General features: G+C 33.6%; 2 protein-coding genes, 1 long non-coding RNA gene and 1 pseudogene across 17 annotated transcripts; 1 reads left to right on the forward strand and 3 right to left on the reverse strand.

Annotated features, from left to right (window-relative positions):
* Positions 1 to 2,659: 2,659 nt before the first annotated feature.
* LOC112794763 (vesicle-associated membrane protein 713-like) lies at positions 2,660 to 4,923 on the reverse strand (annotated as a pseudogene).
* On the forward strand, positions 4,045 to 32,088 carry LOC112796547 (uncharacterized). 13 transcript variants are annotated; one of them, XM_025839041.3, is made up of 10 exons: positions 4,045 to 4,315; positions 4,552 to 4,677; positions 4,803 to 4,897; positions 5,053 to 5,126; positions 5,635 to 5,744; positions 8,232 to 8,329; positions 9,320 to 9,793; positions 10,571 to 10,726; positions 30,428 to 30,840; positions 31,436 to 32,088. In XM_025839041.3, exons 5-10 carry the CDS (start codon positions 5,734 to 5,736, stop codon positions 32,018 to 32,020), a joined length of 1,737 nt encoding a protein of 578 aa, XP_025694826.1. In that variant the 5' UTR covers positions 4,045 to 4,315; positions 4,552 to 4,677; positions 4,803 to 4,897; positions 5,053 to 5,126; positions 5,635 to 5,733; the 3' UTR covers positions 32,021 to 32,088. The 13 variants fall into 13 exon arrangements, with proteins under 13 accessions (XP_025694826.1, XP_072091490.1, XP_072091495.1 ...); XM_072235389.1 differs by lacking the exon at positions 5,053 to 5,126 and having other exon boundaries at positions 4,779 to 4,897; XM_072235394.1 differs by lacking the exon at positions 5,053 to 5,126 and having other exon boundaries at positions 4,779 to 4,897; positions 5,640 to 5,744; positions 9,323 to 9,793.
* Positions 13,762 to 16,038, reverse strand: LOC140184419 (uncharacterized). 2 transcript variants are annotated; one of them, XR_011881027.1, is made up of 4 exons: positions 15,870 to 16,038; positions 15,724 to 15,778; positions 15,507 to 15,635; positions 13,762 to 14,036 (listed from the first exon to the last, which is right to left on the reverse strand). It is a non-coding gene; the product is annotated as an uncharacterized lncRNA (long non-coding RNA). The 2 variants fall into 2 exon arrangements; XR_011881028.1 differs by having other exon boundaries at positions 15,729 to 15,778; positions 15,870 to 16,037.
* Positions 32,089 to 32,510: 422 nt separating the features above from the next.
* On the reverse strand, positions 32,511 to 35,858 carry LOC112796549 (mediator of RNA polymerase II transcription subunit 18). 2 transcript variants are annotated; one of them, XM_025839048.3, is made up of 6 exons: positions 35,705 to 35,858; positions 35,533 to 35,584; positions 34,702 to 34,801; positions 33,901 to 33,958; positions 33,455 to 33,811; positions 32,511 to 32,719 (listed from the first exon to the last, which is right to left on the reverse strand). In XM_025839048.3, the coding sequence occupies exons 2-6, from the start codon at positions 35,566 to 35,568 to the stop codon at positions 32,617 to 32,619; spliced, it is 654 nt and encodes a 217-aa protein (XP_025694833.1). In that variant the 5' UTR covers positions 35,569 to 35,584; positions 35,705 to 35,858; the 3' UTR covers positions 32,511 to 32,616. The 2 variants fall into 2 exon arrangements, with proteins under 2 accessions (XP_025694833.1, XP_025694834.1); XM_025839049.3 differs by having other exon boundaries at positions 35,533 to 35,611; positions 35,705 to 35,840.
* Between the last annotated feature and the right edge of the window lie 36,231 nt (positions 35,859 to 72,089).

The raw sequence follows: 72,089 nt of genomic DNA on the forward strand, positions 1-72,089 counted from the left end.
TGAATTAACCTTGAGGAATATGCATGATTGTATTGAATATTCTGTTTCATCCTGGTTAACATGCTTGATATTTTGGGCAGTTCCTTTAAATTATGTAAAGTATAGAAACTGCCATGTTTTGATCATGTGTGCTTCAAATATTTTCCTTATCATAATAATTCTTTTTGCTCTGATATCCTGACCAGAAAATGTTTGAAAATCTGAACAGCCTTTTTGATGTGTGAAATAATTTTGAGCAGTAAATCAGTTTATGATATCAAATGAGTTTTGATTATCAATTAAAACTGCTCATAAATCAAGCATTTAGCATCATAAAATTTGCTAAATAACATTGTTACTTGAAGCTTGGTTTTAAATGTTACAGGTTTAGTGCTTCCCTTGGTAAAATAGCTTACATCAAGGGGGAGCCATGTGATAATTTGAAAGGGGGAGAAATTCAATCTTCAAAGGGAGTACTCGTACTCAATCTTTAAATTTCTTTTCATTTCAATTTTAATAATGTTTGTCATCAAGGGGGAGATTGATGAGTTTGGAAAACTCCAAATTAATATTTGTGATAAACAAACATTATTAAAATATTTAATTGCAAAATTATTAATTCAATCTTTATTACTCATATGTTAATTAATAATTTTGTTGTGCAGGTTTAATATTGGGCCGAAAACAATTTTCTGGTGCAAGCCCAAAATACATTCAGCCTTTGGTTTTGATAATATATGATGAATATGGCTGATTTGATGTTACTTGGGCCCAAATGATTTTGATTGCTCTAAACCCAAGTGTGTCACATGCGTACCATTTGCTTTGTGCATGTTCCAAATTTCATCAGGAAAGCAAATGTTACTATTGGGCCAGAAATTTAAATAATGTCACAAGCCCAATGTGTTTAGCATGCATGGTCCGAAAGAAAAATGGGATTGGGGCACATTGATGAAAAACCCAACTATGTGAATTTGGTTGCTTGCCTCCAACGGATTCCATTTCTCATTTTGGATGGAATTCAAATTTAATTAATGCATTGGAAACATAAGAAAGAGAGAGAAGATTGATTTGATGGCTATTATGACTATGCACGCCACTCTAAGGGAAGTAAAAGTAAGCTATTCTCAAATTAATGTGTTTAACCACTCTACATTGCTTTTCTTCAGATTCTTTAATTCTCTCTCATCTCTTTCTTCTTCTTTCTTCGGTCCTTGTCCAGGAAACAATGGAAGAAATGTTCTTCAACCAAGAAAAAGAAGAAGTTGCATGCATCAAGACCATCAAGCTAATGATGGCAAGAAAACATACTAAAATAAAAATGAGCTGTAGCTAAGATACTTACCAAATGTGGTTAGATTTGGTGAGGTTATCTTGAGCTTTTCATGCTCAAAAATGGACATTGAAGATTCGGCCAAGAGAAGAGATTCTTGAAGCATGGCTTGTCTTTGATTCTGCTCAACCACCACAGGAAGTAGCTAGAGTGGCGAAGTGATGGTTGAGGCAGAGGTTGAAGCAGATGAAGTCATCATCATCATGAGGCATCAAGGGCCAGAAATCCATCTTGGAGAGCAAGCCAAGGATGGAGAGCCCAGATTGATGAAGGGTGATGATCAAGAAAGGACTAGAGGTAATTGCATGTTGGTTAATACATGGTTATCTCTTCTCTCTCTGTGAGGCCGAACCGGTTTTTGTTGTGAAGGAAAAGAAGCTGAGCTCGGGTTTGTGTTTGAACCGTGAAGGCTTCACTTCTCTATAAAAGGGGTGAACAGTCATGGTTTGATAGAAGGAGAAAGATTTGAGAGTGCAAGGCACAGAGTTCTTAGAGCTACCTAAGCTAGGAGTTCTTCTTCTCCTTTAATGTTTTCTGTTTTGTATTTTTCTGTTTAATTTTGTCATGTCTTGAGTCTCATGGAAAAAGGCAAACAGTGAGATTTGTAAGAAAAAGCCATAGAGCGGAAAAATGCAGAGAGTGCAAAATTAAAAGAAAAAGCCAAAGGTGTCTTAGAGTTCCTTTGTACATCTGTGTTGTGTTTCATGATTCTGTGGGAATCCCCTTGTAAGTTGGGTTAGCACTTTACAATTTGTAATCTGGATGATTATAGTGAAATTCCATCATTGTTGTGATGGAGACTGGATGTAGGCTGCACTGCACTTAGCAGCTGAACCAGGATATATCTGGGTGTAATCTTCTATCTCTCTTCATACTTCAATTCTGTTTTTGCTGTTCAGATGAAAAATCAAAAATGTCTCGTGTCAAGTGACGAGACAAAATGAAAATATCTCGTGGCTAGGGACGAGCTAAAAACAGAAAAGTTTCTTCTAAGTCCAGCAAGTGTTAGCAAGCAAAAAATGGGCTAAGATTCAACCCCCCTTCTCTTAGCCACTGAAACCATCATAACTGATAATAACTCGGATCCAAATCTGACATGCTTAATCAAAACTAGTTAAAATATCAACCCTATAACGGCATGAGTTTGAGAAGTTTGAAAAAGTTGCTGACTAAACTAATATAACAGCCTCATTTATGATGATTAAGTATTATGTTAATTTTCTAATGATCCACTCTGTGTTATGACATGTCTTTTTTATTTTTGAAATTTTAAACAGCATCTACGCTTTGTAGAAACACAACATCTATAATCCACCAATTTGATCTCTTCGATTTCAGCAGTAACAACTATATCGCCATAAGCCAATTAACACACCAGCGTGGGCAGTGCCGATAAATCGCAACTTGCAAGGCATCTATATGTACCTTTTCAATATTCTCGATCATGACACCCTTAACTTCAGAGACCTGATTCTGAACCTTGGCAAGCTTGCTTATCTCCTCAGGGTGATCGATGCAGTACTGCATATGCTCCTTTAATTTCAGCCTGCACCATCCAAACAAAACAAAACAACACAATTTACACATTCAAACAAATCAACCTCCATAATCAATTAGTCTCAATTCTCACAACAGTACAAAACACAAAATTACCCAAACTCCTTGTTAAGGTTGTTGGCGGCAGCATTAGTACCGGCCTTATGGGAGGCACCATATTTGGAAACAAAATCATCCTTCACTCGCTCCAGAAACGCAGTAGGAACCTGCCTTCCAGCAGATTCATCCGCAACAACACAGTAAGCTGAAAAAGGACAATGCAGCATTTCAAATCACTCAAACACAATGAGAATTCCACTCTAACAATCATCTGAGCAAAAATGCATACATATATACGCAAAATTGAATCAGAGGAAAACAGATCTAGAGAGAAAAAGAGAGGAACCGACTGAAGCCATAATCGACGAGGAAGTTGAAGGTGTGGTTGTCGCAGTTGTAGTGAACTTGTTGTTGGAGGAAGGAAGATTCTGGAGGCACTGGAACGACGGCGAAGAGAACAAGCACGTTTGCGACGGCGAGGAGAACAGGGCTGAGTAGACGTTTGCGGCGTCGAGCAACAAAAACGTTCGGCGGCAACGATGGGACCCTCGGGCTCGACGATGACGAGGACAGGTCCGGGCTTGACGACCCTCTGCCGATGACGACGAGGATAGGTCCGGGATTGACGGCACCCTCCGGCTTGACGACGCGAGGAGGAGAGAATACCTTCGAGAAGCGAGGATGGCAATCGCTGGTTGTCACCGCCGATAGTGGTGGGGGCTGGTGGTGGCTGAAAAGTTTTGTTGATTTTGCTCTGTTAGGGTTAGGATGGTCAAATTCGAGGCTTTAGGCGTTTGTGAGAGATTGAAGGGGGAGGGGTGAGCTGACGGGTTTTTTTTTTTTTTTTTTTGGTTGGACCAAAACGGCGTCGTTTTAGCGTTGATCAGAGAACTAAACATTTAAAAACCTGGGTCAGTTCAACCAATTTTTAATCGGTTTTTTTAAAACGATTTTAGATATCAATCATATCGGTCAGATAATCGATTTCCGATTGATTCGATCGAACCGATCGATTCTGGTCCGGTTTACAAAATCTTGCTAATAATGCATGCATATTCTTGTACATATTATTACGTCCTTTACACCTCTGTAGAGTAACAAAATTAAAACTAACTACAAAATGGCAATTAAGTTTAATATTGCTACCGTAATTAATTTTTCAATTTTCGTGAGAGAGAGAGAGAGAAATAGATAGAGAGAGAGAGTGTGTGTGTAATGTGTATTATTTTAATAATTTTTGGGTAGACTTAGAAAAATCAAGATCCAGTCTCCGGTCTGACAGACCCTAAACTACGCCACTGGGGACTTTTGCTTCTGTTTCAGCAATCTGAGAGAAGCCAATCAATAAACCCTGCAGCGCTAACAAAGGAGCCAAGGAAGTTTCCTGAATCTCTTGAGACTTGAGAGGTAATAATGATCAAATCTTGTTCCTGAATTTTGCTTCTTTCTTCCCTCTTGTTTTTCCTTGTTTCTCTCCCTTGCTTGTTAATGGATTAAAAAAATGCTCTTTTTTATCGTTATGATTTAACCAGAAAAAGTATTTTGGGGAATTTATTTCTGGACACGTCCTAATTTAAATGCTTTTCTTGGATGGTCCCCAAGTAAGTGTGGAAATTTTAAATTCCGTCTTGTTGTGTATGCAGCTTCCACTTGGCCGATCTATCCTGCTAGTGTCTAACTATATTGCAAACAGGACAGGATGTATATCTCGCATCCACTTCGGGATTATTAGATCAGAATAGGTCATCGAGTAATGGCGGAAAATTAAGGTGTGACCTGGGTTTGTATTTTATTTTTTTTAAGTAAATTTTACTTGAGTAGACCACCCCCCCCCCCCCCTTCTTTTTTTTCTCATCCACTTGCATAACAGCGTACGCTTCACATTCGCATCTAGGGTGCTCGAACTTTCTCCTCCTACTACCTCCACTTGCATTGCTATTCGAACCCATGAACTTTGCAGTCTTCCTCCGTCCAAAACGCCGCTGAAAGGTAGAACATTGGTCTGCATCACACATAGTTTATTCTTGTCCTGAGGTTAGGTGGCTCTGTTAGGTTACGTATTGTCATTAGTTCGAATGCGACGCCGTTTTGATGATCATGCTGAGGCTTAGTTGTCCCAAACTAATCGTTACCATCCACTTCAGCCAACTGCAGTTCGGCTCAGAAGCCTAACACTAGATGTAATCCGTCAAGTCTTGCTCGAGACATTAACAAAAGGGTAAAGGAGCTGAATTTCAGAGGCCGATTTGTCATGTTTTAATTGATAGAGTGTAGGTTGTCCAAAGTAAAATCAATAGAGTCGAGGATAAAAAATAAAATTTTATTATTTTGCTATTTCTTTTTATTTATCTTATAAAATCTTAAAAATGGTAAATACTAAAAATAAAAAGGCCAAACCGGACTAACCCTCACATTTTTACCCTTTCTATTTTTACTTAGCATTCGCAATTGTATTGTATATTAATTGGATTAAAAAAAAAAGGCAGCTACTCCCATGAAGATGCCAAAAACATCTTCTCATGATGATCCTTGTTTAAAAAGTGTAACTTATTTATTTTGCAACACTTTAAATAAAGGTAACACTTTTACTTCAAATAAAATCAAGTCCTACAATCTATCATCCAATGGTCAAAATGATATATCTTCACATGATGACAATCATTAAATCTTCATTGGAGTAGCCACCAAAAAAAAATGCTTGCAAATAAAGTAGATTCTTCTTGCAGCGAAGGCGAAAGCTAGCTACAAGCCTAAAACACAGCGCAGGTGTATAGAAGTTCGGGTGGAATTCCGCTGTTAAAACCTGTACACAGTATTCGTATAAAATGATATCTCTGTAAGTATATCAATAACATGAAGCACTTGATCATTAATCACTTTTTCCAAAAGTTTATTAATTTGTAGGAGCTGAACTCATTGTCTTCAATTTGCTTTCTAGATTTTAAGTCGGGTCTTATTTTAATTCTTGAAATATTAAAATATTAATTTAGATTTTAAAATTATATTTTCTATTTATTTTACTTTTAAGTAAGTTAATTACTACTATTTTACTTTTAATACGACACTTTAGTAAAATAATAATAGTTGATTAATAATTGATCAACTAACTAATGACATAGAAAATGCATCTTTAGAAGCAAAATTTAACATTTTGAATTTTGAAAATTAAAATAAAACATAATTGTAACTTCAAAAGGCATGATAACATTTCCTTTTGGTGTAAAAATGGTAATCACAAGTTGCTTAATTATTAAAGGATCCATTGTGCATTTGTGCTTGTCACTAGATCATGCCTATATAACTATAAAAATCCAATTTTTTATGAGATAAATATGAATTGTATTTAATGTTACACACTTACACTTCTCTTGTTCCATTTCTATACCAAAAAAGAAACGTTACAATGTTTGAGTAAATTCCTATAATAGTTTTTGAGATTCGCGTGAATATTCAATGTAGTCTTCAAGATCCCAATTTTTTCATAATAGTTCTCCAAATAGAGCTCCGAGCACTCGTAGTGGTCCCTGGGCATATTTCTGGTGATGAGTAATCACCGGAGCGTTTACGTGGCGTCGTTTCGCCATGTTGGAGTCAGCTTAGCTGGCACGTTTCCAATTTATACCCACATTGGTCCCTCCCTCTTTATTTAACCCTAAATTCCAAAATTCAAATCCCTAATCTTCTTGTTCGACAGCTCCCAGTCTCTGACCCTGTCAGCAGCCCACTTCTTTCTTCCAAGCTCCTTCGGGACATCACCGACAAACGAAATCATATGCAAAGCAAGCAATTGTGCCCAATCTCAAGAGGAATCTCCCCGGATAGTGACTTTGCCATAGAATCAAGTTGGTAAGGTTCTAAAACTTTTGAAGCTCCCTTGGAATAGAACCTTCTAGCTTATTCTGCACCAAACACAATGTCTCCAAGATGTCACACTCACTAATCTCGGCTGGTATTGGCTCCGAGAGAGCATTCAGTCCCGCCCGAATAACCCGAAGCTTCTTCAACTTGCTAATTGATTTAGGAATTCTCCCTGTTAAGTTGTTGCTATATATAACTAACTCCTCAAGTGAGGCTAAGTTCCCAAGATCTTTAGATACCTCACCATGCATATAATTTTCACAAAGGTAAAGCTTCCTAAGTTTTGTTATATTCCAAATTGGGATTAGAATTTCTCCTTGAAGCATGTTTGCACAAAGATCTAGAATCTCCAAACTATGGCAATTAGCAAAATCATCCGGATTTGGACCAGAAAGGAAATTTTTTGAAAGATTCAACTCAATTAGCCTTGGAAGGTCACAGATTCTAGGAGATAAAGTGCCAGATAGATTAAGGTGGTAGAGTTTAACGGAAGTTATCAATGATGAATGGGTGCATTGCACACCTGTCCAATTGCATGGTACTCTCAATCTCGGTCACTTCCTCTATACTCTCTTTCGCCACCGGTCCGATCTCTTCGCTGATCTCTTCTCTTCTAGTTTTGAACTTTTCATTCTTGCTTGGTGATCAATGTTTGGTTGTTGAGGAAGCTTAGAAAAAAAGAAATATGGAATGTTTGCATTTGTTGTGATGTGTGAACTTTGAAAAAGATTTCTGTCTTCTTTGCATTTGAATAAAGAATTGGGCTGCCCGTTCGGTGTTTGACAAGGTCTGGGAGTTGTCGGAGAAGAAGATTAGGGATTTGGATTTTGGAATTTAGGGTTAAATATAGAGGGAGGGACCAATGTGGGTATAAATTGGAAACGTGTCAACTAAGCTGGCTCCAACATGGCGAAACGACGCCATGTAAGCGCTCCGATGATGACTCATCACCAGAAATATGCTCAGGACCACTATGAGTGCTGAGAGTTCTATCTGGAGGACTACTATGAAAAAATTGGGATCTTGAGAACTACATTGAGTATTCACGCAAATCTCAAGGACTATTACGAGGATTTACTCTACAATGTTTGCAAAAACATTGTATATTAATCCATTAGTTTAATAAAAAAAATTAATAAGTATATAATGTTTCTTCCTCACGTAGATTTTATTGTTGTATCTTTTGCCGTTTGCTTGTTCCCTTCACTGTAAAATTATTCTAGTTTTAATGTAAAATTATTACTGAGTCACTAAAACCTTTATTCATTAGTCATATAATTCACATTAAATAAGTTTTGAAAGTAAATTACTAAAGTGAAAGAGACCTTAATTATACGTTCGTAATAACTAATCATCACTAATAACAACATATAAATGAAACAGATATTATATAATACAGAAGAAATATATGACTAATTCGTTTTTAGTGCTGAACTAAGAGTTATAATGTGCGTTTTCTTTGCAGAGAGATGTCTGTACAAGGCACAACTGCTTCCCAACAGCCTCAAGGTGCTGAATCAGCTCATATTGTGAGGCCAGATCTTCCGTATCTTATGTCTTCACGTAGGCTCTCTCACTGCCCCATCTTCAAACGTTACCCTTAATTTTGAATAAATAACTATTTTGACTTTTTTTTACTAGTATTGAAAATGAATTGAATTGAGTTGAGGCGAGTGATGCCAAATTTAAATTTGGCCTACGAAAATTGAACTCGACTTATCGTTTAGCTCATTTTATTTGTAAAATTTAAGAATTTGTTTGGAATAATAGGAATTAAAATTTACTCAAGTTAAACTTATTTTTTGGTTTTGGAACCACTAAAAATGAATGATTTATTTTTTTTTAGAATTTCAATTGTCATTTTTTTCTCATTTGTAAATCAGATCTTTGTAAATCAAATTAAAAGAGATCTAATTTCCAAATCAATTCTCACATCTTTCAAATTTAAATTTAATATGTCAAATGTTAAAAATATTCTTATTTACAATTAATAAAATAACTTTGTCAAAGATAAAATTATAAAAGAAGAAAATTTAATGTATATAAAAGTTATTCCAAACTAAAGAATTGAATTGAATTCTATTAATATATTATAGTCATTCTAAATCATGAAATTGAATTTTAAATAAAAATGAATTTCTTTTTTCATATTAAATAATTTTCAAACAAGCTCTAAGTTTGGCTCTCAAACAAGTTATATAAAATTATAAATTAACTTTATACTCATGATATTAAAAACATCAAACATGTAATATAAAATTATGAATTAACTTTATATACTCATGATATTTTGAATGTACTTAGGAAGTAGATATTGGGCTAAATTTGAACTTATTTAAAAGAGTTTTTAATATTACTGATATGACAATATTAGAAAGAATAAGATGACTTAAAAGCAAGTTTTGAAATTCAAATCTTGATTTCTATATGTAGTAATTTATTAGCTAGCACCACACTTTTAAATAGATTAGTTCTTGGGAAAAATAAAAAGCAACCAAATAGGATGGTACAAACCATGGACCCTAAAATGACTTGGATTATATTCTGGTGCAGAAGAAAGACGTAGATACCGCATCCAGTGTATTCACCTTCAAAATGCAGCAGAAAACGGTCACTGGAAAAAAGCTAAGAAAATCTTAGAACAGGATCGGACGCTGCTGACCTATGGCATAACAAAAAGGTGGGAAACAATCCTTCATGTTGCAGTGAGTGCGAATCGTGTTCGCTTTGTGAAGGAGCTGGTGAATTGGTTGCAACCTGGTGACTTGGCATTGCAAGATCAAAAAGGGAGAACGGCGTTCTGCTTAGCTGCAATAGCTGGGAATGTGCGAATCGCCGAGATATTGAGGAGACAAAATGATTCGTTGCCTGGAATCAGGGATAGAGAAGGAGGAACTCCTCTTCACCTTGCTGCCTTGCGAGGAAGAAAGGAAATGGCACGGTATCTGTACCCTCAAACCAAAGGTATACTGCAAGAAGATGAATGGATTCCCCTCTTCCTCACTTGTGTAAACTCGCAGATCTCTGGTGAGCAATAAACTTCTTATATTTTCTAATAAATCTCAATATAAATATGATATTGCTAATAAGTAATAAGACTCTTAAAAGATAAATTTTTGATAGAAAATATAATATAGAGAAAATGACAAATAGGTCCTTGAACTTTTAGTTTGCGAATATCTATATCCTTGAGGATTTGAAAATACATGTAAGTCTCTAATTTTCTCAAAATTTGGACATATCGATCCTTATGTCTAATTTATCCCGTTTTAAAAACTTTTTCACGTGTACATCCGTATATCGGCCAGGCCAGTACAACAGAAGTTATGTTTGATTTTTTCGTTGGATCTGTCCGACCCAAGTGATAAGAAGAATCGATGTGTCTAGATTTTAAGAAGGTTATGGACTTAAATGTATTTTCAAATTGTTGAGAATTTAAATGTTTGCATGTCAAAATGTCAATGACCTATTTGTTCTTTTCGTATAATTTATTATTTTTTTTAATTTTATTTGGATGAGTATATTTAAGAATTTAACTATTTAACTATTTTGAAAAGTCAAAAAGATTAAGTAAGTATAATATTTTTTTTTTACATTATTCTTAAAATGTGCTCTTATAGTATATATTAGTAAGACTCTAAAAATTTTATTACTCTTTTAATGCATTATTAATACATTTAATGTATTAAAAACTATGTACAATACTTTTAAAAATTTGCTCTTTGGTTATTTGTTAATACTAAGACTTGTGAAATTTATATATGAACATACTATTCGTAATACTCTGTATTAAATGTCATGCAGACGTAGCCTTGGAAATGTTAAATGAAAAGGAAACACTACTAGCTACTGCTAGGAGCGGTGGTGGTAACAATGAGACGGCTTTACATGCCTTGGCCCGTAGGTCTTCACTTTGTTGCTGCCAAAATCTAGAGTCTCGGAAGCACCTCCTGCATTTATGTAAGTGTCTATAACCCTTCTTGACTTCTTGTTCTTGCATTAGGAAAAACGCTTCTACTTGGTTTATATTTACAATTGTTATTTGATATTTTCTGTTTGTTTGCCTTTGCTATGCATTTTTTCTGATATATTTTAAATAAGGATTTTATTAATATATGCATGCGGTGTTAATATAAGTAGATGAGATTTCCTGCTGCTAGTTTAGGTTTACAAGTTCAATTGGAATTTAACAGAGATAACTAAATTAAATTTAATTTTTGACATTAAAAATACCATATATTATATAACACATGTAATGTATAATATAATGAATTTTAAATATAGGTATAACATATGATAATAAAAAAATTAAATAGATGTTAAAAACAAAAGTTTTAAGAACGATGACAAAAGATTATTTGGTCCAAATTAAACACTAGTCTATATATATAATATAAATAATAAATCTAATTTTGATATATTAATATTATAAATAATTTTATATAATTATTTAATTAAATTTATGTGTTTAAATATCTTTTTAAATAATGAGTTTGAAAAGTAATTATTTTTAATTATTATGTATAAATTTTTTTAAAATTAAATTTACAAATAATATACTTAAATATTAATTTTAAATGGCATCATATCTCGAAAGTCAACCATAGAAGAAGATTCTTCTTTATCTATTCGACGAACCAATCCATCATGGAAGCCAATTATAGGAGAAGATTCCCGATGATATAGTTTTTTTTAGAAATCCGTAATCACAATTTGGTTATTGTCTGATTCTTTATCAATCTCCGATCAATCACCAAAGACTCAATCAGGTTGTTCTGATTGCTCTTCTGTTTTGCCGAGGCAACACTATAGAAACATCTAGTATTTTTACTCATATTTTTCGCATATCTAAATCGAAACATCTGTTAGGTTGCGAGAACCGGACCGATCAATAAACCAGTAAGATCATAGGTTTAATAGTTTACTGGTTTGACCAGAGTTCAATCGGGGTTCAACCGGGGTTCAACCGATTTAATTAAATATTAAATAAAATTATTAAACTTAATAAAATTCAATAATTTATAACTTAATAAAATTTAATATTTCACTGTAAAATACTGCCAAGCTGGATCAGATTTACTTCTTTGAGAATTTTAAACAGTATTATCTTGTGGCTATGAGTTACTTTATGATTGTTCCATCTATAACAATCAGAAAATCAAAGACAAGAAATCAACTTCATGCAGCTTGACAGTCACAGAAATCAACTGAAAATATTCATGAACCAGCAAAGAGAAGCAACAAAACTGAATTGAAAAACAGATTCATGAAGCAGCAAACAGAAGCAACAAAACTAGATTAAAAACAATGGCCACAATATGAAAAAGATTAAAAACAAAAGCCAGAGTGCAAAAAGTTCCATGAAGAAAATAAAAGTAAGCCACATAGCCACAAATTCTATTATACCACAAAGCCAGCCAGCTAGGGAAACTTGAAAGGCAAAAGCACATGAATGATGAATCAAAGAAAAATATCCCCCAACTATAAAAATTGTAAACTCTTGAACAAAACCAAATTATTTTGAAAATTAATGCAAAAAAAATAAAAAATAAAAAATCTGTTGCGGCAGAATCTGAAAAACCTTGAATGAGCTGCATAATTTCAAATCGAAAAGCATCAGATCGGCAGATCCAAATCAAACACCAAAGGCAAGAAGCAATAAGAACAAAGTGGTAAGAAAATAGAAGCAAACAATGGATGAATCATGAATTACCTCTATACTCGTCACTGAAGCAAACAGAAGCAACAAAACCCTATTTCTAAACAGATTCATTAAGCAGCAAAATTGAAGCAGCAAAAAGTAAAAATATTCTCAAAGCCACAGAAATTTTGAGATACCATTCAGTACATTATTACAAAAATTGTCAAGCTAATAGATAACAATCTAACAACTATTGGCTATTGATTACAAACACACACGGTAATAAGAAACAACTCTATAAATATTAATAAGCACATATAAACACACAGAGAAAAGAAGGATGACAAATTCCGCAGCTGCCTTCAACGCCCCAGCCTCAATTTGCTTGCAATGATCATCATTCAATCCCAAGTCACCAATAAAGGCATCATAATAGAAAGCCAAAAACAGATTGAAGATTCATGAAGCAGCAAACAGAAGCAGCAAAAACAGATTGAAGATTCATGAAGCAGCAAAAACAGAGGAACTAGGAAGCATGTTCAAACAGAACAGGCGAGCTCAGAATTCAGTAGGAACTAGGAAGCATGTTCAAAATCAAGAAGACAAAAAAAATCAGTCTTACCGGCGAATGAGAGGCGGGCTCGGCGAGGTTCGGCGACGAGGAGGCGGCCGCAACGCGGTGGTGGTCGCGGCTGCTGCGCAGTGGTTTCGGTGGCTAATGACGAGCGCTGCTAGGTGGTGAGTGGCGACTAAGGAGCGCTGTTGGGTGGCGACTGAGGAGCGCTCTGGAATCTGGTCTCTGGAGCTTGGTCGGCGGTGGCGCTGCTGGGCTTGGTGAATGGTGGGTAAGGGGAGAAGAAAGGAGAGGCTGGGTGCTGGGAGCTTGGCTGCTTGGGGTTGCTGAGTGAGTGAGTGTTGAGTGATTAGCAAATTAGGGTTAGGTTAGGTCTTCCGCCAGTTTTTATTTTTTTATTATTTTTAAAAATATCCAAAACGACGTCGTTTTGCTTTTGAATTTCCAAATCACTGAACCGCCAAAAAACCGGACGGTTCTTCCGATTTACCAGTTAACCGTCGATTCGACCGGTTTTTTAACCGGTTTTTTGCCATTCGATTTTTTTAGTTACCCGGACCGGCTAAGCTTTACGCTTAAGCCGTAAAACAGAGGTGGTGTGGTATTACGACCTCTAAAATAAAATATATATTTATAATAGCAGAAGAATTATAATATGCTAGGAGCCGTGAAGAAAAGAGGAAACAAAATCGCAAAATAAAAGCGCAACGCTCAAGGAACGGGTTAACCTGCGTGCTAAGGAAACCATAACTATTAAACATATGATAACAGAAGTAGGAATAGAGTGCCAAAGATACAAAATAACAAGCTCCTAACTCAGCCTGCGAAGTCAAGACTGGCCGGAGAATATTTACATATATATACATACATATCCATAACCCAAAAGTACATATACACAATCCTACCTTTCCATAAACCTCTAGGAGGATCAAAAGAACAAGTTATGCGGAGAGAAAACCAAGTATATATATACACATCATAGCATAACAAAATAACCCTGTAACCACTCCGCTTCAAGGGTCCAGATGCCTAACGAGATGCCTCTCGACCTGCATCTGAAAAACAACAACATAGTATGGAATGAGAACCGGAGGTTCTCAGTATGGTAAAGGTGCCACACACATAATATATAAGGTCCTGGGAATGCCAGAGGCAATCCTAGAACACCGACACTCAGATTATAGAGCTTAAAGTATTAAACAGAAGCCATAAAAGGTGGTTCTCTAAAAATATTTAATCCTAACTTAACTTAACCTTAAATCTAAATCCCATACTGCCATTCCTCCATACCTCCAACTCCATCATGCATTTTCACAGACAACTAAACAGACAAAGGCAAACACAAGAAGGTTTCAAGTACTGCAGATAACAAATATACATTTAGCATGGCAAATACAGATAGGCACACCCAATTAGAGCACAAGCAAGTAATTCAAGTAATATGCATATGATGCATGCCTGTCCTATGGCTGATGAGGCTCATCTGTCGGTTATCCAGCCAACCCGACAAGTCTGAATTGTACTTAGACTGTCCCCCGACGTGCATCCCCAAGAGTCTATGCATAGTTTTTCTCAAATAATCAATAATACTCAATGGGGGTAACATTCCCGGGAATTTATATAGTGCCCGGTCACACACTTACGTCGTAGGGTCAACAGAGTATCGAGTTTTCAACCTGGTACACGTGGTGGCAAGCCACGGCACTTAATCCAGGGAATCTCGTATCTCAGATTATTCAAATTCATAAGCCATATAAATAATTCAATTATAATTCATCAACTTTAACATCATTCTCAATCGCATTTCATTCATCATCATACATCAATCATATTCAATCCTTATCCTTCATTATCACACCTCTCATTCCGTCCATCAATAGTTCCAATTCAAAACATAACTCATTCTTTTCTAAATGAATCAAACTTAAAACATACTCATTTTCTTAATAACTCTAAATCAAACCATATAACCTTTGAATCTAAATCTTTTTAAATAATCATATAAACAAAATCTCTAATTTTTATAAAATTTCGGCAGCATTTCCTCTAAAACTTGGACTTTGCCACCCTTTTCGGGTCCAAACCTGCATTCTTTTCAATTCAACACACCCTTTCTCATCATCATAACAATTACCACAATAAATCTACCTCAGATCAACAATTATACTTATACAATATTCAAATTCAACAACCAAAATTCAACTAAAAATCATAGTTCACTAATCTTAGGCTTCTAACACAAAATACCTCAAATCAATAATTCACCAAATTATTAGTTAATCAACAAGTACCTAACCAACTATGTTCATCAACAATAACATCCAACCATGATTCTCTCCAAATTAACATAACGACATTCACTATCCAAAATTAATAACTAATTATCCAATAAACTTCAACCAAATATATTCATCGACAAATTACTAAACATTAAACATACACCTGCATTCCTACTTATCCTATGGTCGTCTAGCCTAAGTTTTCACAGAACATTATATATTAAATGCAAGAAACCTAAACCATACCTTAGCCGATTTTCACGTAACGACCAAAGCTATTTATTCAAAACCAAGACAGCCTCTCAAAACTCAACTAATCCGCTTCCTCCAAGTTCCAGTATTCACAATTTCAAGCTCCAATTATTTATTTTCAACCTAATACACGTTCATAATACATATATACCCCATTTAATACTCAAAGCTCAAATTTAATGAAAATAAAATAGAATTATCGTATCCTCACCTTACCCAAGCTTCACATAAGTAAGAGTGAACGTTTTTCTCAAGCTAATTGGATCCTAAAACATCAGAAATCAAAGAAATTCAATATTCCCACTTAAAATTCGAAAATTGGGGGAAATGAAGGCTGAGTGTAAAATAATGAGTTACCTATGAAATTGTTCCGGTAGAAATGTAGAGCTCGACGCGGTGAACGCGTGGCCGCAAACGGTGCGACGATTGGAGCTCGAACGGAGGAATTACGGGATTTGGAACTTTGCCGTAAATGTTCGGCGTTCCTTTCCTCTCCCTGGAGCTCAGCTGCGTCCTTGAGGAAATGAGGGAAAAAGAGCCCGTGGCTCTTTTTAATGGGCTGGTCCGGTTGGACCGATAAGCCGGTTCGGGTTCGGTTCAACCGGTTCGGTCCTTTCGGTCCAATTTTGGACCGTTTTCTTCGAAATTAGTGTCAAAATTCTCGTTTCGATGAGCTCTACCCTAATTTAATATAGCATTTACATTTCTAATCCTCCTTATTAAAAACTAATTTATTGACTAATTATCTACTAATTTAACCGGGGTTTACACACATGCACACACCTAAGTAATTCGAATTAGCCTGATTCGAATTACACCAATGCACGCGTTTTCAGTAATTCGAATTTGATTGATTCGAATTATTTATGGTATAATTTGAATTATGCTGTTAAAAAATTTATTAAAAAAATAATAATTTAAAAATTTAAAAATATATATTTTATTTCATACATTAAAAAAAGCTAACAAAATATTTAATTACGAGACTTCTTTAAAATATTAATAAGCTATCAATTCGAATTCCATACAATACTCTTTTGTCTATTTTTAATAGCTCATGAATATTTTTTTAATAAATTTTTTAATAAATTTATTTAAATTATACTACAAAAAATATTTTATTCAATGCAAAATAATTTTTAAAAAATGACTCAAAAATATTTTTTTAAATTATTTTGCATAGAATAAAATATTTTTTATGGTATAATTTTAAAAAATTTATTAAAAAATATTCATGAACTATCAAGAATGGGCAGAAGAGTATTGTATAGAATTCGAAGTGCTCACCGTATAATTTGAATAAGAGTGATTCGAACTTCCCCATAGTAATTCGAATCATGTAATATCTCACCATATAATTTAAATAATTTTATTAAAAAATTATCATGAATATTTTTTAATAAATTTATTTAAATTATACCACAAAAAATATTTTTTCTATGCAAAATAGTTTAAAAAATAACTTAAAAGATGTTAGGATTACTATAAAAATTTGTAATGTCTTAATGATTTAGGACATTAAAGATATACTCTACATAGTTAATAATAATTTAAAAATTAAAAAAATATATTTTTATCATGTATTTACCTAAATCACTAAAATATTACAAACTTTTATAGTACTCATAACATCTTTTAAGCTATTTTTTTAAATTATTTTGTATAGAATAAAATATATTTTTTAATTATTTTTTATGGAATAAAATATTTTTTTAATTTTTAAATTATTATTGACTATGTAGAGTACTTTATTTAAAATTTGAGTACATGCATGTATTTACCTAAGTCATTAGAACATTACAAATTTTTATAATACTCCTAACATTTTTTAAGCCATTTATTTTAAATTATTTTACATAGAATAAAATATTTTTTTAGTATAATTTAAATAAATTTATTAAAAAAATATTCATGACCAATTCAAAAATGGACAAAAGAGTATTATATGAAATTCGAATTGATAGCTCATTAATATTTTAAAGAAGTCTCGTAATTAAATATTTTGTTAGCTTTTTTTAATATATGAAATAAAATATATATTTTTAAATTTTTAAATATTAATTTTTTTAATAAAAATTTTTAATAATTATTAACTTTTTTAATAATTTTTTTCAATAAATTATTAATTTTTAACAGCATAACAGTCAAATTTGAATTACTTGAAAACGCCTCCATGGGTGTAATTTGAATCAGGCTTATTCGAATTACTTGGTGTGTGTATGTGTACATAGTTCGAATCAATATGATTCGAATTACGTGTAGTTTGAGTTCGAATTGATCTAGTTCGAATTATATAAAAACGTGCATTGCTAAATTCTTGAACTAAATTTTAGTTTGTCGGATTTATGTAAAATTTTACTCTCCCTGATTTATTATCGTGATTTGCCCTAAAATTTATCTTCTTATCTCCCTAAACTTTTTTTTCCTCTTCCTCTTTTAGATTCTACAACTAAATTTGTCCTTCTATTTTCTTTAAAAAAAAATATTATACATTTAATTTTTTTGTTTATTTAAATTTTGATTAATCTTTGATAAATTTTGAGCTTTAATTTTTTATTTTTTTTAAGAAAATTATATATTTAATATTTAAATGATAATTTAAGATGATATCGAAAAAATAAAAAATACTAGAAGAAATAAAATTTAATGGTGATGATATGTCGTTTGTGGCGGAGCTTGAAACAAAATTTTGAAGGGGCAAAAATTTAATATAAAAATTTAATAATAATATTTATATTAAAATAAAATTTATAAATATAATTATTTTTTAAGTTTAATAAGATAATAAATAAATAATTCTATAGATAAAAAATATAAAATAATTTATAATGGTATAATAATATCAATACTTATTGAATATTCTGATATATTTTATCATATAAAAAATTAAATTAAATAAATAGTAAAATATAAAATAATATTAAATTAAATAAATAAAAATAAAAAATCTTAATTTTTTGTATTTGAACTCAAAAATAGAGGAAGTGTTGCTTGTCCTAATTTTTTTTTTGGTGATTGAACATAACAAAGAAAAATGACCTAAGAGAAAGAGTAGCACTCCTCTCTAATAATAATGTCTAAATTATTAGGGGGCAGTAACCACTCTAGGTACACCTGCTTGTTTAAAGCAGCAGTCTTAGCCATTAAATCAGCCGCTCTGTTTGCTGTGCGCTGGATGAGCACTAAAGTAGCTATCTAATTGTGCTGGAGCATCTCTTTGATTTTGTCAAGCAGATCAGAGTCATTCCTAATCATGTTGGTTGCGCCTTGCGAAATAAGAAGAAACGCATCAAGATTATCAATTTCACATATGACCTCTTTGCACCCGCAATCCCAAACCATAACAAGCCCTCTCCAAATAGCATAAAACTCACAATAGAGAACACTAGAAAGAGGTATACCGGTAGAACAACTTTTTATCCAAATTCCCATGTTGTCTCTAATAATACATCCAAAGCCAGCTAATTACTTATTTTCAAAAACTCTTACATCGCAGTTCAATTTACAGACATTCATTGGAGGTGGTTCCTAGTTATATTGCAAAGAGGAAGGAATAATATATTTTTGGTTGGTAACAACATTGGAGAAATCTCAAGCAGCATATTTAACTAAGTGAACAATTTTCTCCTTACTCCATGGATCAAATTGATGGAAGATGTCATTGTTCCTATCTCTCCAAATCCACCAAAAGACCGCTGCAAAGAGAAACTCATTTTTGTTGAGATTAGAACGAATCCAAGACACAAAATCTAAATTAGAGTCCTCAGCGGTCATTCCCAAATTTAAGTTAATCCAAATCTGATGAGCTTTTTGGTAAGTCCTAAAGCAGTGGTTAATATCCTCTAGAGCAAGATAACATCTCTGACAAAAATCAGAAGTAACAAGACCTCTTTGAAATCGGTAACTAGCTGTGAGAACTCCGTTGTTGAGGCAAAGGTAGAGTAGATACTTTATCTTCTCTGATATTCTCAAGCGCCAAAGCCAAAGCCAATTTTCATTATCATTTCAGGCAAATTTCTTCTTTAATAGCTATTCATACCCGCTTTTAGTCGAGTAGGTGAGAATATTTGAGTTTGTCCAAAACCAACCTGTTTTATCTCCTGCTTGCATGATAGGATCAAAGAGCATCAAATCAAGTTTAACTTCTTCCGGAATCATTGTGCAAAGAATATCCTACCGTCAATGTCCATGGTGCCAGACATGTTCAAGCTTCAAGTGAGAATCAGAAATGTACACAAAGGGAACTAAAGGAGCTAGCGTTCTATATGGTCGCCAAGCATGATACCAAAAGGATTGAGACATCCTGCCTGTACACCAATCAAAACTATCACGAAACTTTTTTGTTGTCTTATAAATCGCTCGCCAAGTGTTTGAAACATTATTAGAAAATTTGGGTGAAAAACAAACACTCCCAAATAAATATTTTGCCAACAAAATTCTTATCCAAAGCTTATCTTTATTATGTAATAATTGCCAAACAAACTTTCCTAATAAAGCAAAATTTACACATTGGGTATCTCTAATTCCCAAGCCTCCATATTTTCTTGGAGTGACAACTTTGTTCCACTTGACCAAATTTAAGCAATGCTCCCCCACCTTTCCCTTCCACAAGAATTGTCTAAGCACAGAATCAATCTTTTGACAAATCGAAGTAGGAAAAAGAGTCACTTGCATCTGATAAATAGGAAGAGAAGAAGTAACAGATTTAATTAAGCAAAGTCTACATGCTCTGTTAAGGAGCCGACCTTTTCAACTAGCCAGCCTATTCTTGATCTTCTTTAAAGAGTACAAAAAATAGACCTAACAGCTCAAGGATGATTAAGGCTCACCCCCCAAGTATTTGCCTAGGTCACTAGCAAAAGGAATATGAGAAACACCAGACAACATTTCCTTCCTTCTATTAGAGATATTTCTAGAACAAATAGCTTTAGATTTTTCAATGTTAACCTTCATAACTGAAGCTTTGCAGAACAACTCTAAAGTGTGCACAACATTCTGAACTTGATTTTTCTTCGCTTTACAAAAAAGGAGAAGGTCATCTGCAAACATCAAGTGAGAAACTCTAGGTCTCCCTCTAGAAACAGCCACACCATCCCAAATATTCTCGTCAACTTGTTTGGAAATGAAGCACGCCAATCTCTCCATGCACAAAACAAATAAATAAGGAGAAATTGAATCTCCTTGCCTGAACCCTCTACAAGGTTGGAAGCTGTTCAATCTATTCCCATTCCAAAAGATGGAAAGATTTGAGACCTGAACACAATTCATTACAAGCCGAATAATTAGAGAAGGAAAGCCAAAAGATTCAAGAGTGTGCTCAAGAAAATTCCCATCAACTCTATCATAAGCCTTTTCTAAATCAATCTTAAAAGCCATAGCTCCTTTTTTAGACTTTGTCCGCTTAAGAAAGTGAAGAACTTCTTGGGCGACAATAATATTATCAGGCACTCCTCTACCATGAATAAACCCTCCCTGAGTTGAGCTAACAATCTCATCCAAAAATGCTCGTAATCTATTAACCAGCACTTTGGTCACTAGCTTATAAATTACATTACAAAGGCTTATTGGCCAAAAATCCTTCAATCTAGTTGGAGAGTCACACTTAGGGATAAGAACAATCAAAGTTTCCAACAAAGAAGGGCTTAACGTCTCCTCTAAGAATGCTTTCTGAACAGTACGCTACACCTTATGACCCACCACATCCCAATATTCCTTGAAGAAAAAAGTTTGAAAACCATCCGGTTCAGGAGCTTTGAACGAGCTCATATTATCCAGAGCTTCTTTAACCTCCAACATTGTTACTGGTTTAGACAAATTATCACAAGCATCCTGGCTAATAGATGGCATAGGAATTTCTCCCATGCAATTAACCTCAACTACTGCGATTCGAATAGAAATTACTCCCCTTTACCTCATGAACACTCAAAATATCATTAAAATCCCCAACCATCACCTAGGGTCTTGAATGCACAAACCAATATCAAGCAAATGACTCCATAATTCTACTTTATTAGTGGCTTGATGGCTTCCATAAATCGCACTACAGATCCATCTTTGCCCACCACCATCAATTTCCAAAGTTACATATTGATTCGTAACCCAAAGAATTTTACAAAAAAATTTTAAATTAGTAGAGAGGAATCAAATTCCTCCTTTGTATCCAACAGCATCTACAATCCCTACAGGATAATAACATAATCTCCCCCAAAATTCTTTCATAGTTTCAAACCTAATATGAGTTTCCACCAAAATAAAAAAAATTTGGTTGAAATTTTTGTACCAACTCCTTACAGTGCACCTGAGACATCTTATTTGACGCCCCCTTACATTTCAACTAATAATATTTAAATGGTCACAATCCATAAAAATAAATTAAATAATTGGAATGTTTAATTATTCTACCTCACGTTGATGAACCCCTGTCTCTAAGTGTCTTCTCGTGGACTTGCACTGCAGAACCATCATTCTTCTGTTGAGGTTGATTCTCCAAGATTGTTGTTGCACTAGCTTTATCAAGCTCTTTTTGTTCTCGAGAATCCAGTGACAATGCTTAAGTAGGTGAGTTTTGAAGAGAAATATGACGCTGTCTTTTGTGTCGTGCTTTAAAAAAGGGAGTACTCTGATCCTTGAAAGTCACTTGAGTTATTCCCAAAGAGTCAAGCATGGATGGAGGATCCTTCTTTTCCTTAGACCCCACCTTTGCATTTGATAAGGACTTCACCTTTGCATTTGATGAGGATCCAGCATGCATGTTATTAGACCCAAAAGAAAATTTCTTACTCATCAAATGGAGCATATTGCTACATTGGCTTTTTTTGGCACCACATTGGGCCTTTACCCACCTTTTTCTTGCATTTTTTATTAACTGTAACACATTCACCCTCTTTTGCATGAGTATCCCTATCCATGCGTGATTATTGCAAATTGTCATGCACAAGATCCGCTGCTCCATGCTTCTCCATAATTGGAATTGATTTGGCATTAATTCTAAATTCAAAAGTTGAATTTTGATTTTTTTTACTGGGATTTGACTACCTTTCACTGTTTTCTCGTTGTTATCCACCGTGCTTTCCTTTCCAATGCCATTGTTGTTCTCTTTCGCACATTCTCTTGTTATGTGCCCAAAGTAGCTACACTTTTCACAAATTAAATTCAAGTGCTCATATTCTATGTCATACATCTGACCATCAACTTGAATTTTTTTATGACTGGAAGTCCCAAGTTAATTTGCACACATGCTCTTGCATACTTTTCCCTCTCTGCAGACTTGGTGGCTAAGTCAATGCGGATTGATTTGCCAACAACTGATGCAATCATTTTCATGGCTCTCTCTTGATAATAGTTAATGTTAAAATCTGTGATTCTTATCCAAACCATGGTAGACCCAAAAGTGTTTTCACGAGGTCTGAATGAAGAACTCCAAGATTTAACCGCAACATAACTACCAGTAATTATCCACGGTCCTGAGAATTTTTTCTCTATCCTCCAAGAGATCAAATTTGACTAAGAAATAGCCAAAACCGATATCTAGTACCTCATATCCTCCTTTGGTTCTCCAGACACCTTTAAGCCTGTGCGTGATCGCCGTATAGCTAAATTTTTTTCCAGGAACTTTGATCATGATGGCATCTTTGTAGGGCTCTGCTAATATCTCTTTTGCTTCTTCAGTGAACGTCACAGTTGGTATCTCCGAATCGCCTTTCTTACCAACTACTGTAGCCATCTTATCCCCATCAAGAGAATCAGCAACCTCCAAAACTCTCCTTGTTGAGGCACCAACAACTTTATCTCTGAACGATATCCGCTGACTTTGAATCTTGTTACTGTCTCCTTTAATCCCCCTCTTTTTCACCTGATGCATGCCCCCTCCTTTTCACCCTCGAAGACTCTCTTCCGCTCTCTCCGCTCTCTATTTCACGTACTTTCATGTACTATCTCTCGTATTAGGGTTTCCACTTTGTATATGGTGAAAAAATGAGTTTAAAGGAACAAATGTTGAAAAGAATTTAAAAGATTGCTTGTCCTAATTTATTTAAATAGATAACTTTTTTATTTGATTTGATTGTTAGATGATTTTTTTTTATTTTTATCTTTTTTTTTTGTGAAAGCTAACAAAGACCCACCCATTTCAGTCCAAATTCAACATGTTTTTAATGTTTAAAACTATAAATTACTGTGCAATAAAAGCAAGGAATGAGGATTGAGTCTAAGTGCTTTAAATCATTGTAAAGTATTTGAGCCAACTAAATTATTTTTTATTTTTTGAAGAAGTACTACTAATTTTTTATAAAAAATTTGATGGCCCTCCTTGCCTCAACTAAGCTCCGCCCTGATGCAGTGTTTAGGGTAATGGGTGTACAGTGACAGTGGTAAATTTTGTGGTTGAATGAAGGATAATTCCGTGTTTTTTAAATATATGTGTCTTAGCTTGTTCCTTATTTTTGCCAAACACAATTCATAGACACAAATATTTTATGTCCATGTCTTTAATGTCTGTGTATTTATGTCTATGTCTCATCGTATACATCAACCAAACGGAGCCTTGATGAACACAGTGATAGTGTCCGTCGTTTAGTTTATTAGACACAAATTTTTTATGGACATGGTGGCACATAAGAGCACATAAAATACATGTCTTTCATGTCTCTCTTTTATCTTGAGACACTAAGACACAATTTATAATACACAAACTTTTTTAATTTTGTCCCTTCTTTTTTCTTTAATTTCTACTTTGTTCATTGGATTTGGATCCTATAAAATTTGAATTTCACTTTAGAGAGTAAAGTGTGATTTTTCACAATTTATTTCATACGTGGGACCAAAAAATAAATATGACAGAAAAATTATTCAAAGGTAGAAGATCCAAACTTTAGAGGATCCAAATCCTTATTCATTATTCTCTCTTGTCTATTATTCCTCCTCCTCTCTCTCTCTTCCTCTCTAGTTTGACCGCAGTGACAATAAAATCCTCCGATGGTGACGTCGTTGTCATTGTCTTCTACTTTTTTTTCTTTACTGCAAAGATTTTCTATTGCTTTGCTTCGCCATTATTAATATTGTTAGCGAGTTCCTTTTTTTAATTTACTTACCTTCTATTTATTTAATTATTTTTTTGTTATTACAAATTTTTTTTCTAACATATCATTTTTTATAACATCCAACTATTATCTATTTGAATCCTCTAAATTTTGAATTTTACTTTAGAGGATAAAGTGTGATCTTTCACTATTTATTTTATAGGTGAGACTAAGAAAAAATATGATAAAAAAACCATTCAGGGTGAAAGATCACACTTTATCCTCTAAAATGAAAATTCAAAATTTAGAGAATCCAAATTTTTTTTTCTCGCCTCTATTGTTGCATCATATACATCAATCTTCTTTATCTCGTCCTCAATTTTCTTTATCATGTTATCTATATCTTCAAAATTCTCCTTATACCACCTACTCGAACAAAACGTCAAAGCTTTTAATTTATTAGTAAATGATACTTCCATAATTTCCTCTATTCTTCTTTCACCATTTCTTTATCATGTTATCTATATCTTCAAAATTCTCCTTATACCACCTACTCGAAAAAAACGTCAAAGCTTTTAATTTATTAGTAAATGATACTTCCATAATTTCCTCTATTCTTCTTTCACCATTTGCAAGAAATCTTCATGAATAAACCATGCAATCCAAACTCTGACATAATTTTGGACTCCTATGCAACCTTATATCTTCTATTATCAAAGGATAATGATTTGACAAATTTCAGGGACCTTTTTTTAATCCCAAATCAGAAAACTTTTTTAACCATTCCAAATTTACCATGATGCAATGCAGCTACATAATTAGTCTCTAAACCAGGTAAATTTGCAATCATTTAATGCTAAGTCAATCAACTTCATCTCTTATATTCATTCCTTAAACTCTTTCGCATACGCCTGCAAATTAGTAGCTCCCTTCCTTTCTTTTACCTTTACAATTTCATTGAATCCTCATTATAACAAAATAAAACTTGACATAATCCAAAAATATAGCTTAATTCTTCTCACATAACAAGCTTTTCATCTCTCACATGAGCACCATAAACCAAACAAAAAGCTTATGAAAATTTCTTTAACATACAATCACCTATTTTCTTTATAACAAATTTTTATCTTAAACATCATTCCATCCTAGTTAATAATAATCCTCCAAAAGTAACTTTCTTGAGTCCCACAAACTCCCAATCCACCTCACTACTACGCAAAATATTTTTTACATCAAATTTAGTCACCACCTCTTTCTTAATCTCTACCAAATTTAACATATTTAATCTATATTTCTTTTTAAAATTTTTCACCGTACTCAACCTCCCAACACGCCCAACCCCTTAACATTTTCTTGCTTTATCTTTTTGCTTTGTTAATCTTTTCTTCTGACGAATGGCTTCATTTTGTGCTTGCAAGATGTCCATAATATCATCATATTTATTATTTAAACCGGACCTGACTCCACTGTTGAATTCCAAGCCTCTCTGTTCTCAGCCATCTCATCTCATGATCTTCATTACCAGCCTCACTTCCGGCATCAAACCCAGCTTCACTAGAGTCCGAAGATATGATTTTCCTTTCCTTATCAGCACGCTCTGCTCTCATTTCTTCATTCTTCTCAGGTTTATGACTTCCATTCGCCAAGCAATTCCTCTGATTCCTCAAAGTCACTGCTTCCATCTTCACAACCTCCATGTACTTCTTCAATTTTCTACTGCTCTCTCCCTTCTTTGTCACCGCCACTTACTCCATTTTTCTTGTTCATCGCCTCATTCTCAGCTTCATCAAGTCCTTTTCTCAACCTTTTTTCTCCTCGTAGATTGATGGCTATCAAAGTTCAATGTAGATAATGTTAGTGTTCTCTTTTGTCCCAGATTTAACCCAGCAATCGAGTCAGTTTTAAATTTACCATTCAAAAGACCAATTAAGTTTGTAGTACTAAAATATAATCTTATTTGTCAGTTTCCATGTGTTCCATATCATAACAAAATAAACCGCTTTCCATGTCCTTCTTTCACAATTATACTACGAAGGTTGTCTTTCTTGTTTGATCAATCTACTTAGTATAGTTGTATGTTATACTGTAAACGAGATATGTGTAATTTTTTAATTTTTGTATATCTCATTTACAGTGTAAACTATATATATGTTATCTCGTTTATAATGTAAATGAGATATATGTATTTATAAATAATTAAATATAATTTTTGAAAAAAATAAAAAGTATTAATGATTTAAATTGGACAAAACTCTTAAAAATAGAATGTTTCAAATAATAAAAAAGATAAACGATTTTAAATAACAAAGAAGATAAACCGTCCATTTAAAATGATAGAGTAAATGGACTGTCCATTTACATGAAAGCACATAAATACACCATTAAACTTAGGGGTGTTCAAATCCAAACCGATCCAAATTAAACCGCTCATCCACTCCAATTTAAACCGAAACCGATTAAAACCGCACTAATTTGGATCTGATTGGATTTTATTTTTTACAAACTGCTGGATCGGATCGGATTTCGGATCTACTTTTCAAAACCGATCCAATCCAATCTAAACCGCACAATGTGCTATAATATTATTATTTTATTATTATATTTATAATTATACTTATAACATGTTTAATTTATTATATATTTTTATATTATTCAAGTATTATTATTATTTAATAAATAGTTTATGTTCAAAATGTTATTTATTATTTATTTTAACTAACCTATAATTTTATTTCTATATAATGTTATCATTAGCTTTTTAAGATATTGTTAAGACTTATCATGTCATTTTTAATTATTTAAAATTCGATGTTAAGACTTGTTATATGTATTTAATTTTTTTAATTTACAAAACCGTAAATCCAATCCAATCCAAACCGCTTGAAATTGGATTGAATCGGATCAGATTTTTTTTAAAACATCATTCAATCCAAACCGCACCGCAAGTAAAATTAGTGTTCGGATCGGATGAGTTTTTGACTCAAAATCGATCCAAACCGCACCGCAAACACTCCTAATTAAACTGTCTATTATTAATACGATTACTTTTTTTTAACTACCTACTATTAATACCATTCTTTTTAAGGGATAAACTTTTTAAATTTGATGTACTCTCTTGAGGATTAATTTTTAAATTCAATTTATATATATTTTAAATTTCGTTTGTTGCATAGGAGTACATAAAAATTTGAAATATAATTTGAATATAATTTATATTTCAAATTTTGTTTGTTGTATAGGAATATATTTAAAATATGGGAAACATGAAGTTGATGTACGATAAATAAGATAGAAAAAATAGAAAAAAAAAAATTGAAACCGTCATCTCCTACTCTTTTTCTGTTTTATTTATTTCCATCAATCTCAAACCTCTCCTAACGATTGGTTCTGTTTTATTTATCCCCGTCAACTTCTCTTAGCAAACGATTGTTTCTCACTTTTCTTATGTTTTATTTATCTCCCAACACACAATTTTTTTTAAAACAAAGAACTTAACACAGTAGAGTAGAGCGAATAGAAAAAGATATCTAAAACAGACAAGCAAATCTAGAAAGTAACACAAAATAAAGAACTCCCCCTTTCTCTCCATCCTAGTCATCAACAACATGAAGAGATTGACCTCCTCCCCTCTACGTAGTTAAACATGGACATATTGATTAAAACGGTTATCTCCCCATTCTTTTTCTATTTTATTTATCCATCAAAGCTTCTCATCTTTCAATTTTTAGGAGTGGACACAATTACCGTATTTATTCTCATCATGGAACTTTGAACATCATACGAGTTTTTTATTTTTCAAATTTAAATTAATCCAATTTGATCTATAATTTAATCTAAAATTTTTCATGTACTCTTACTAATTGATCAAACATATCCATTTTAATTTCTTCTACCAACTTTTTCAAGTACTAATTGCATACTAAAAATTTGGATTATTAATATTATTAACATTTTTTATTATTTTTAAAAAATATATTTTTTATATTTACAAATACATATAACGAAATATATAAAAATTGAAAAACTACACATATCTTGTTTACACTATAAACAAAATACGTGCAAAATTATGTCGTTTACCGTATAAACGAGATAAAAGAAAAATATCTATTTCAATAAATATTTTTTAAATTATTTATTTCGATAATTATTATATTATTTAATTTATTAAAATAAAAATTCCTAAATATAAATATAAATATATTTTTTGCCCTTGAATATCTACATCAACGGTGATAAGTCCTGAGAATATAGTTAAAACATATTGAAATGTTTGAAATAAAAGAAATTAGAGGTTCTTTTAACACTTTTTAAAAACTTTTAGAAACCAAAAAAATATATATTTTATTTGATTAGAAATCTTACTCCATCGTCCATACCATTCAAATCCCTAGTCCGGACTCCCAATCTCAGTTCAGAGATCTTGTTCTTGATCTTCCTGTCATTCTCTCTAACCGTTGGACAATATTCCATATATGTTTATAATAAATTATCCTCAAAATGACATAAATGAATGTTTATTTTTTTTCCATTAATATATTATTGATTTTAAACTTTTAAGTTGAATTCTTCTGTTTTATTTTTATTATGTTTTGTTTTTATTTTAAAGTTTTTTAATAATTTTTTTACTAACACCGTAAATATATGCGGAAATTTGCCTTCTTAGGTATGAAAAAGAAAAATATTATATACACATATTAAAAATTAGCTATTAAATCAGTTATTATATATTTATATATATACAAATATTATTTAATTTATTTTAATATATACTTATATTTTTATATATATTATACAAAAATCTAATTTAATAATTAATTTTTATGTATATCTAATATGATTATAAATAAAAATATGAAACAATAGTGTGAGGAGGACAGAGAACATTTTTCATTGGTTCTCAACTCCCACAAAATCTCATTGTTATCCTTACAGTGGGTTTTAGTTTTTATTAGAAATATAATTATTCCTATTCTTCTTCCTGTCGACTTCACTTTTTTTAAAAAAAATAGTACTATGACATAATATTAATATATTTATAATAAAAAATTTAGAATTTAATTTTTATTATCTCAAAAGAAAAAGAATTTGGAATAAAACCTTTTTTTTAAAAAGAAATTTATGTAAAAGTTCAGCCAAATTGAAAAAGAAGCTCTTGCGTGAAAGAATACGATAAAGATATAACTATCAAAATATCTTTTATGAATTTAAATTTTTGAAGTAGTATCATATCATTTTTTAACTTTAAAACAGAGAGAATTAATACTAAATAAATCAAAAAAGACAATTACAAAAAAATTGACGTTATAAAATTTAAAAAATTTTATTTAATTAAAAAATATTAATAATAATATCTTTTTTAAATTTTTTTTAATATTGTTACTTATTTTTTAGATATTAGAGATTATTAATATTTAAGTTAGATTTAACTTTTTTTTTTATACTAGACTAAATACTAAATATATTTTTTAAAAAATTAAATCATATTTAATAACTTATTACTATTATTAAAAAAAAAATAACTGAGGCCGAGGCGTTCACTCCCCACTCCTTTGCATCCGTCCCTGAGTTCGGTGATGTTTTTTTAATGGTAAAAACTCAGGTGCAGTTAACTTCACGTAAAATTTATAATTGAGAACTATTAGATGAAAATTTAGTCAAATTAGTTAAATCATCTAACGGCTTTTAGATATCAACTTTATGTGAAGTCAACTGCATTTGAGTTTCCACCTTTTTTAATTTGAAAGAATAGTTTTGATATTGGGGTGATAACTTTGATGTACTCATTGTTTTTCTCTTGTAGAGTTTTGTACAAATTAGCTTATCTATATATACGAGTACCAATACATAACCTTTCATATAATGAAACATTGAAACATATCAAATTATATGTACCAGGTAAGAAGGATACCTGGTCAATCAAACTTGTAGAACGCATCATGGGAATACTTATTAGCCTTGATGGTAGAGTGATGACGAATACCATGTCCACACCTCCGGTAACACTAATTGCCGCGGAGGTAGGAAATCTTGAGTTTCTATCTGTGATTATGAGCATAGACCCCGAATTGGTATGGGACTCTGAAGACACGAGCCAACGCATAATCCGCGCAGCTGTTTTGCATCGTCATGCTAGTGTCTTCAATTTATTAATACATCGTGCGGGCCCAATCATAGATTCCATAGTAACTTCCATTGATGCCGAAGGAAACAATCTATTGCATTGTGCTGCAAAATTAGCACCACCAGACAAACTTAAATTGGTCTCTGGAGAAACGCTTCAAATGATGCTTGAGTCGACATGGTATAAGGTATTTGGTGCGTGGGGTGTGTTTGTGTGCGTATATATCTAAAAAAGAAAAGGCTCTTTGGGGGAGGTGTGCAGAGAGAAGAATGAAGAAAGTGATTTTTGAAATTTTTGTGCAGATATTTTTATATGAATTTGATAATTGAAAATTATTAGATGATAATTTAGTTAAATATAATAAATTATTTAATAATTTTTAACTATGATTTTGATATAAAAATAATTGTAGATATAAATTTTCACCCTTAAAAAATGGGTTAATATATATTGAAAAGAAAGACATAAAATTGTCTAATGCACAAAACCTTCACTTTAGTTTGAGTAATATTATAGGGTCGGTGTAATTTATTGTTTTTAGCCCGTAATTGGCCAATAATATCTAAGAGTGGCTATAAATATGATACTGAACTGTTAGACTAAAAGTAATTGAGTTGTTGGTTAAAAGTACGGGTCAATATAAATTAAAATTGTTAGTCGTCCCCTCAAAATTTTTTCTTTTAGTTTCCTGTCAAAAATTAAACATTGTTACTATATTAGTTAACTATTTGATTCTATCGAAACTTGAAGTTGTAATGTGGGCATTATCCTTGGCATGGCAGGTGGTGAAGAAGTTGATGCCGCCATCATCAGTGGAAATGAGAAACTATGCAGGTCTTACTCCACGCCAACTGTTTACCATGGAGCATGAACCATTGCTCAAGAAAGGAGTATCATGGATGAACAAAACCGCAAAGGCTTGCATTATTGTTTCGACCCTAATTTTCTCTGCTTGCTACAGCTGGTTAACTGGTAACAATAATGATGACAATAAAGGAAGTCAAAACGATTCCAAGAGACTAGCATCCCAGATATTTGCATTAGCAGATACCGTAGCACTGATGTCATCTTTAGCCTCTGTCTCCATTTTCTTCTCTACCGTCATCTCACGTTTTTCTGAAGAGGACTTTCTCAAGTCACTACCGCTCAAGTTGATATCTGGCCTAGTGGCATTATTTATCTCAATTATAAGCATGATCTTAGCATTTAGTAGTACCTTCTTCATAACAAATTACGAATATTTGAAGTGGGTTCCTAGTTCCATCTCTGGGGTTGCATTTTTAACAATACCCCTATTTGTAAGTCTTCAGTTTCCCCTATGGTTTGATATGATGTATTCAGCTTACATTTCTAGTTCTCTCTCTTGACCAAGAAACTCACGATTCCTTAGAATAATGGGAGTATATCAATAGAAATCGGTTCCATTTTTCTGATACGTACTACGTAGGTTTTTCTTCTATGCATAATTTTACATTCCAGTTGTGTGTACAGCTATAATTGGATTCAGAACGTCTCACATGTTGAAGATGATAATTTGTCAACAAAAATGAAGTAAAAAAAAGGAATAATTACAATAAGGGATGCGGAATGATAATAATATAAAGGGAAAAAAGATCAACCATATGTTCATCGTCAAAATATTAAAATTAGAGACAAAATAAAATTTATTTCAAATGTTAAGAATAAAATAAAATTAATTAAAAAGTTACCGGCATTATTAATATTTTTCGAAATATACTTTTACCCAAACAAATATTATTAAAAAATACACTGTAAGTTTGGAAGTTGGTGAGCAATAACAGTTTTCACGCATTTCTCTTCTTTTCCGTTATAAAACGTTTGCCACTCCAAAGCAACTTGTGTCAATTAAGATTTCATTCCTTGTTTAATTAACAACTAATCATGTGTAACATGAAAAGTTTAATAATGTACAAGAATTTTGTATCTATACATTACAAGCACACTACAAAGTTGTACCACCACCGTCAGACATAAGGGATGCTGCAGCTGCAGCAGCTGTAGGAACAACTCCAGTTGAAATGCCTGGTTTTGACAGATGCAAAAGCCTGATAAAAATTGAAGTCAAACAGTTGTACGTGTTAGTAATATGAATGAACAATACAAAGTATGATAATCTTCATGACAGAAGGATATGTTAGAAATATGATATGACAGATGGGTTCAAAAAGAGATATATCGTCCACCATAAATGATAATCTACCTCGTGACTTATTCGAATAGGATAGTTAGACTTTACAAGAGCATGCATGGCAATGTGACAAAACATTCCAGATTAAAATTTTAGGGGATATTATTTTAACCTCCCAACTTAGATTATATCACACAAGATCCCCTTGATTTGTCATACCTACACTGAATTCTCCAAATGTTTATATGGGAGGTCCGTCACATTTTATAAAATGATGGGATACAGAGTATGTATTATTCTCATGGGAGATTAGCATATATTTTTTATAAATTGTGGAATCTTATATGTAATATCGCCAAATCTTCGGGTGTTAGTGTAATTTGTTCAAAACTTAGCCTCATACAGTCTAAAAAGAGTCGGTGTATGCAGCCTTGTACAAATAGAAAGATTGTTTCCAGAATTTAAATTTGTAAGTTCCAAGTAGCAAGGCAACAACTTTACCATTGCACCAATTCAACCTGTAAGTTGGCAATAGACTATATCCGACAATTAGCCGCCACCAGGTATACAAAAGCTACCACTTTAGCCCCGGAAAAGTTGAAAACATACAATATAGAAAATTTGCAGAAGGAAGACAGTAAAAGTTTCTTACGGTGCAAGATATTCACAAAAGGATGAAACTGCAGAAGCAACTTCAGCATAGGTTTCACCAGTTGCAGGTGCAGTTACTTCAACCAACTGTATACCAGGCGTTACCGGTACAGCCTCGTCCGTTGCATGCACCTTTAGCATTTTATTGATTGATGACACCGTTACAGTGATTTGTGCACCTCTGTTAAAATGGAAAGAAAATCCCACTCTAAGCAGTTCATGGTCTAACTTGTACCCAAGTAAATAAAACATACGAAGCACATTCTTGCTTGCTTTGCTTTCAACCATTGTCCTAACCAGAACTGAAATTTGTTCGGCACCGGCACCCCTCATTGCACCCCCAATATGTCTTACAGTCCTGAACAAGTCACCAAGCATTTAATAGATTTTCATATGGACATGAGAAAAGTTCTAATAAGTGAATGGCAATAATACTTCATGGTTTACCATGATGGTTCAGCCTGCTCAAGATCACATAAAAGTCGAACCTCAGATGCTACAGGGCCTGGAAAGAAAGCCAATAAAATCATGTCCAACTTGAAAAACTCCAAATTCTTATGTCATATACTCGATGTTGTTTTCAAGTGATTAAGTAACACTAGAATAATAATGTTAAGAGAATCACTAAAGGTGTGGAAACATCCCACATCAATGTAGGAAAAATCCAGAACAGCAAACACATCATATACTGGGATAAGTATAATTCTTTGGTAATTCATGCATTAATTGAAAAATCAATAGAAGAGCACAATAGTTACTAAGTAACAGCATAGAAATGATAAATCAACAAATCATGGCAAGCTGAACTTCAGAGAAAAAAAAAAAAGAGTACATGACACTTCAGCCTACAGAGGCTTGGTTTAGAGATGTAATTCTGTTTTGCTGATTTGCTTCCACCAAGTTAGACAGAAAATGGTGCTTGAATGCTTAAAAACAAGCATTTATCTTTGCCATTGTTATGAAATGGAATAGTTTATCACTCTTTCCTATGGAGTTTATAACATGAAAAGTTAGTAAGTATGCTTTGATAGACATGCAGTGTGGGATTGGAGGCTTTGTTGGATTGAAGTATGTTTCCCTCATTCCTAAGGTGAGTTATTAACTGTTTGTTTACAAAATGATAAATAATACTATTTCCTTATTCTTTAGCAATAAAATTTCTTTCACCTTGGAATAAAGGAACACTGACAGATAATGCATTTGCCTTGCTGGCTACAATATCACATATTATCACAAGAAAAAACTAACCAAGATTTGGACCACTCTTGAGGCAAATTTCATGAATCCTTAATCGCTCTCTTTGGACGCCACATAGCCCTTGAAGAAGAATCTCAAGGGCCTCAACATGCTGCAAAAAGATTACAAAATATCAGATGCCAAGGTCAACTTGAACACAATGCTTTCCTTTCCTTATTAAAAATTTAAAATAATACATAAAGATAGAATTATCGAGCTAAAAGAAATGTTCACTTAATTCTTATTTAGAAAGTGGAACCAGAGAAATGCACACATTGATGGGCGTTTGATTCAGAAATAAACTTGTTTCCTACTTTTCTTGCACATAGAGATTCTTAACAAAATAAACTCCACTATGATACACCACCTTGTATACTCATTCAAAATAGTCGAATACCTCAGTCCAACAAGAAAGATAATGAGAACACAAGGTGTCAACATAAATATTCAGCGAGGTTTAAAGCAATTTACATGAAAAGCATCGCTGAAGTGATACTTTGTGAGGAAAATTCAGTATTTTTATAATATTAGAAGGTTCTGTTCAAATATCAGCGTGTAATATTTGAGCATTACAATAGCATATATTTAGATAATTGTGATAGTCAAAGTTTTGGTTCTTTATGAAAGCTTCTCAATGTAAAACCCACACTCCAGGAAATTAAGAATATGATACATTCAATAAGGTACTATGTTTTTGAAATTATACGAGTACCGAAATCCTATGCTACCTTTCAAGGGAACAATTCACACCCTAGATAGCTATAATTTGAAGCAACTGAAACATCTCAAACTCTAGGGAAAAACAAATAAATTTAAAAATCAAAAGAAAATGCATTAAATCACCTGTGTCTCTATAATACCCTGAACCACGCATTCCATATTCAACTTTGTTCCACTGCATTAGACACCAAGTGTTACAAAGCTGTTTATGCAACTCGTCAAATATTTCCCTATTTCATGCAATAGAAAAAATGTGAAAGAAGAATGTAGAAGAGGAAAGAGAGAGGAAACTCACAGTAGAGAGAGAGTACACGGTGGTGGCGGATGGTGGTTGAGATGCTCTAACAAGAAGTACGGAGTGTGCGCACTCTGGAAGACGAATCAAGAAAGAAGAAAAAGAAAGAGGGGCTTAGCAGGACCTACACTATTTAAGGTGCACTGTGGTCCTTAAATTCTATTCTCTCAAGTAGTGTTGGATTTAATCCTAAATTCGGTTAATCATATTTTAACGGTTTGGATTTATCTTTTGATTTAGGCAAAATATAAGGTACGGATCAAAGTTTAAAGATATTCTTACGTGGCAAAATATAAATCATACATTCTAAAGCCATATTTTTCACCTAAAACCGTAACTTTTCACAAAGAAAAGCGTCACTTAATGGAAAAAAGTAAATTAGAAGATTTAAGAGAAGAAATAATTAAATTATCAAAATTAATAGATCAAAAATTAATGATTTTAACTAATGTTAATTGTAATGACACCGAATTTTTAAAATCAATACAAGATGATTTTTCTCAAAATCTTTATTTTACTATAAGTTTTATTGAAGGACTTCAAAAACCTGAAAAAATTTATTTTTCACACGGAATTTTTAAAAAATGCTACCATGGAAATGATTCCTCACATCTTTATCATACTTTTAACCCACAATTAAATTCTATAATAGATATGTTTGAAGAAATATTAGTATCCATAAAATTTCAAAGAAATAAGGAAAAAGAAAATCCCAAAGAAGAAAAATTTCAAAATATAATCAATATAACAGACTTAAAAGTAAAATCACTATTGAAAATATGAATATTGAAGAAAAATTAGAAGAAGTTACAATGCTTTTTAAACAATTAAAAATGGCTCAAGAAAATAATATTATGGAACATGGTTTTCAAATAGAAGAAGAATTAGTAAATTCTGAAAATATAGAGAATGAAGAACACATTCTAGATTATTCAAGTGACGAGGAACCAGCAATTCCAATACAAGTAAAAAATGAAGCTGGAACATCTAAGGATAATCAATCTCAATTTAAATGGGAAACAGGTTTTGATAATTATGCTTTTAAAAAAGAGTTTATAAATAAAGATTCAAAATATACAAAAATACCATCAAAATACGTTCCTAAAATCCAGGAAATGGAAGGAGAAAGAATGCTTGACTTAGACTGTAAAAAGAATGAAAAAGAAATTTTTGAAAATTGGTTGAATTCCTTTTTATTAAAAGCTTTTACTAATCCAAAGCTTAGTGAATTGTCTGGAAGAGATATTTGGAATTACATAGGATTTCATACTAAAGGAACTATAAGAGATTATATGACATCAATAGAAAACTAAATAATAGAAGATTTAGCAACAAAAACAACAGCTTATGATAAGATATTATATATAATGATGATTCTATATAAAGAATTTTTTGGAAAAAATATTATAGATCATAGACAAGAAGTCTATAATAAAGAATATCAAGAAGCAAAAAACCATTTAGTTAATATTCAGATATATGATCTATGTAATGTGGAATCTTATATATGCGAATATAGAATACATTATTACAAATTAAAAGAAGAAGATAAAAATCATTATCTTAGTATGTATATAACAAAATTTCCATATCCTGCTAATGAATTTATAATGGGAAGATTTATAAGAGAAATAAATAGAGGGACAATTGAAAATAATTTTGGTGGAGCAACCTCTGCAATAAGAGAGGAAATAAAAGAACGTTGTATGCAAGAAGCAACTCAAAAAAGATTTGCGAATATAATTAGAATTTGTTGTCAGAATAATGAAGAGATACCCCAAAAATATGGTCTTAATAAAAATTTTTAAAGAAAAAGAAAATATCAATTTAGAAAAAGAAAATACTATCCAAACTGGAGAAAAAAGAGGTATTTTAGAAAAAGAAATAACGATAAAAACAAAAGACAAAGAAATGACTATTGTCCGAATAAAAAAGAAAATTGTAAGTGTTGGTATTGCCAAGAAGAAGGACACTATGCAAATGAATGCCCGAAAAAGAAGGATAAAAAGGATCTTACTAAACAAATAGAAATTGCTAAGTCTTGTATCATGGAACCATTAGAGGAATCTGATGATAACTTAGACTATATTTTTGAATATGTCTCGGAAACAGACTCAGAGACTGAGTAATAATGCCACATTTATTATTATAAAAACAATAGAAAAGTTTATAAATGCTTTCATAGATTTTGGAGCAACTCAATACTTTGCTAGTTCAAATATAAAACTTGATTGGAAAAAATTAAAGAAACCATTAAGAGTTAGAATAGCTGACAAATCAATACATAAAATTGACCAAAAAGCAGAGATGGTTGAAATTTTTATTCAAAATTATAGGTTCATTGTTCCATCTATATATATGTTAGATTCTGGAATGGATTTTATCATAGGAAATAACTTTTTAAAGCTATATCATCCATTCATTCAAGAATTAACATATATAGTTTTAAAAGCTCCACACGATTCTTCAATAAATCAAAAATCAAAACGTATAAAAATACCAACTACTACTATAGATAAGATCTTAAAATTTAAAATATTTTCTATATTAGAAACATGTTATTTAAATTTATACTTTCAGATAAACATTCCAAAAAATAATCTTGAAATAAAGATAGAAGAACTTTTGGATGAAATTTGTGCTGAAAATCCTTTAGATATTAAAAATACAAATAACAAATTAGTAAGCATTAAATTAAAAGATCCTACAAAAGAAATAAATGTTCTAAATAAAATTTCTTATTCCGCAAGAGATAGAGAAGAGTTCTCATTAGAATGTAGAGATCTTTTGGAAAAAGGAATTATAAGATTAAGTAAAAGTCCTCATGCGGCTCCAGCCTTTTATGTCGAAAACAATAATGAAATTAAAAGGGGAAAACGAAGAATGGTTATTAACTATAAGAAGATGAATGAAGCAACTATTGGTGATGCTCATAAACTTCCAAGAAAAGATTCTATTTTAGAAAAAATCAAAGGAGCAACTTGGTTTTCATCTCTTGATGCAAAATCAGGATATTGGCAACTTCGTTTAGACGAAGAAACAAAAAAAATTAACTGCTTTTACTTGCCCAACAAAAGAATCAACAAGTGTGTTGCTCTATAAATGGAATGTATTACCATTCGGATTAAAACAAGCCCCAGGTATTTATCAAAGATTTATGGAAGAAAATCTAAAAGAGTTAAATGAATTTGTTTTAGTGTACATTGATAATATACTAATTTTTACAAAACAAGATAAAGAATATCATCTTCAAAAATTATTAATAGTTTTAGAAAGATATAAAGAAAAAGGATTAGTTCTTAGCAAAAAGAAAGCAAGAATATCAAAACAAGAAATAGAGTTTCTTGGATTGATTCTATCCACTCAAGGAAAGCTAAAACTTCAACCAAATGTTCTAGAAAAAGTAAATTTATTTCCTAATAAAATAGATAGAAAATAATTACAAAGATTTTTAGGGTGTATAAATTATATTTCTGATCAAGGATTTTTAAAGAATATAACAGAATACACTAAAAGCTTATTTCCAAAAATAAGTACTAAAAAGTATGGAAATGGGATGAAAAAGATAGTATGCAAATTCAAAGAATTAAAGAATTATGTGAAAAACTTCCAGAACTTTATATTCCAGAAGAAAATGACTACTTAATAGTAGAAACAGATGCTTCAGATATAACCTGGTCAGGATGTCTAAAAGCTAAGAAAACTATAAAAAGTCTGGAACAAGAAAAAGAATCACTAGATTCTAAATATTTCCCAAAGGAATTACTTTGCAGATATATTTCAGGGACTTTTACTCCAACAGAACAGAGATATACTACTCATGAAAAGGAAACTCTGGCAGCAATTAAATCTCTTAAGAAATGGAAAATTGATTTACTACCCAGAGAATTTACATTAAGGACAGATTCAAGTTACCTAACAGGTTTCATACGATATAATTTAAAAGTTGATTATAATCATGGACGATTGGTAAGATGGCAATTATTTTTGTTACAATATCCAATAAAAATTGAATATATTAAGGGTGACAAAAATGTTATTGCAGATACATTAACAAGAGAATGGAGTTCGTCTACAATGCATTAGATCAAGAAATTCAAAAATATGAACAAGAACTCGAAAAATGCAAGCATTGTCAGCAAATAAGGACACAGATCCAATACCTCAAGAAGGCCATCGAAGCAATGAAATCAACACAACAACCAAAACCATCAGAGTTCAGCCAGCTAAGCGTGGTGGACAAATCAGGTGAAGAAAAAATTTCAGAAAATAAAACAATTGCTGAAATTATCAAAAAATTCACCCAAGATAAAAAAATATTATATAATTTATAATGGCCCCATGAAGGGAGTATATGATGCTTGGGAAAAAGCAGCACCATTTACACATCAATCAAGGATAATTCATAAAGGAGGGTTTTTAACACTGGACGAAGCAAAGGAATCCTTCAGGGAATATGAAACTCTTCATCCAGAGCAAACCCTAAAAAGAGCAGATAAAGCTCCAATTCAAACCCAGAGAATAGGGATAATAAGAAACATTCCTACAAGGGCTGAAATAAGGAAAAGAAAAAGGTCTGTAGATCAAATCTCAGAGAAACCCTTAACATAGTCCTGAATTAGACTGAAGAAAAAAGGGCAATCTTGGGATATTATCCTATTGCCAAAGAACAGCTAACAAAGCTGGTTATATTTCCAGATGCTTCCCCATCTGACACCTATCAGTTTTTCCAGTATGGATTAATTGATACAATTTTAATTTTTAATGATCTAAAAATTATTAGTGAGTTTCCTGCAGAATTCATTGATGTAGTAAAGAGATTTAAAAATATGATTGACAATGTAAATCCAAGGGATATATCCCTAAAATTTACAAACAGTCAACCTATTTTTAATGAAGAAGAAGAATGCTTGGTTCCAGCACACCAAGTAATATTCATGTCCGTCTTCCCAGGAAATTTTCAACCAATTGATCAGATTCAAGATTTAACAATTTACAGTCATGAAGGAAGGCTAGCCAGCACATTAGCAAGGGTCTTTGAAAGAACTAAAAAAATAACGAAGGAATCTCACACAAGGATTAATTATAAAAGTAGAAATACTCTGCTTGTGTCCAGTAAAAGAAATAAAATTGAAGAAAGAGAGATGAGACTCTTGGTGGAATTTGAATCAGCATTCTACAACTTATCTGAACTTTTAGAAAAGCTCCCTGAAGGGATAAAGAGGAATCTCTGCTATTTAATAAAAGACAGAGAAGACCACAAGTGCCAGCTATGTGCCTTAGAGATATATGAAGAAAGCAATAATGAAACGGAATCAACCCACATGATAAAGGAAGAAGACAACGCATCTGAAGGTCACATGATGAAAGAGGAGGACAGCACATCTGAAACATCTCTCAACATTATTACATAGTGACGTAAGCACTTAGGTCATAAAGCACCAACAATGTAGCTGGTGCAAGATAGCAAACAATGACGTAAGCAATGACGTCATAAGAAGGGTAAGGATGGGAATTGTCCATCAAACCCAACTATTATAAATAGGTTGCTTAGGCAATTGTAGAAGGCATCAGACAATAGAAAGCAGGAGGCTAAGAGTACTCATATGCTAGGAGAGCAAGGAGGAAGCTGCCGAGGCAATTCTATAGTCTGAAGAAGAATTCCCTTAGGGAAAACCAATTCTAAACTCCCCTCTGGAGTTAGTATCTACAATCTCCCCTCTGGAGATAAAAACATCTTATGTAAAATATACTAAATAAAGGAATTTTTTCTCCAGAAAGGTACGCCTTTATCCTAATCTCTTAGTTATGAATTATTTAGAAAGTTTAGAATTAACAGAAGAATCTGATTATTATAGATTAACTGCTTTATTAGATAATGAAAAACAGGTTGTTCTAAAAACAGAATTAAATCTCAAATCAAATGAAAATTTTAATAAACAAAATCTTTTAAAAGAAGTTTTTAATAGAAAAAATATAATATACTATGGAAAAATTCAACTTGAAGCCCCTATAAAGATAAAATCCGCCAATGGAGAACTTGAAATAGCTTTGATAAATGATGAAGAATTGAGTAAACAGATTGAGAAAATTAAGGATCAACAAAAAAGATCTAAAATTGGATGGATTCATATTAGTACTATACAAGTCTTAATCAAATCTACATATATGAAAGGAATTAATTTACCAATAAGATTAGCAATCTGTGACAAAAGAATTACTGATGACCCAGTAGATCAAATAATTGGAATTGTTCATGGAAACTTGGCAAACGTAAATGTTAAATTCAATGCCCATCTTGGATATGCTATACCTTTATCAACTGAAAACCTTGGAAGATCTATAAGTTTGGCTTATAAATTTCATAGAAAGAATCTAATGGAACAAGACGATGAACCTTTTTCAATTACATATGCAATAAATTATGCTTTAACAAATAGCCATCATAGTATAATATTTAAAAACAGAGAAAGAATTTATGTTGATGAATTATTTCAGAAAATTGTAAAAATAGAAATACCAAAATATAAAACTATTGAAAACCCAATTCTATTATTAAAAGAACCATCAGGAAAATTAGTTTCATCGAATTTTCAAATAAGAGAATCTAAAATTAATAGCCCTTTAAGTTTATCCAAGTTAAAGATTAAAGAAGAAAATTCTGAAATAAAAGAATTAACAAAAAAGGTCGAAAAATTAAATGAAACCCTAGACATTAAATTATGACAATAAATAAAGAAAAATATATGTAACTTATCAAGACAAGAAACAATAGCTCTTTGAAAGAGAAAATTTGTTGAATTATTTATAGTTTTCTGAAATAAATCAAAGAGCATTTGAAGCTCTAAAAATAATCTATGACAAGTTAAAAAGAGAAGTCGAAGAGCTAGAAAAATTAATAAAATCTCTAGAAAATAGTGATGAATTGATGATAGAATTTGCAGAAATTCTAAGATAAATAATGAAGCATACAAAGATTGAAAGACCAGAAAATAAAATAAAAAGGAAAAAGGGCGAAAAAATTAAAAAGTAAAATAAAGGAGTATAAAAGGGAATTAAATAATCTTCAGATCGAAATTGATGACCTTATAATAAAAAGGATAGAAATAAGAATAAATATAAACAAGTTGGAGTTAAACTTAAAAAAATTATAAATGCCTGGAAAACCATATTATGACTTAAAAGAATTAAAGCTGTTAAAAGAAAAAATGGAAAATGAAGTTGAAAAATTAAAAAGATATTTAGAAACAACAGAAAGTGTAGAAATAAAAGAAGTTTTTGAGGATTTAAGAAATTATATTAAAGAAAAAGACAAACAGATAAAAGATTTTATATACAATAATCCATGCAAAAAAGAATATTATAAACTAAAACAAGATTGAAAAACTATAAATTATAAATACTAGTAATAAGATCAATACTTTTTATTATGAATTGGCAAATTATTCGAAGAGTTAATAGAAATTTTGAAAAAGAAATTAAAAGAAAAGACGACTTTAAAAATTGGTATCAGAGCCAAGTTAACGATTAAGGGTAATACTTTCTCTTTAAGCAACACTTTTAGTGATACGCTTTTAAATCAAAATCTGTAAATCTGTACAAAAATGCATCTGTACAGTAGATGGACCCTTTGATTTAATATTATTTTTGGTTAGATTTGAGTAGATTTGATGAGGTCCGATTATATTTGTTAACTAAAAATATATTTCTAATAAAATTAATAAAGAAATGTTACATTTTATACTTTAGTAATATTTTTATATTATAGTGTTATTTTTATTTTATAATCATTTATTTTGATATAAACATAATATAATATTTATATACTTTAATATTTAAGTTTAACATTTTATTAATTTGGTATATATAATTTTCAACATAATATGTTAACCCAATCTTATCCATTTTTTTATTGGATTAGTTAAGAATTGAGTTCAAATTTTAAAATTAGGGATTAATTCTCTAAAATGAGAAGATTGAAAAAATGATATAGTGAGATATTAATTTTTATTGAATTTGTAAGTATTATCATATGAAAATGTACTGTCTTAATTTAAAAGTAATTAAACACTTATTTCCTCGTTTTGTTAGCCTTCCTACAAAGCTTGATTCTAAACTTGCTTTCAAACTGTAAGCACTTAAAACAGCAGGTGAAATTGTTTTCTCTACAAACCTAGTACTATGAAATCTGTTGAAAGAGAATAGATACATGGATTGGATGAGTCAGTGAAACTAGCTAGCCTTAACAATTAGTTAATACCAGTTAAGGAGTTAGGCTGAGCTGGCACAATGAGCCTTAGCTGGCACAGTTAGTTAATACAATTGCATCACATGCTTGTATCACTATAAATACAAGATTATGAGTGCCGAACTGGCTAGTGAACCGATCAAGTCATATACTCAGATGATAAAAAAAAGATGATGCAAGTCTCATCTATCAAAAAGGAAAAAGCCGAAAATACCAAAACAGAGAATAGACAAATGGAGATCAGTCCAAATATACTCAGATGTCCAAAGAGAAAGACAAAAAAACTAATGACGATGTTGTTAGTGAATCGCTCACTTAGTTTGTGGTTCCTTCTGATCACAACTTCAAAATCTCTTAAAGCGATTAAATTTTTAGTTGGTAAAAACTTTAGTACAGAAATTTCTTGCTTATCCAATTTGCAACATAGTTCAGTGGTTAAATAATATTGAATGTATAATGAAATGAATTTGAATTCTTCAAAATTGAATCTATAAATCATACAAGTCTAGAAATTATAGGGTAGATTGCAAGTGACATAGACATTAATTATGACCCAAGAATTTTATATGATGTGTTTCTCTAATATGCTACGAACTGAAGTTTGAATCGAGAAAATAGAATAATGTGTTAGGTGAGATTGAAGAATAAAATTGGATTTATCAAAACCAAAGGTGAGATTGAAGAATAAAATTGGATTTATCAAAACCAAAATAAAACTTAGGGCCAGTAATCCTATCTATCTTTACACCTAAATGAAACTAAAGAAGCAGTGGAAGCTTACCCACGGTGAGATAGAGTGAAATCGGAGAGAGAGAACTAGCTTGAACAGAAAGAGAAGCCGAGGAGAGAATCAACGTGAGCAACCGCCGGGAAGAGGACCGTGACAGAGCTGAGGCGCGCCGGCAAGAAGAGAACGAACGTGGGCGTGGGTTTTGTGAAGGTGAGCGTCGTCGATGGGAGAAGTGGGAGGCTAGTCCAGCAGCGACTTGAGGGTTCTGTGGCAACGCCGGCGGCGATGGCACCCTCTGGCTGACGGAGAATCGTTCGAAGATGGAGAAGGTGGGGGTGAGAGGCTGCTAGGGCCTAGGGCAATGTCTCTCTTCTCTGATGTATGGGGGCTATGGGTGAGACTTAGTGTGTGTTTGATTTTACATTGGCTACATTTGAATTTGAATAACAGAAAAAGCTCTGCATACAAGTGCTAAGCACTTGTATGCTTTACAAGTTACTTAACACCCTAAAACCTAAAACGCGCTCCAATGGCTACGTCGTATACACGCGCTATATATAACTACCAAATTTAAAAGATTTGTTTCCTTCTTTGTTTTCCTTATTTGCAGATTTGCTCGTTTTTCTTCTCGCGAAGCTTCCCCTGATTTCTTCGATCGTTCTTTTCCCCTTCTTTCTCACTCGTTTCTTCTTCGTCATTTACGTTAGTTCCTCTCTCTGTAACTCCAGCTTCGTTTTTTATTTGATTTTTTGTTTTCTGAAATCAAAGTTTGAACTCGTTTTGAAGATAATGGATGATTCAACCTCAGATTATCAGCTGAATCCAGGCGAAGTGGACTATGAATTTCAATCTAACGAAGTTCCTGAGGTTTGATTTACATAGGATTACTATGAATTTTGTTGCAGTAATTTGTATAGCATTGTGTAGGTGAATAATTCGTGAACATTGACTGTCAAAATAATGCATGAAGATAAATCTGTGTATTGAATGTAATGTATTAGTTTTGATTAATTATCTGGAATTTATAGCAGATGCTCGGGTGTAGATCAGATCTTTTTTGGGTGTATTTTTGCTAGAAGTGTGGGTGTATTTACAGTTCACTGTTTTTCTGTTATTTTAACTGAGTTGTTGTTGTTCGGGTGTATTATATCAGACATGATTGGATGTGTTTTTAGTTTTTAATATGGTGTATTCTGCAGCCTGTGTATTTACAATTTATGGCTTTTATTGTCATTTTAGTTGAGTTGTTGCGGTTCGGGTGTATCATACCAGACATGATTGGGTGTATTTATAGTTTTTGACATGGTGTATTCTGTAGCCTGTCTCGGTTGTTGATGACCAGTTTGTTTCGAAGGTTGGAATGACTTTTACCACCCTTGAAGATGCTGGAAAATTTTACAGGAACTACGCCAAGGCTGCAAGTTTTTCTACAAGAATTCGGAGCACAAATAGGAAGGGAAACGAGATTAAGAATCAATTGATTACATGTAGCAGAAAGGGAAAATGGAAATCTAAAATATCTCCGACCGAGAAGACTAATCCGACAGCCGGTTTAAAATGTCCTGCAAGAATTTATATACACACATTGAAGGATGTCGGTGCTTGGATCATTTTAAAGGTTGTGCTGGATCATTCACACCCCTGCTGTCCAAGTAAAGTAGAGATGCTCAAACAGCACAGGGAACTAAGCATGTCCATTCGTTGTACAATAGAGAATAACGAGGAGGCCGGTATCAGACCAAGCAAAACCTACCAATCATTTGTTGCAGCTGCCGGGGTCATCGCGAGTTAAATTTTATCGAAAAGGACGTGAGGAATTACATCACCAGAGAAGTGCGGAATGTTTCCGAACAAGAAGATGCAAAGGAATTCGGGAAATATTTGTTAAGAATGAAAGAGAAGAATCAGAATTTCTTTTTTGAGCTTGAACTCGAGGAGGATCAATCGATTAAGCTGGCTTTTTGGGCTGATGCAAGAAGTAGAGCTGCCTTTGAGTATTTCAGAGACGTCATTTCATTTGACACCACCTACAATACAAATAGGTAACAAACTGCCCCTGTTTATGATGCTAAATTAATGTATTTTTATGAATCTACAGCAGAGGTGTATATTGGCTATTTTTTGGATGTATACGAAGCATTTGTTGGGGTGTACCTAATGATTTTGCATTCTGCACTATGGTAATTTGTTTCAGGTATAATTTGGTCTGTGGTTCTTTTGTCGGGGTGAATCACCATAGTCAGTCAACACTTCTCGGATGCTCTTTGATGAAAAACGAAGAAATTGAATCATTCAAATGGTTATTTCAATGTTGGCTTCGTTGCATGGGAGGAAACGCTCCGAAAGGTTTTCTCACCGATCAATGCGCATCAATGAAAAGGGCTTTAGAGGCCTGTATGCCAACAACAATTCACCTTTGGTGTATTTGGCACATCATGAAGAAGATTCCAAGCAAATTAAACGGGTACAAGGGACATGCAGATATTGAACAAGAAATGAGCCAAGTTGTTTGGAACTCTCATAGCAAAGACTCATTCGATAGGAATTGGAATAATTTTCTGCTGAATTTTGGTCTTGTGGACAACAAGTGGCTTTCAGGTAATGTTTGTTTAAAATCTACAGCAGAGGTGTAAATTGCATGTTTTTTCAGGTGTATTTATAGTCTGTGTTTGGGTGTATTCTGCAAATTTGTATGAAGATCGTCATATATGGGTTCCTATCTATCTAGATCACCACTTTTGGGCAGGGATGAGAAGCACACAAAGGAGCGAGAGCATGCATTTATTTTTTAACAAGTTTATCACCCGGAACAGCTCGCTTATTCAGTTCGTCAAACAATACGATAATTGCCTCGGAAGCAGGGAGCAAGCAGAGAGAGAATCAGATGCTGCAGATTTTCATACGGTCATACCGTGTGCAACTAAATCCTCCATTGAAGCTCAGTTTCAAGATGTGTACACTCATCAAAAGTTTAGGGAAGTCCAAGCGCAATTCAGAGGAAAGGCGAATTACATCACCAGATTAACGAATTCCGCTCTAGGCTATTCAGTATACGAAGTCGGAGAACAAGTTTCCAGTTTAATATTCAACAAGTTTGTGGTTACTTATGACTCAGTTGCAGCCGAGGTAAAATGCCAATGCTTATTATTCGAGTCGAGAGGGATACTGTGTCGTCACGCACTAAGCGTGTTAAGCTTTGAACAAGTAAGCCAAGTGTCACCTAGATATATACTGGAACGATGGAGCAAGAAGGTAAAGAGGCGACACACACACATCAAGAGCAGCCATGAGGAGCCACTGATGGAGCCAAGAAGCAAGAGGTTTGACCAATTGATTTTTCGTTCGCAAAATATTTACGAATTTGCATCCGAATCGGAGGAGCTGACTGCAATTCTGCACCGTGCGTACAATAACGTCATGGCTGAGATGGAATCATTAAAAGCCAAAAGGAAGGGGACATCTTCTTTATCCCACGAAGACGCCAACTTGGAATCCGTTAACGAGCTTCAAAGCCCGCCAAGGATTCGAACAAGAGGACGTCCAAAAAATAGGCTAGGTTCAAAGTTGGACAAACAGATTGCAAAGGCCACAATGAAGAAGAAAACGAAAGTTTTAAGCGAGGTAAAAGTAATGTTCTTTAAATTTGTGGTAATTGAGTTTATTTTTCTCATTAATAGTTTAGCTAATATGTGAGTGTTATATTCAGATAAACCTGTTTGATGCTGCATCAGTGGTGCATTCAAATTCCAGCCAATATCAAGGACATGTTATAAATTATCAGTTTAGGGTACCAGCAGCAGGGGATAACTCTTTGGGTGTATAGTTTTACAGAATATGGGTGTAAAAGCACTGCTCTTTTGGGTGTATTTTTGTGAATTCACATCTTACATATAGATACATATATATAATATTAGGGTTTAGGGTTTTAGAGTTTACAGATTAGGGGGTAAGGGATTAGGTTTTAAGTGTTTAGGGTTCAGGGTTTTAGTCTCAAAGCATCAGGGGGGATAGATTTCAGGGTGTATATTCAACTTTATTTGTGTGTAAAAAATTGCAGGTTATGGGTGTATATTTGATTTGATGTTTTTCTTCATATTTTAGTACCTGTAATTCATACATTTTGAATACAGCACAGACAGTTTAACAGTACAGACAGTTTGGGTGTATATTTTAAGCAATCTTGGGTGTATATTAAACTCCCGTTGGGTGTAAAAGTTTATAATTTGTGTTTAGATCTGTCTTTATGTTTTCCTTCATATTTTACCACTTGTAATACAGCTTTTGAATACAGCACAGACAGTTTAACAATGGAAAAAAATTCATTGAATAGAAGTTGTTTATAAATGGCAATTTTTTACAGCATTTGTTCAATTTACAAACTAGCTAGCAGTTGGATTACTCAGTTTCTATATAAGTAGAATTTATCTGACAAAACGGACTCAATAATACGGAGGATGGCTTCGACAGTCTTATTGCATTACTCGCTCTAATTGCTTGATCTCTCTCTTTATTCATTTCACTGAATAATATCCGCGAAGCATACTCCACTCTATAGTGGTCCACCTCGTCCTACAATTAAAAAGTATATTCTGTTTAAACAGCAATATTAATTCGGTATAGTAATACAGAGTTATATAGTTCTAAAGACAGTTACCTGTTTCTAATTATCCCATTCATACTTCCCCCTTTTAATGTTTTCCGGCTCAATTAACTCAAGCCACTTCATAACGTAGATAGCGCAGTCATAGCTGAAAATGAAGAAAAAAAATTACAAATCTCATTTAAGAAAGTTTAATGTTCAGAGTCACAAATTTATACGTTGATTTTTGGCCTGATATATTAACGTATGATGCTTTAATTTGCTTCTCCTTCTCGTATTTCTTCAGAGGTTCCCAGCCGATATATGCTCTCATTCTTGAAATTACATATCCCTTAAATACCAAAACAAATCAGTAATACACTCAAATGAATGCAAACAATCATTATTTATAACATAATAAAGATATAAAATACACCCAAATGAATGCACAAGATACAACCAACTGAATGGACAAGATACACCCAACACAACAAACGAAATACACCCAACTTAATAAACAACATACACCCAACTTGATCAACAAAATACACCCAAATGGTTCCACAAAATGCACCCAACTCGACAAAGAAATTACATCCAAAGGAGAACTTACTTACACCCAAAGCAAAACATACATTATATCATGCAATAAAGTAAATAACACAGAACCAACTTACAGTGAATTTATTAAGCTACTTTCTCTCATCGCTTGGAGCTCTCTTGTGTAGCGGGTCAAGTATATGAAATCTTCGCTTTGTTGTATCAATCACCCATAACCACCAATGGCCCGAGTAGCAAACAGGTGCAAAAATCTGAAGGATTGCCACATTTCAACAGTGTGTTATTTTATTTGGCATATAAGTAAAGAACGGTACTAACAAATTTTACAAATAAAAACTTACATATGGATGCGAAGTTAATTTTTTGCATCTATGAAGGGAATAAAACTTGGGTAGTCTTCCACCCTGAATTCTTTATTGTTTTTAGGTGATATGAATTCCCCATTTGGGTGCTTTGAAATGGCCATGTTCTGCAACAATTGTGAAAGAACAAATGAAATACTGAAAATACACCCAATTGAATACTTTAAATATACCCAAATGACTACACAATTTACACCCAATTGAATGTAAAAAATACACCCAAATGAATACAGAAAATACACCCAAAATTCGTAGAAGTAAGACTTACCACAATATCGGGGGGAGGGGGGAGATAGTATACTTGTTCTTGAAACCTTTTATCATTTTTCTGGTTGAGGATGAGGCACATGGCAGATACAATCTAGAAATATATGCCGAAATCAATTTACATTAATAAACATTGCAGTAAACTTTGGTGTAAAAACATTAATGTTATTCTAATATTACCTCAGCTTCTATATAACTTTCCGCCTGAAGTGATGCAAGGTGCATTCTTGTCAAAATGTATTTATCTTGGGCAATTAGAGTGCACATGTTGTCATACTTGTTAGTGCTGCCATCTGCGTATGTCTTCACTCGCGTCCCCCAGATGTAGCACTTCTCTTTCATATCATTTGTATTCTGATTTTTTCCCACAGGAGTTTCAAACTTCCCAGAACTTTCTCCCCCAGTCTCCCTTTGAATTTGTGGACTTTTACTTTCTTCTTTCGCTGCACTGCTTGCTATTTTTTGTACCAAATTCTCTAATTCTTCTATCAAATTTGCAGTTTTTGGAGATTTTGTCCTTTTTGCCTCCTGCATTGACGCTCCCTCTTGCGTTGCTGTTTCTTCTTGGCTTGAATCAGTGAGGACAAGGCTGAATGATGGCAACGAATTTGTTCTAGGAACATACGATGCTGTTCGTGCCATCATCATCAGGGCAGCAGCGTCTTCTGCGGCTGGATAACTACGTCATCATGTATAACGTATTATAAGAATAAGAATATATGGATGATAAGCAAAGATTGATTTTAGTCTGATGAACTTACATTTTAGTTGGAGCTGGGGGAAGCGTGGGTGTGCTTTCTTCAAGTTGTTGGGGGGTTTCAGGAGTGCTGCACAGTTACACAAAATTAATCATGGCGTAAAAAAACTATTCAGGAACAATATACACCCAAACTGTTACCAAATATACACCCTTACTGTAACCCAATATACACCCAATACTATTTCTTACGTTTTTGTAGTTCCTTCAATTTGTAGCAGAGGGGTTGGTTCAAAATCTGTCTCAGGTGTTTCTTCAAATTTTGGCACAGTGGTTGTTTGGGACACTGGCACAAAAACTTGAATCGGAACTCTAAACAAGAAGAAAAATTAAAGGTTAACAACGCCTTTGAAAATAATAAGGTTATATGGTTGAAATATTCTTGAAAAACTCACATTGCAAGTGCTTCTGACGGTGTCTGTTTCCTCACAACCATCATATTCGAATCAGCCAGCTCACTGGTTGACTGTTGAACCGGACTCAACCTAAAATACACCCAAAAAAAGTCAAAAAATACACCCGAACAATTCAAAAAGAAGACAGGCTTTGTTTTTTGAGAACTTACATACTTGCAGTTTTTGCTTTATTTTCCTGCCTTTTTTTTCTTGAATAAAATAATAAAGGGCTTTTTTTCTAAAAAAAAATATATACAGAATTAGAAGTAGAAGGTAATAGAAGAACAAAAGTAACGGTTATTTGAAAGAGAAATTACATGCTCTCTGCCGGCTTGTTTACACTACTTTGTTCTGTGCGTCCTTAAGAGGAAGGATCATCACTTCCCAAGTTCACATCCGGTATTCTAAACAGATTTCATGTTATTCAGACAAAATATGATACAGGTATAAAATAGACCCAAATGAATGCACAAGATACAACCAACTGAATGGATAATATACACCCAACACAACAAATGAAATACACCCAACTTAATAAACAACATACACCCAACTTGATCAACAAAATATACCCAAATGGTTCCACAAAATACACCCAAATCATGATAACAAGATTTTATTAAATAAAGCTTCTTACGTTTCAGAGGAGACATAGCGACCTTCTGTTGATCGCAGGTCAGCTTCGTTCTCCCTGCAAAACAAGAAACAATTATTAGCAAAGAAAACACACTAAAATCTGAAATATACACCCCAACAAGGCATACCCCTCTGTAGCAGATTTTTCATTGTTTCCCCCTAACAATTCATCTAGATCTTCACTTCCTATTTCAGATCTGTCAGTACATTCATAAAAGAAGATGTTAACAAAAATAATTATGATGATAGACGGTAATATAGCTTACGAGGTACTGTACCCATCATAGTATTGATCTTCTTCAGGAGATGAATGCTCAACAACAACCTTTTTCTTTTTGTGTTCTGGGTGGAAAAAACAAGTATGAATTAGAAATAAAAAATTAATTTTATCACAGAATATTATCCAAAGAAGTGCTTACTTTTTTGGTGTTCTTTGTATCTTTTTCTTTTTCTTTTGCTTCTCCACCGGTGATGATTCTTCGCTTCTATAAGTTAATAAGAGACACTTCAGTTAATACACAAAATCTTTATAATGAAGCCAAAAGAAAGGAGTAATAATTTTAGAACATTACTCATCAGTTGATTCAGATTCTGAATCAGAATCAGAATCCTCTTGACTCTTCTTTCTTTTTCTGGAGTCCATTCTGGAAGGCGAACAATCATTATTTAGAACATACTAAAGATATAAAATACACCCAAATGAATGCACAAGATACAACCAACTGAATGGACAATATACACCCAACACAACACACGAAATACACCCAACTTAATAAACAACATACACCCAACTTGATCAACAAATACACCTAACTCGACAAAGAAATTACACCCAAGTATGGTACTTACTTTTTTCCTTTTTTGCTGGGTTGTTTTCTTGGTGAATCCTCTGAGTCTTCTTGAGTCTCAGACTCAGAGGTAGAACTGTCACTGTCAGTTGTTTCTGTCTCTGAAGACGATGTTGAACTCGCCTTCCTTTTTTTGTTTTTTTGATTTCTTGTTTTTTTTCTTTTTTCTCTATTTTTTTCATTTTCTCTCTTGTTTTCGCCATCTTTACAATCCCCTGAAACATTAGATATTTTAGTTAGCAGCATTCAGGTAAATAAAATACACCCAACATATTACGTTCACTTACCAAAATTTCCTCTGTTTCTGCACTCATTCTTTCGACCAACTGCTCCTTACTCCAGTTGGCAATCCAGGGTTTTGGCGGTCTTTCAGCCCTCTTCTTGCCTTTGTTTTTAGAAAGATGAAAGTAAATTATCATCAGGGCAAAGAGGCAGCCATCAATTGCCTTCTTCTTTTTCTCCTTGTAGTCGGTTATGCCCTTGACCATAAAGGTCAAAACATACCCCCCCAGTTTCACTCCGTTATGCTGTCCATCTCAAAAATTGGGGTCAGGTGCACAGGTGAGATTTTGTTTATTGTCGTTGGTAAAAGGAATGCCATCTGTATATAGAGGATGAAAATCCTCTTGAACATTAGGCGTTCCTCTTCGTTACCAACGCCAATATCCATCATCTCATCTGTAAGACTTTTGAGGGTCTTACCCTGAAATCTTCTAAAAATTACTTTGTCATCCTCAGAAAGTTTTTTATAATTGACTTTCTGAGAAAATAGATCTCCTACAAAAAGGAAAATAACAAAGTATCAAAGTCGGTTCAAATACACCCAAGCATCAACTTAAATACACCCAAGCATCAGTTAATATACACCTATAATTTTTAGCGAGTTACCTATTGCATTGATGCCAAGCGCATGACCTATTTTTCTTGGTGTTATTTTAAAAGAACCGTATCTGGTTTCCAGTCTGTTCTCCCCTAGTTTGAAGTTGTTAGCCAGTTCCCTTAACACTTGGTGATGCACCCTTAGTGGTGGGATGTGCATCAAGCCACCGAATCCCAAATCCCTCACAATTATTTTCTTCTCCTCACTCATGTTTTTGAATTTATCACTTAATAGATGTGTTGCACACTTAAGGTCTTTGGTTTGCTGTAAACAAAAATAAAATTATAGTCAGATATATTTCTATTATATAAAACTGATTTCATGTAAGACACATATTTGTTCTTACATTTCTTTCAGGTTCGTTTCTCGCTGCCATTTTCTCTGAAATAAAAAATACGCCCAAAGATATCAGTAAGATACACCCATATATATGAGTTAGATACACCCATTGATAACAGTAAGATACACCCATAGATATGATTCAGATATACCCATATATATCAGTCAGATACACCCATAGATATGATTCAGATATACCCATATATATCAGTCAGGTATCACTCAAACATGTATCAATATCAAGCAACATTACAAGGTCAAGCAATATACACCCATGGACAAGCAAATATAAGCAAGTGCTGACTATTACAGTATATCAGTTCAGAAATATACACCCAACATTTTATGCCATATACACCCAACAAATTACTCCATATACACCCACCAAACTACGGAATATACCTCCAAAAATCAGTTACCAGAAGAACTAGAACAACAAGAACAGTAACACCTACAAGAACGAACAAGAACAGTGTAACACAGAAGTAAGAATAACAGTAAAACCTAGAACATTATAAACTGTAAAATGAGACGTAGAGCAAGAAGAATAGTAAAACGTACAACAACGTAGAAGAACAGTAAAACCTAGTTCGAAATTTGGAAAATAGATAGGAATGGTAATGTAACGTACCTTGAGTATTATAGCTTTGTTTTCTCTGGAGATTCTTGATCGAGAGTTTTACGGTGTGTTGATGGAGTTTTCGAATGTTAGTGACGAGTTGTATATCTTGAGTTTCAAATGTTGCTCAAAAATGGAAGGGTTGCGTTTTCTCTGAATGGCTTTGAGAAGTGGAAGAAGTGGAAGAGTCTGCCATTAATGGGCGGTTTACGCGAAGAGAAGCGTAACCGTTTGAGTAGGAGCGCGTGATGTTACGCTCCATTCAATATAATTAGTGCACGTGTGGAATGTTTGTGGGCTGGGGGCTTGTAACACTTATAAGGCCTTATTGCTTGTATGTGTAGCAGGCCCGTTTGAATAAAGTGATTTTGTAAAATTGATTTTGGATAAAACTGAGATCGTGCCAACATGATTAATACTTGGTAATTTTTACTAAAGTTAATTTTAATAAAATAAATGTTGTTTGAATAATATTAAGTAAAATAACTTTTAAAAAAATAATTAATGAATTACTAAAAAAATATAATATTAAATTATAATATTATTTTTTAAATATATTTATTTTTTATATTTTTTAATATTTTTTATATAATATTTTTGTATAATACTCTATTTTAGTATATTATAATTTTTTATTAGGGCAATTCACTTAAATAAATTGTTTCACCTTTAAAATTATGCAAATGTATTGTTTCCAAAACAAAGACGCAAATGCATTGTTTCATATATCTATGGAAACCGCTGCTGCCAGTCGCGGATTACGTTGAGTTGTGGCAGCATAGAAACCGCTGTTGTCTGTCGCGGTTTCTACATGATTATGATTGGTCATAAACCGCTACTACCGGTAGCAGTTTATGTACATTGGGACACGTATGTAAACTGTTGAAAGCAGCAGCGGTTTACGTTGAGTATGAAAATAAATAGTTTTACTAATTTTTATCTAAAAAATAATTACAAAACAAATAATTAATGGTATATACTATTTAAATAATATCATAAAAAAATTTAATTTATCATTTCACAGTATAATTTAAAAAATATAAATATGCATGTAATAAATTATTTATTTGTATTTATTATTAAAAGTGAGACTAAATTACAAATAAAAAATACAATACTCAAAGTATTAAATTATATAAATCAAGACTAATTTTTTTATTCTGATCTCTTTTAAAACTTATAAATAATAAAATAATTTATTTTTAGCCAAAAGTTCACTAAATCATATATTTTTCTCTTTAAAAATCATTTCATTCTCTTTTATTTATGTCAACCATACAAAAGAGATTCGGAGAGTTTGGAATATGAGTTGTGTTCTTTGCTGCTGATTTGCATTTGAGATTCTAGCTAAATGATTTTTTTATTACATGCATATTTATATTTTTTATTTTATTCATCAAAATTATGATGCTATCACTATTATTTATTCAATCAATCAACTATAAAATACAAATAATTTTTATTTTTTGGCATAAGTCAACAAAGTTGCACAAATAAAAAAAATTCATTTAGCTAGAACCTCAAATGCAAATCAACAGCAAAGAACACAACCCATGTTCCAAACTCTCCGAATCTTCTTTGTATGGTTGATATAAATAAAACAGAATGAAATGATTTTTAAAGAAAAAATATATGATTTAGTAAACTTTTGGCTAAAAATAAATTATTTTATTATTTATAAATTTTAAAAGAGATGAGAATAAAAAAAATTAGTCTTGATTTATATAATTTAATACTTTGAGTATTGTATTTTTTATTTGTAATTTAGTCTCACTTTTAATAATAAATACAAATAAAAAATTTATTACATGCATATTTATATTTTTTAAATTATATTGTGAAATGATAAATTAAATTTTTTTATTTATGATATTATTTAAATAATATATACCATTAATTATTTGTTTTGTAATTATTTTTTAGATAAAGATTAGTAAAACTATTTGTTTTCATACTCAACGTAAATCGTTGTTGCCTCTAGCGGTTTACACACGTGTCCCAAAATACATAAACCGCCACTAGTAGTAGCGGTTTATGACTAATTATAATCCTGCAGAAACCGCGGCAGGCAACAGCTGCCACAACTCAACGTAATTCATGGCTGGCAGCAGCAGATTCTGTGTTTCTGTAAACCGCTACTGCCAGTAGTGGTTTCCATAGATATGTGAAACAATGCATTCGTTTTGGAAACAATGCATTTGCGTAATTTTAAAGATGAAACAATTTATTTAGGTGAATTGCCCTTTTTATTATTATAATAAAAATTAATATTTATTTATAAAATTAAAAATAACATAAAAATGAACAATTTTATAAATATTTTTTTATAATAAAAATTAATATTTATTTATTAAATTAAAAATAATATATAAAATAACATATTTTAATATTCTTTTTAAGTACTCTTAATAATCTTATTTTTATTATTATTTTAGATTCTAATTTTTTATTAATTATATTTTTATTGGTATTTATAATTAATTTTTTTATTTAATTTATCATTTCTAATAGGAATAATAATACATATTATAAAAAATTAGAATTATAAATAATACACAAAAATTAGAATAATATGTGGCAACACCGACGGCGATGGCACCCTCTAGCCGACGGAGAGTTGTTCGACGATAGAGAAGGTGGGGTGAGAGGCTGATAAGGCCTAGGGCAATGTCTCTCTTCTCAATTAGGGAAAAATTATTTTTTTCTTTTCTCTTAAAATTATAAAACAAAGCAGTTTAGACTTTAGATTTTAGAGACATCAAAAAGAATCGGACACATTTCAAAAGACTGGATCGGTTCCGCAATTTATTGAATAACTATCAATTTAACAAGTTTTTTCACTAGTTTTTTGCTAATTAATTTTTTAATATGAGATTCGTTCTCCGTTAACCCAATTAAACCAGTCATAGAATGATTCTAATTACTAATTTATTAATTTACTAGTTTAATCAGTTCAATTATAATTCAACTGAAATAATTATTTTTATAATAAAATATTAATAAACATACTAAATATAATTATATTCTAATATAGACTTTAAAATATTCAAAATAAAAGTACTGCGTTATTATCGTTTAGTACATTTTGATTGATACCATAGTTAAAGAGAATTTGTCTTCCCAACTTTCTTTCAAAAGAGTTTTATAGCCCCCTCCGCTTTACTAGTACTTTAAATTTTTGGTGATTTCAAAAAAATACCTTTATCTTTAATAAGAATAGAGTCTAGATGAAAGAAAGATTCATAAAATAACTTAGTATATGACACAGGACTCATTCTGAATCTATTCGATCTAGGAGAAAGGTGAAAACTTTTGCAAAGAAGCTTATAAAGTAGCAGCCACCTCCTCTTCCTTTTATCAAGATGAATTCGGATGGCTCTATTAATAAGAATGGCAGAGCGTCTTGTGGTGGTATCTTTAGAAATAGCAATGGTAAGTTTATGGCTTATTATAGTGCAATTTTGGATTACATATTTTCATCCATGAAAACCATAATAATACATATAATGCAAAGTTAAGAGTACGAATTCAACAAAAATAACATTTCTAACATTTTCTCCTTTTGATAATCATAAACACCTTATGTTTTGAAAAGCTTGTAACATAATAAATAACAGAATTAATGTCATATACTAAAATTTTTTGGAAAAACTGCAAAAATTTTCTCTAAAACTAAGCATATCGGTTTGTGAAAACCTTTTGCATGTGGAAGCTTTGAAAACACCGTTTTCAAAAACAAAAAATGTTCTCCCTTTTGAAAATATTTTATGTTCCCCTTAAAATTTATCTTTTGGAAACATAGCATATATAAGTTTTTGAAAAGCTATTTTTAATCAAAAAAATTTTAAACAAGTTTCAAAACGTACTTAGTTTCTCCCTTTTGACATTAACAGAAAAAGGGATAATAAGTTGACAAACATAATACTTGTTTCAGAAAATATAAACTTGGCCTTTTATTAATCTACCATTAGCCAAATAATCATTTAATCACTTGTTATGCTATTAATAAGCATAACCATAAGCATTCAAGCATAAACAAGCAAACATAAGCAAATTCAAGCATTCAATTATACAAGATTATAAAGCATAATGAAAAGCCTAATAGCGTTAGTCCATAAGCATAAAGATATAAAGTGCAAGAAATAAAATTTTTCATACATCATCAACAACCATCATCCATCCACAAGTCTTCATTCTTAAAGTGGTGGCTTGTGAATTTCATAGTGAGAAAACATTGCATCCAATTGTTGTTGTTGATATTGAAGAATTTTTCCTTGCTCTTGAAATGCTTTCATTTGCTTTTTGGTGCGCAAATTAGGATTTTACACAACTTAACCGGTAAGTGTACTGAGTCATTCAAATAATATTTCAAGTGAGTGAGAGTCAATCCCACAAAGATTGCTAGACTGAACAACAATAGTTATCTAATTGGCTTAGTTAAGCAAGTAGAAAAGGGTTAATTATTGGTGTAATTCGCATAAGACAATGAATAATAAAGTAAAGAAAGCAAATAAAAGGTTTGGTGTAAAAATGGTATGAGAAAACAGTTAAGGCTTCGGAGATGTTTACTTTTTCGGATTAAAAGTTCCTACCAACTATTTTAACAATGCACGATTCATTCCATGGCAAACTGTAAATGATTAAACCCAAATCTCTTAGGGATCTAATCTCCTCTAATCTTCATTAACCGCCACTCTCGTGGTCACTTAGTTCCACTTAGAGGGTTAAATTCCAAAACTAGTTTATAGTCACAAAAATCGTAATTACCCAAAGCTAGCAGGATTATATGTCACATATACCAATTAGTTCATGTAATAAGCAATTTAAGAGGAGTTTGTTTTCAAGCTGTTGTTCCATTCAAGATAACTCTCTCGAGAATCACAAGAACTCATGTAGAATAAGGGTCAAACTCTTGTTCCACCCAGATTCATAAGATTAAGAATGAAAACAATCCTTGAAACTGAATTAGTACATTAATTAAAATAGAAAAGCAATAGTCTTAATCCATAGAATTAAACAAAGCTCCTAAGCTTAACCAAGGAGGTTTAGTTGCTCATGACTTACAGAGCAACTAGGGCTCTAAAAACGCGCGAGAGGAAGAAGATCTGTATCCTAAGAGATCTTTTTCCTTTTATACTAACCTAATTTGATACGGAAATAAAATAAAAATAATAATAAATCTTAAGACTAAAAGATATTATTTGTGAATAAAAAGTTACAAAAAGATAAAATATAACTAATAAATGCTAAATCTACTTAAGATGCCAAGGAGAGTGAATTCGGGCCAAGCTTGCTGGCGCTAAACACCATATTGGGCATTTAGCGCCCTAGAGGGAGTAACTTTGTGCATTCTGCTGGCACTAAACGCCAGATTGGCGTTTAGCGCCCCAAGGGGAATACGCCAACTTTTTTGTTTCAGCTCCAAACTCTGCCAAACTGCTCCGAATTTCACCTGAAATCATAAAAATATAAGAACAACTCAAAGTAGCATCTACAGAGGATTTTTTGCATCAAAATACTATGAACTTAAATAAAATCTAACTAAAAATAACTAGAAAATGGTAAGAAAAAGGGTACAAGATGCTCACGCATCACAACACCAAACTTAAATTGTTGCTTGTCCCCAAGCAACCAAAACAGTATAGGACCAGGAAGAGAAAATACTTAAGACTTGAGTTATCATGTAAGCTTAGGTCTAGTTACTGAATGGGATTAATGACACTCTATTTCTGAACAGTTTTGACATCTCACTATCCTTTAAAGTTGAGAAATATTGATATCCTTCAGAACTAGAACTTGGATGATATTATAGATTCTCTTCTTTTGGCTCTAATTGATTCTTGAAAACTGGTTTTTCTTTTCTTTTCTTTGGTGCTTTGCATCTTGAGTCTAGCCGTGACTCTAAGTGTTTTGTCTTCAAGCTTAACTTGATACAAGAACACCACAAGCACTTAACTGGGAAACTCTTTGAGTTCTAATTTTTCTTTTTATTTCTCCAAGACAGCTGTGTTCAGAGCTTTTAGCATACTCTGTACAGCAATTGGTCACGAATTTAAGTGTTCAGTCTCAAGGGTTACTTGACACTTTCACACCACAAACATATGGTTAGAAAAATCACTCTTTTGAGCTTTAGATCAGTTTCTTCTAACCATTGATGCTCAAAGCCTTTGGTCTTTTTCTTTTGATTTTTCTTTTTCTTTCTTTTTGTTTCTTTTTGCTATTTGCTTTGCTTCAAGAATCAATCTCTTTCTTATTTAAGAGAATTAATAATACTTCTCTAAATTCCTGTTCCTCAAGAACCAATATTCTCAACTTTAATATCAAATATGCACTATTCAGTTCATACATTCAGAAATAGAGATAGTGCCACCACATCAAAGTAACTATAATACTCATAATATACAACTCAAGATCTCATGCATTTTGCTACTTCTTTTTATTTTGATTTTTGTTTAAGCTCAGTGAGCAATACATGAAGCATCTTTTAAAATAACAGAAAAATTTTAAAATAACAACTAAACTAGAAAACAAGAAAATCCTACTAGTGATCATGCAAGACTAAAATAGAAAACAGGAAATAGAATAAACTTCTGAAAAACACAAAATAAGATAAAAGAAGGGAGAATGAAACTCAACCACCTCAGTCATAGTGGCTGCTGCTCCCCCTGAGAAATCCTCTTTGGCATCTCAGCTCCTCCAGCTCATGCCCCTGCCTCTGTTGCTTGGTCTTGATGCTCTATTCTCAGCTGATCCACAGAATATGATAGTTCTCTAAGGGATGCATTCAACTGGTCCTAGTAGTCACGAGGAGGAAAGTAATATCTCTGAGACATCTCAGGCTACTGAAGAGGAGGAGGAACTGGCTCCTGCTGATGTCCTTGCTCGAGCTCTCTAGCATGCTCCATACGCCTCTTAGTCATCGGCCTATCCACGTCGATCGGGGTATCTCCCTCAATGTGCGCTCCAACTACTGTACATAGGCGGTAGATGAGGTGAGAAAAATCCAGTCTCGCAGTGGTGGAGGGCTTGTTTGGTATTCTATAAAGCTCTTGAGGGATCACCTCATGCATCTCCACCTCGTTCTTGAGCATGATACAGTGAATCATCACTGCTCGCTCGATGGTAACCTCAGAGCGGTTACTCGTAGGGAAGATGGAGCGTTGGATGAATTCTAACCATCCTCAAGCTACTGGCTTAAGGTCTTGCATACCCAGCTGGTAAGGTTGACCTTTAGCATCCCTCCTCCACTGAGCTCTGGGTAGGTAAATGTTAGCAAGAATCTAATCCAGCTGCTGGTCAGTGTTGACCCTCTGAGTGTAGGAATGAGGGTCTCCTCGTGGCTCTGATAACTATAGCGGCACCTTCATACTCTCTGGGCTGAAATTCATGATGTGCCCTCTGATCACGATACGCCAATTCTTTGGCTCCGAGTTCACGCCTCTAACATGCTTATAAGTGATCCAAGTATTAGCATATAACTTTCAAACCATCAAGGCTCTGACCTCAGTTATGGGGTTGGTCAAAACTTCCCAACCCCACCTCAGAATCTCCTCTTGGATCTCCGGATAATCCCCCAGTTGGAGATCAAAACGGACCTCAGGATTCACCTTCTTCTTGTACACCACCTCATAAAATGTTTCTCATGGGTCCTTGTAAAGAGCCGGAGGAAGTCCCATGAGCCGGAGGTGGGAGTCTTTTCCTTTCTCTTCCTTGAGGATTCACCGGTCTTGGGTGCCATGGATATAAAGTAAAGAAGCAAAAAGCGGAGCGCCCAACACCAAACTTAAAAGTTTTTCTTGTTCCCGAACAAAATTAAAAATGGAAAATAAGGAAAAAGATATAAGAGAATGGGGAAGAGAGCTTCAGCCTTGGCTAAAAAGAAAAGGGAAGTGGGAAGTATAAAGAAGGTAGAAGTAAGTAAGAAAGGATAGAAGAGGATAAGTGGAGGTGTGGTGAAAGTGAAAGTGGAGTGGGGTATTTATAGGTGGGGAGAGGGGGAGAGTTCGGTTATGGAGTATGGGGTGGAAGGGAAATTGAATTTGAATTTGGGTTGTTGGAAGGAGGGATTGATGGGAAAGATGAGTATGGATTGGATGGAGTGGGAGGTTGGTTGGGAGAATCAAGGGATTTGATGGGTGATAAGATGGATGAATGTGGATGAAAAAGTGGGTAAGGAGGAGAGAGAAGAGGGGGTTTGAATTGGTCAAAAGTGGTTGGGGTTGGAGTTTAACCAATGGTGAAAACTCTTCTTTCATTCTCGCAGTAGCTCCCTGGGCGCTAAATGCCAGTTCTGGCGTTTAGCGCCAGCATGGGATCAAACTTCTTTTTTTTTTGTGACGTTAGATGCCAGTAATGGGCGTTAAACGCCCTAGGGGGAGCAACAAATTGTGTTGGAACGCCCCCCTTTTGGGCATTAAACGCCTAAGCCAAAGCTCCCTCTCTTGGCGCTAAACGTCCTCCCTAGCGTTTAGCGCCTAAAGCTGTTTTGCTCCACGGTGTTCTATTCTTCTGTCTGAGCTCTCCTATCCTTGTTCTAAGTACTGTACATGATCACAAACATTATAAAAACTATAAAAACTATGGAAATCAATGACAAATAAAAATTAACTAAAAGGAACTCAAACTATAAGAAAACTGAAATCAAAATAGAAATAAACTAAAGGATACTTATGGTTGGGTTGCCTCCAACAAATGCTTCTTTACCATCATTAGCTTGACATGCAGCTCCTCTAAGGAGGAGGATCATAGGGGCTCAAATCTTCACCCCTCATTGTGAATTTCCTTCCTGTAATATTATGAATCAGCTTAACATGTTCAAGTGACAGGATTCTGTTCACAGTATGTGGTATGACTGGGATTCTTATGAACACCACCTTCATGCCAGGTGAGAAGTCCTCAGTAAGGATCCTCTTGTTCCTTCAGCCTTTAGGTACCTTCTTCTTGGGTTCTCCCTCCTTAGTGGACAGTGTACATCCAACACCAAACTTAAGTTTGATGTCAGGGGGGATAGTATCAATTCCAACCAAAGGAAGAAGGCTTAAACACTAAATTCTGTGTGCAACTACCTCCTTTGTTGGAGACTGGTAGAGTTTTTAACACTTGGAAAACCAAGTAGTGTTCCCACATCCTCAGAACTAATTCGCCCCTCTCAACATCAATTAAGGCTCTTCCAGTGGTTAGAAATGGTCTTCCTAGGATGATAGAGTCATTTGCATCTTCTCCCATGTCAAGTATAACAAAATTCACAAGGAAAAATAGGTCTTCAACCTTGACTAGGACATTCTCCACTAGCCCATATGCTTGCCTCAAAGACTTGTCAGCCATTTACAGGTTGATCCTTGTTAGTTGTACCTCTTAGATTCCCAACTTTTTCATTACAGATAGAGGCATCAGATTTATGTTTAAACCAAAGTCACAGAGTGCCTTCTCAAAAGTGATAGTCCATGTGGTACATGTAAGAACCGCAATTAGTCAAACCAGTTAATTAAGTGGTTATATTGTCCCGATTTGATTCCGAAAAGTTAGAGTGAGAATTTGATGTTTTAAACATCATTTTTGGACTCAGTGGGTCTTTCTGAGTCAGAAAATGTGTTTCCTGCAAAAAATCGTAAAAAACTGTAAACCGACAGTTGAACCGGTTGAACTGGTTCAAGTCTGCTCGGTGCTGCGCAGGAAAAAGTTGAAACAGTCAAGAACCTTAGAAAAACATTAGAAATGAAAAATCGGGCGTTAATTTTAAAGGTTTGGCCCGAAGTTGGGCCAAAACGGGCAAAAACGCTAACGGATTGAACCGGACCCAAGTTGAGCCCAAGTCCAACATATATAAAGGTTCATTTAATGAACCCTAACCTCACAAACACACACACACTTCAGAAATTGAGAAAGGGGGAAGAGGAAGAAGAAAATCCTTTTCACCTCAATCTTCCCAAGCTCATATCTTGAGCTATAATGCTCCGATTTGCGTGCCGTCAGCGGCTACACGTTCCTTGTGAAGAGCTCTACAAAACCCGTCCAAGAAACTATAGATGTAAGGTCGAAATCTCCCCAATTTTTCTCTCCAAAATTTCGGGTACTTAGGGTTTATGGCTAAGTGAGTTTTTGTGATTCTTGATGAATAGGTTCACTATAATCCTTGCTTAGCTTTGGGTTTTGACATCCAAATCTGTTGGGAGAGGTAAGAGGCTTTGAACTCTTGTGAACTTTTGATTTATGATGAGCCCTAGGTTGATTTGTGGTGATTTATATGTATATAGCTTGATTATTGTGAGTTTGGAGCTTGTTGGTGCTTGTTGGAGCGATATTGGTGGTTGGATTTTGGTCAAAAGCTCATTTGGTTCATATTGGGAATCAGCCAAGGTATAGTTTCAGTTTTCTCTGTGTAGTATATAATATTCATGGACACTTAGGTTACTGACCCATAGGATAGGATTGGATTTGAATGGTTGTTGAATTGTTGGATGTGGTTGTATGATGATGTTTGATGAAATGATGATTAATAGTGATCTGATGAGAATAAATGAATTGTGAAATTGAGGAGTGAATTATGTTGATAAATGTGATTTTGATGTTGAATGATTGGTATTGTAGTCGGAAATTGTTAATGAAGTTTGATATATGAGATGTATTGATATGGATGTTGTGGATGAGAAAAAAGTGAAGAAAATGTGGTAAATTTGTGTAAAATGACAAAGGAGGTTGATTATGATGAAAGGTGGAGTTTGAACTGGGTCGGTTTGGTTTTGGTTGCGATTTGCAAAGCAATTGTGAAAATTGTGATTTTGGGTAAAAGTGGAATTTTGGTGAACTTTGTCTGATCATAACTTTTGCCTCGATTTTTAAAATTGGTTGAAATTTGTTTAGAATTAAAGATCTTTGAAAACCCTTTAAATCGGCATAAAGTTTGTGAAATTTAGAATTTTGTAGAGAAAGTTATGATCATTCAAAGTTGGTGTTGAAAATCTGAAAATTTTGCAAAGTTACAAAATTCTGAGTGTTCTGGTGTGTGCACACACACACTCTGCATAAATGGCGACCTGTGCGCACGCACAGACCTGTGCATCCACACACGCAGAGGCAGGCAATCTGTCTACAGTGTTGGTACAGCTTGTGCGCGCGCACAACAAAGGAAAAATTGCAACATGTGCGTACGCACAGACCTGTGCGCACGCACACGTTGGGGAGGCCATTCTGTTGGGGGCGCTCACACAGGTTGTGCGAGTGAACAGACCCTTTTATGTTTTGATACCTGTGCTTACGCACATCCATGTACATACGCACACTTTTAAAAATTTCCTGGGCGTGCGTACGCACACCTTTGTGCGGACGCTGAAGATTCCGTGTATCAATTTAAAAGAGTTGTCATGAAATTTAGAAATAAAATACTGGGAGTATGAGTCCTAGGTCGTCTCCCAACGAGTTGCAGAGAGAATGCTAATTTATTAATTAGGGGTTTTCAAGAGAGTTGAGTTTGGATAATGAGCAATTAAATAGTTGTAAATTAAAGAAATAAAAACTAAGAATGATTATTAATATTCTAAATAAAAAGGCCTTGACTGGGGGAATGATAAATTGGAAGTTCTATCCTTGTTGGGATCTCTTAGGTGTAGTATAAAAAAGGTTGTTGTTTTCACTTAGTTAACCCTTACTAAATAAAGGAAAGTCAAGTGATTGAGCTAACTCTTATTCACAAATCCTAGTCCTCTCCTTTGGGAAGGTCTAGCGTTAGTAAATACAGAACTAGCCAACAACTTCCAGTTTAATCTTCACTTAAGCCTTCCAATTCAAGAGTCTCCTTTTAATCAACCCTTATGTCAAGTAGGGAATTTACTCCATTGACATGAATATAATACTCAGAAAAATATAAGAAGAAGACATAATAAATTAAATAAAATAGAGACTGAAAATTAATTAAAATAAAAGTAATCCTCTGTATCAACAATCCATGAAAATAATCTAACTGCCACTTTAAACAAGAATTAAGAATATGGAATAAATAAAAGAGCAAGTAAGGAAACAAACTAGAATAGTATCTTCAATGGAGGTGATGACTCTTCAATATCCAAAGCAAAAAGCATAGAAATAATAAACTATGAATGTAAAGAGAACCTAGAGGAATAGTAATTTCTCTCTAGATTCAGATCTTAAAATCCTAAAACTATCCTAATGAGAACGTGTGTTGATGTATCTCGAGTCTCTACACATTTCCTGGCTTTATTCTGTGTTTCTGGGCCGAAAACTGGGGCAAAACTCGGTCCGAAATCGCCCAGCATTTTCTGTTATTTCTGCGGATCGTGCAGGTCTCACGTACGCGTCAGTCATGCATGCACGTCATTCAGTGATTTTCCTTATCACGCGTACGCGTCGTCCACGCGTGCGCGTCATTCGTGTAGACTCCAATTCGCGCGTACGCGTCAGGCACGCGCACGCGTCGCTGCGACGTTCTCCATTCCGCGCGTTTGCGTGAGCCACGTGCGTTCGTCGATGCTCGCTGGTCATCTCCTTAGTTTCTTGTGTTCCTTCTATTTTTGCAAGCTTTTTCTCCATTCTCTAAGCCATTCCTGCCCTGTGAAGCCTAAAACACTTAACACATGAATCACGGCATCGAATGATATAAAGGAGAATTAAAATACACAAATTAAAGACTCTAGGAAGCAAGTTTTCAACCATAGAATAACACTAGGAAGGAATTGTAAAATCATGCAAATCATATGGATAAGAGTGGACAAGGAGTTGATAAAAACCACTCAAATTAGCACAAGATAAACCATGAAATAGTGGTTTATCAGACGCACAGGTCTTGTTCCTCAAATTTTGCTTTGTTTTCAACTATTTCACCTTTCCGACAAGGTTGTAAGCTTCTATAACACCTTTTTAAGACTTTTGGGCATATTTTTGGGCATTCAAACATGGGAAATGATTTAAAGGTCTTAGACATTATTATTTAGGAAAAGTTAGGAAACGGAGTACTAGGTTTCTGTTGTACTAGGGAAGGTTTGATGATGTGTGCTGAATGGTTGATGAATGAGATGTGAAAGCAAGGAACTGAATTGTGCAATGAACATTGGTTGAAAGGAGTCGAGGACTCTGAATAAAGTGATGGATCCATCTTGTACTACAAATGTTTTTGAAAACCACTGTATCACTTTTCATTGAGATTATGAGACGTTATACGCCCGGCAGGGGCCGAGGTTCGATTCTGCCTGTCGCGGTAGCGGCGGTGGTGTAAAGGCAGTGGTTCGTCCCGCTTGCGCTTAGATGTAAGGTCGATGGCAATAGATCCTGCTCACATCCCTTCGGATCATCAGAGCGTGCAGGCGTAAAACCCTGGATATTGATCCGAGCGCTATATCTCGGGGGTTCCCACACCATGAATCCGAAGGGCAACATCTCCATGGAGATGTGTCGAGTTGGCAGTTGAACTGACAATATGATATCACAGCCAGTAGGGCAGGCATTTATCATATGCATTTTCTACCTGTTTGTATGCTTTGCCGACTTGATATTGTTTTCCTTATCTATTTAACATGTCTAATCTACTTGTATTAATTGCTGTATATGCCTTTACTTGTGTTTTACTTGTATTGTATATACTTGTGCTTTTGCTGGGGTTGAGGAGGTTCGGACGGCAGTGGCGATGGGATCGCATGGCGGATCGGTTGGTGAAGGCTGTGAGACAGTGGTGTTTGATTAGAGTAGAAATTTCCTAAGATAGATTACCCTGAGTTGGTACTATGGCTTAAGTTGTATTAAGGGATTACATATTATGTTGCTTTGGTTTAGTATGCTTTAAGCTTGAATTCTTGTGATGGATATGGAGTCTAGGATTGCCTTTGGCATCCCGGGGTCTTATATCCTACATTACTGGGAACTGTTACCATACTGAGAACCTCCGATTCTCATACCATATTTCTGTTGTATTTTTCAGATGCAGGTCGCAACCCACCTCGGTGAGTTGTCTGGTTGGTGATAGGAGCGGAGGATCTGGATATCTTTTGGAGTCCTTTTGAGTTATATATATATATATATATATATATATATATATATATATATATATATATATATATATATATATATATATATATATATCTGTGTGTGTGTGTGTGTGTGTGTGTGTGTGTGTGTGTGTGTGTGTGTGTGTGTGTGTGTGTGTGTGTGTGTGTGTGTGTGTGTGTGTCTCACTTTTGTATTCTGCTTTAGCCTAGAGGCTTGTATTGAGAGAAAAAACTTGTATAACCTGTTTTTACTGTCTAGTTTCATACATGGTCTGTATATGGCTAGCTGGCTTAAACTCTGCGAGTCATGGCTACTGTCTTATGATATTATACTATTATACTATGATGTTTTATTATTCTATACCTTTTTCTTATGCTTTAAGTCAGTAGCTTCGTTAGTACATCTTGCGCTTTTGAAATCCTGTTTTTGAGCTATATTCTTCATCGGGCTTCTAGATAATATTAATTCCTTCTATATAATACATGTAAAAGCTTAGAACTGTCGTAACCTTTGATTAACCTTTTCTTTACGATGCGAGATAAGGCTTAGGCTAATTAGGGTGTTACAGTACAAGGGGTCAAAAAGCTCCCAGGGTCAGGCATCTTCTATGGTAGATTCCTCTTAATCAGTGCATTGCACTCCTTGGTCAAGACTACAGTTTCATATCCCTTCAAGGAATTTTTCTCAGGGAGTAGGCTTTTCATGAAAGCTACGTAGGGAGGCATATTCTCTAGTACCTCAGTAAAAGTAATATTGATGTGTAACTTCTTAAAGATTTTCAAGAATTGAGACAACTACTCATCATTGGTCTCCTTTTGCTCTTTCTGAGGGTGCGGCACTCCAGGCTCTTTTCCCACCATAGGGGCATGTAATAGTTGCTTCCAGCTTCTTCTTGAGCCTTTTCTTCCTTCAGTTCCTTAGCAATGTGCACCTCCTTAGGCTCGGCCTCCTTGCCTATGATGAGGGCCTTGCACTCTTCTCTAGGATTTACTTAAGTGTCACTATGAAGAGTGTTAGGAGGTCTCTCTGGTATTCTTTTACTCAACTGACCCACTTACACTTCCAAGTTCTGAATTGAGGCTCTTGTCTCTTGCATGAAGCTGTGAGTGGTCTTGGTGAGATCTGCAACCAAAGCTGCCAACTCAGGAGTATTTTGGCTCTGAGAGGGTCCTTGTTGCTGCTGAGAAGGATGGAACTGACGGCTGTTGAACCTGTTCTGATTAGGACCGCCCTGGTTATTATTGAAATATTGTGGGGGCTTCTGGGGCTGCTCTTTCCATGGAAAATTGGGGTGATTCCTCCATCCCTAATTGAATGTATTCGAATACGGATCATTGTTGGGATTTCTGGAAGAATTTCCCATGTAATTAACTTGCTCAGTGGTGGCTTGAGCACTTCCATGAGCGTCCCCTTGGTTGAAGTTGCCACTCATGTCATAGGATGCCTCCTGAGTATTGACGGCTGAGACCTGCATCCCACTCAAGTGATGAGACATCATGCTAATCTGCTGAGACATGATCTTATTTTGAGCTAGAATGGCATCCATGGTGTCCAGCTCCATGACTCCTTTCTTCACTGTGTTCCCACAGTTCACAGGGTTCCTCTCAGAAGTGTCTATGTATTAGTTGTTAGCACCAATATCAATAAGCTCATTTGCCTCTTCAGGCGTCTTTTTCATGTGCATGGAACCACCTACAGAATTGTCTAGACACATCTTGGCCATCTCAGCAAGGCCATCATAAAAGATCTGTAGCTTGGTCCATTGTGAAAATATGTCAAGGGTATACTTCCTGATCATTTGCTTGTACCTCTCCCAAGCTTTATAGAGGGACTCTCCATCCTTCTGCCTGAAGGTCTGAACATCCACCTTCAGCTTGGCCAACCTCTGAGGGGGAAAATATTTGGTTAGAAATCCATTGATAATTTCCTTGCACTGAGTATTTAGCCACTGTTTTGCTCCATCCCTCACAGCAAATGGGAAGAGCATGAACTTGTAAATCTCAAGATTTACTCTGTTCGTCTTTATAGTGTCACAGATCTGCAGGAAGCTAGAGATGAAGAGGTTAGGATCCTTCTACGAGAGTCCATGAAACTGACAGTTCTGCTCCACTAGAGCGATTAGCTGTGGCTTAAACTCAAAATTGTTGGCACCAATGGCATGTACAGCTATACTGTGCCCATAGAAGTCAGGGGTGGGTGCAATGTATGAGCTCAGCATCCTCCTTTCTTGCTCATTAGCATTTGGGTTCTCACCATTAGCAGCCATAGCTTCCTTCTCAAAAGTCTCCTTGAGATTCCCTTCGGCTTTGTAAACCTTAGCTTGTTGCAAATGCCACCTCGAGGTCCTTTGAAGCTCAGGGTCAAACTCAAATAGTGATTTCTTGTCCCTGTTCTTCCTCATAAACAAACAAAAACACAGAAAAAAGAGGAATCTCTACGTCAGAGGTGTAGAGAATTCCCAGTGATGTAACCTGTGGAAAAGAAGTAAAACAAAATAAAGAAAGCAACTGAAATTAAAATTTTTCAAAAACTATAAAAAAAATTAGACCAAAAAATTTCGAAAACTAAAAAGATAAGGACACCAAAATTTTTGAAAATAAGAAAGAAAACCTAAAAGGACACCACACTTAAAATAAAAAATTAGGAAAATAAACAAGACTAAAATCGAAAATTAAAAGAAAAATAAGTAAACAAAACTAAGAAAAAATACCTAATCTAAGTAACCAGACAACTAGTAGTTGTCAATCATAAACAATCCCCGGCAACGGTGCCAAAAACTTGGTGCGCGAATTAGGATTTTGCACAGCTTAACCGGCAAGTGCACCGGCTCATTCAAGTAATACCTCAGGTGAGTAAGGGTCGATCCCACAAAGATTGTCGAACTAAGCAACAATGGTTATCTAATTGGCTTAGTCAGGCAAGCAGAAAATGGTTGATTGTTGGTGTAATTTGCATAAGACAATGAATAATAAAGTAAAGAAAGCAAATAAAAGGTTTGATGTAAAAACAGTATGAGAAAATAGTTCAGGCTTCAGAGATGTTTACTTTTTTGGATTAAAAGTTCCTACCAACTATTTTAACAATGCATGATTTATTCTATGGCAAACTGTAAATGATTAAACCCTAATCTCTTAGTGATTTAATCTCCTCTAATCTTCATTAACTGCCACTC

The sequence above is a fragment of the Arachis hypogaea genome, chromosome 4 (assembly GCF_003086295.3).
Source record: "Arachis hypogaea cultivar Tifrunner chromosome 4, arahy.Tifrunner.gnm2.J5K5, whole genome shotgun sequence".
Classification (NCBI taxonomy): domain Eukaryota; kingdom Viridiplantae; phylum Streptophyta; class Magnoliopsida; order Fabales; family Fabaceae; genus Arachis; species Arachis hypogaea.

Excerpts from the sequence above, each read along its gene's own strand:
- LOC112796549 (XM_025839048.3), bottom strand. The coding sequence starts at position 35,568 with ATGGAATGCGTGGTTCAGGGTATTATAGAGACACAG. Across the intron at positions 33,959-34,701 it reads CAAGAGTGGTCCAAATCTTG|GCCCTGTAGCATCTGAGGTT; the intron begins GTTAGTTTTTTC and ends CTTTCTTTCCAG. Across the intron at positions 32,720-33,454 it reads TTTTGTGAATATCTTGCACC|GCTTTTGCATCTGTCAAAAC; the intron begins GTAAGAAACTTT and ends AATTTTTATCAG.
- LOC112796547 (XM_072235389.1), top strand. Across the intron at positions 8,330-9,319 it reads TCCGTATCTTATGTCTTCAC|AAGAAAGACGTAGATACCGC; the intron begins GTAGGCTCTCTC and ends ATTCTGGTGCAG. Across the intron at positions 10,727-30,427 it reads GAAGCACCTCCTGCATTTAT|GTAAGAAGGATACCTGGTCA; the intron begins GTAAGTGTCTAT and ends TATATGTACCAG.